General features: G+C 40.3%; 2 protein-coding genes across 2 annotated transcripts; both read left to right on the top strand.

The window, feature by feature from the left end:
• The first annotated feature begins 2,807 nt into the window (after positions 1-2,807).
• On the top strand, positions 2,808-26,952 carry LOC139468520 (AN1-type zinc finger protein 4-like). The gene is made up of 7 exons (XM_071250529.1): positions 2,808-3,244; positions 18,268-18,411; positions 19,420-19,609; positions 20,419-20,557; positions 20,823-21,764; positions 22,734-22,885; positions 24,162-26,952. Exons 1-7 carry the CDS (start codon positions 3,142-3,144, stop codon positions 24,295-24,297), a joined length of 1,806 nt encoding a protein of 601 aa, XP_071106630.1. The 5' UTR covers positions 2,808-3,141; the 3' UTR covers positions 24,298-26,952.
• Positions 26,953-29,689: 2,737 nt separating this feature from the next.
• LOC139468528 (uncharacterized) lies at positions 29,690-43,718 on the top strand. Its single transcript, XM_071250540.1, has 11 exons — positions 29,690-29,839; positions 31,664-31,738; positions 31,974-32,027; positions 32,707-32,791; positions 33,709-33,878; positions 35,416-35,521; positions 38,310-38,480; positions 39,023-39,058; positions 39,368-39,479; positions 39,805-39,891; positions 40,675-43,718. The coding sequence occupies exons 1-11, from the start codon at positions 29,709-29,711 to the stop codon at positions 40,797-40,799; spliced, it is 1,152 nt and encodes a 383-aa protein (XP_071106641.1). The 5' UTR covers positions 29,690-29,708; the 3' UTR covers positions 40,800-43,718.
• The last annotated feature ends 15,328 nt before the right edge of the window (positions 43,719-59,046 follow it).

The raw sequence follows: 59,046 nt of genomic DNA, 5'->3' as shown, positions 1-59,046 counted from the left end.
ACTATAAAAAAGCAATGCTCAGGAGAAATATTTACTTTGTGTTACAAGTAAAAATAGAGTAAACGAAAATCGCAAATTTGCCAAGCAAGTGACTTATCAAAACTTCGTCACCATTATCAATGCTACCCACAAAGATACCTACATTTCCTTATTATCTCGAAAACTGTATTTCATTTTGTTGATCAATGTGACCATACGCCCTTATTACTACCCATAAAAGTGACTAATGTGCTTACGAATGGCGCAGCAGAGGTCGCGAACTAGTCTAGATTTCTGCTATACATCCGGGTACTCACTGGGAAAAAACAATAACAAAGGCAACAACCAGTCCCGGGGAATTGCGTTAGATCAGTGCCCCTTTAAGGTGTAAGGATAATTGAACTGCAAAAACGGTGCACCGAGAATCACACACACTAATCTGTATATGAATTCAAATTTAATTTAACCAAAGAAAAGAAGAATGACTCTTTAGAACAGACCTAGTTTGCGATCTTGGGAAAATGTAATACTAGCCTAATATAAGAATCTTGTAGCAGCATTTACCAGAGACCATATATAACACATAAGCTATGGTCTCTGCTTACACATAGCCGTAGATATATTCACGGTCTCTGTTTATAAACAAATGCCCAAAGCTGCATAAAATGTTTGGAGGAAACAATACTGAATATAGACATGATGGATAGCATTCAGAATTTTATTTCCTTCGAACTGTCTCCAAACTATCTTTCGAATGGAAGGGAAATCAAAACGTGCGAATGAAAACAAATAAGAGTTACCCCCCTTCGCCAAATGTACTTCACATTCTCTTCAAGTTTGACTAAATAAAACATAAAACGATATTTACAGCTAAAATGGCATATACATAATTTAAGCTATTTCTATCTCATTAATCGTTTACATTTTCTCAGGGGAACAAACTTAAGTATTCTCAAAGAAAACACTCACATGTTTCCCTGCAAGGTGCTTGTTTTTTGTGGTAAACGTCACGCGATTAGTGTTGACGTCACAAGAACATGTACGCTGATTTATTACAAATACCAGATTGCTGTCTGAAATTGGATTTTCGAATTGAGAAGGGCTTCAACACGTACTGACCTCTTCCAAAACAATTATATCGGAAACATCTATAATCACATTCTCAAAATAAATTCAGATGTGTTATACATTAAAACAAAATGTCCATATATTCGTGTGTGTTTTCACAAGTTTCTGGGAGGAATTAGACTACTGACCGTTAAGATAAAGATATAATCACATTCTCAAAATAAATTCAGATGTGTCATACATTAAAACAAAATGTCCATATATTCCTGTGTGTTTTCACAAGTTTCTGGGTGGAATTAGATTACTGACCGTTAAGATAAAGATATTATCAGCAGGGTGATGCCCTTCATCAAACTCGTTGCTATATGGCCATCGACGAGGAGCTGTATCTCAATCTAATCAATCCATACAGTTCTTTTTGACACAATGTCATTTCTACTCGTCTTCATATCAGTGTGTAATTTCGAACACCCCAAATCATTATGATATCTACAATAATTAACACATGGTTTTTTTAGTGGTATTGTCACTTTAGGAGGTCGTATAGACTCCATCAAAGGAAAGAGTCAGATTGCTATGACAGAAGAAGAATAGGAAGAAATATATTTTATTTTTGTGTCACATGTTGTATTACAAGACATGATCAGTTACGATAAGTTACGAAAACATATAACATTGCAATATGAACAATATAAAAGCACCAGTTTAGAATTGTTTAAAAAATAGTAATAAATGTTAATACTACACACCACTCGGACAGAAACTGTACTGTCAAACAATTCTGACTATTTATGAGAAAAGAAATATCTGTATTATGGTGTGTCTGAGACACCGCAGGATCCAGTATGTGGTATGTTATGTACAATATTAGAACTCCCCCTTTTTCACATTTCATGAGGGGCGACCGGGTAGCCTAAAAAAAAGCGCTCGCTCGCCACGCCGAAGACCCTGGTTCGATTCCCGACATGGGTACAATGTGTGAAGCCCATTTCTGATGTCCCACTCCGTGATATTGCTGGAATATTGGTAAAAGCGGCGTAAAAACCATACTCACTCACTCACATTTCATGTTCTAGATCCGCCTCTCGACACGAAATTACGGAGTACGTCATTGTATCCTGACTGCTTGTCTGTCACACAGACCCTGAAACAAATATATCCAATATAGCCCATGCAAGTTTATAATGTTTGGCAAGTCTAGATTACTGCAGTATGAAGTCAATCTCTGGGTTCCTGTTTATTATATTTATGAATATAATTAAACAACCGGTTTTTTCTGTAAAATATGTTCATTTCAGAGACTAGATGTTAGTTTACCCGACTGCGTCGTTTATGAAACACGCCGATTTTTGGGTCAGTTAGTTTTTAATGTTGCATCGGCAAAATCTCAATCATAAAGCGATTTGGATACAAAATGATTGGAAGGCAACACCTACAGTCACTGTAACTCAAACCGTCAGCTGATAATCTTGTACGAAGCGTCCGCTCTACATTACCCATATACTCACTTTATTCATGTACATTGGAAGACATTATTTAATCAGTCCAATACCGTGTGTGGAATAAAATCGAGACTTTACTACTAACGTGCTGTTTCGACCCAACACATGTTTCTATTACTCCTCTCGCTAAAGCAGATAGAACCGATTTGATCCACACAGGGTTGCTTGCGTAGGGATTTTTCTTGCCAATTCCGATTTCGTTTCTTATCAGATCCGAAACTTTCCGTGATAAATTGTTGTCAGTGACTACGACATACGGGCACTGCTAATGTCCTCGAATTCCTGTGTCCCTCCATGTTTTTATTCGGAGGTTATTAGTCAGCGTGCTATAAGTTTGTTTTTGACCTGGATTTGTATATAATCCTCTGAGACATCAAATGTGGACAAAAGGAAACTATCCATGATGAATTTGAAACCAAAATGGCGGTAACTTAGATTAAAACTAGGTGGGTGTGCTCTTTGTTTTGGTTTTCTGATCCCGATCGGGTTTGGAAATGAACGAAGGAAAATGACTGTCATCGAAGACGAAGATATATAACAGCGGAGATCCGTCGGAAAAAAGAAGGCCTCGAAAAATCGAGGACCTCTTGTGATGGAGCTGTTCATCGAAACACTAACAGGCACAGCCTTTGAACTTCGCGTTTCACCTTTCGAGACAATCATGTCTGTAAAAGCGAAGATACAAAGGTTGGAAGGTGAGTACGAATAAAGAAATGTCATTGATTTCACGATGTGATTTGTGTAACTATTGTAATCTTATATCAGCTGCATTTACACGTAGCGATATGTATGATGCATTATTTATATGCACAATGAAAGTAGGCCCAGGTAATCATACTTGAGAGAAATAAATCTAGGCCTGTACCACAGGTGTCAGTCGTAAATGCTGCAGAGTTGTGGCACAAATCATTATTGGGCTTGGACAATTGTAAGCAGTAGGTCCTTGACTAAACTCCCATATGGGATAAACACTAGCCAATCTTGAAATTTCACAATTCTCACTTGAACTCTGATCTTGAACATGTTGGATACACATTGAAGAAACAGCAGGCAGCACATAGTGACTTACATGTTGTTGTCCTGCATAGTCAGTATTGCATTTATGCATGGGTCCAGGTTAACTAAAAGTCCAACTTTTATTATGCCCATTGTCATATCAACTAGTATATCCTTCCAGCAAGCCCAAATTGTTCATACCTATATATCATGACACCTAGACTAACATATAGTCTCTGAAATGAACATATCGTACAGAAAAAACAGTTGTTCAGTTATCTTAATAAAAATATAATAAAAAGGAAGCCCAGTGATTCTCTTCATTTCCTGATACTGCAGTAATCTAGACTTGCCAAACATTATAGACGTGCATGGGCTGTAGTTGATATATTTGTATCAGGGTCTGTAAGACAGACTACATGACACCCTGTGATGTGTCAGTCCAGAGCCTGTTTAGTAAAATTTCTTCCGGTTTTGTAACATCAGCTTATACCATGTGTACTAAAACAATGCTGAAATATAATAACCAAATACTTCTTCAGGCAGATAATTGGGACGCTTGTTCTGATCACTTATAGTTATATACAATTCTTTATCAATTTTGATATACGATATTATACATACAATGACAACTTGCTCCATAACCCAATGGAAACAAAAGGCCATGTGATAATGGTGAACAATCTGTTTTGCCATAATAACATTGTTTGCTACATTTCAATTTATGGTCATCACTTGTCAAATGTGTTAAAGGTGTACCAGTATTTCTGTATTCAATGAGGGAGTAGGTTAAAACTTAACGTCACCTCGGCATTATTTCAGCCACATAGCGACGAGTTCTGTATTCAAAGTCAGAGATGAATTATGATAATATGCATGAGAGGCCTTCTGTTTGTTTTCTGTCAGTATGATCACATGATGATCAGTTCAAATGTTTGTGAAAAACACTTTTGTGTTTTATTTTTTCTTATCATTATGCTAATGCATTAGAAACACATGATGTCCAAAAGGTTAAAATATCTGCGGGCAGCATTCTGTAGTGCTGTATGGAAGATCATTCTATAAGACAGGAGCTGTATGGGAGAAGGATCATTGACCAAACTTGGCAAATGACTTCAGTTTATGAGGTGGTCCTGTCGAGATGTTGATGATCAGAACATAAGTCACATGTTTGCACTGTAGGGATGGATAATTTCAGACAGTGCCAGTCCATGAAGAGATTTATGTGTCAAGCAAAGAATCTGGAAGTCAATCTGGGCTCTGACAGGCAGCCAGTGGGGGTCCCTGGGCACAATTGTTATGTGCTCATGTCATGTTTACTGAAATATCTAACTGTTATGTGCTGTATGAATTTTACTTGTCTGTCATAGTTGGATGCTTGAATGACATGAATAAGGAAATAATTGTTGCATGAAATAAAACAGGAAAATATGTGCATGAAATGTAGGGAAAGAAAAGTGACAATAGTTATTATCAAGTATTGAGAATGTTAGGGTTTGCATTGAAGTATGAATATGTTAATGGTCAAGGGTCTTTGTTCATAACAATGATGTTGAAAAATTGGAGAGTTGCAGGGTCCAAGGCTTCTATTTCCATGTCAGCAAACCCAGAGGATCCCTATTACCCTCTTTCTCATGCAACACAGATACCACACAGTGTTGGGAATGACTAGCAGTTTTCTGTCTAAGTCATGAAAATGTAGTAATGGCTAATATTACAGAAACACTGTATTCAAATTCATACGAATTGTGGACTAGTTAGATTTTATTCATGGTGTTTACCCCTGCCAAGTTCTTATTATCCCCTGCCCAACAAAGTTGGCGGGGATATAGAAACGGGCTCCGTACGTCCGCCCGTCACGTTTCGTTTCCGGAGCATAACTCAGAAACCGTTCGATATTTTTTCATGAAACTTTGCAGGTTTGTCAGGTACATGATGAACTGGTGTCTTTTGCTATTTAGAAATTTTTATTTTTTACGTTTCCATGGCAACAAGATGGACTTAGGTTTTCTTACAATTTCCATGACAAGTTCCACCTCAGTTAAAAAAGGTTAGGGTTTGTATAGATTTAATTATGTCATAAATTCTGCAACAGGGGTGGGGGATATAGCCAAGTTAGTGGCAAACACTTGTTTTTTTTATATTCATAGATTTTGCAACATTGCATTTAAGGCAACGATGACTGGGACTGAATTTTGACATATGAGGACACCTATATATATCCCTTGTTGGCGTGTTTTATTGTCAGTAGCTAGATTTGGACCATGTTACACATGTTTATCGCAAAACTTGTCATAAGCAGATTTATCCAGATCTTTCTGGTTCTCATGAATGGATTAACTGACTTGTTGGGAAATCAAGATATGCAGAGTTGAGATTACAGTGTACCATGTGCTGAATTCCCTGGAGGATTCAATAGGATATACACAGATAGAAAAGTTGAACATGTTGATTGTTTGAAATCATTTTTCATAAATGTGAAAATAGCCCTTTGTTTTGTTTTCAATGTAAGGAACAATTCACTGATGCACAGTTCACCACTTGTACCATAAATCATGAAAGTCAAGTTTTTTTTATGACCCTGGTGTCACTGAATGTCACCCTGATTGCATAAGATAGCAGAAAACCCAAGCATGCTCAAAGATCACCGATCCCCCTCATCATCAAACACTGTACCACATTATCCAAATCATTGATACAATAGGAAATTTGAGACTTCATGGTGTATGATTTAACATAGTTTCGCTCTCCAGGACCCAAGGTCAAAGTAGGCTTAGTCTTTCTCACAGAAAGAGGTGTGGTCAGCTGACTGATATCTGATGGTGTGTCCGATACGTTCTAAACATGCTAAAGTATACAAACACTTGCAAATGGTGGAAGTTTGTTAATTGTCTTCTGTTCTTGTTTGTCAGTGATGGCCTTCAAAACTGTATCTGGATTTAGCTTTGAAAAGTCTAAAATTGGGTGACTGAAAGTTTGTATGAACCATGCACAAGGCCCAGAGAAAAGAAATGGTGTAGGACCATAATGTGAATTGAGGAAATCTGGGTATACAGTAAACTATGGTTATAACATGCATGATGAACTCAAAGGGGCCTCTAATTTAAGTTTGTTATATTCCTCTTTCCTTGTACGCATTTCGACCGTCTCACATCTTGGATCCAGTCATGTGATCACATGTTCCTCGATAAATATCTCGATATGAATGTGCACTGTACATGTACTATGTTTATTCATCATACATAATATTATTAAAAACATGTTTCACTGATACACAGACACACGAGTCACTTGCCTTCATTCAGGAAGTCTGTGATTTTACTTTGTACATTTGTTGAAAGACGGATTTGGTTGAGTTTCGTCTCAATGTCATCAATACTATTATACACTTTCGATGATTAACCAGGGCGATTCTGAAAGAACCGACGAATGGCGTCTATATGGGTAGCCGTTTCAGATGGTGTGAGAAGTTCACATTCGCTCGGTAGTTCTGTCTCAAGTCATCATCGGAGTCGGAAGGGCCGGTGTTTTCAGTCTGTTTAACTTTAACTTTGTATTTAGGGTTGATAAAATAGTCTTCATTTGTAGAAAATGTTTCAGGATCATGAAACCTTCAGAGAAGAGATATTTTGATAGGATATGTCGCATTGCTTCAGATTTTGATTTAAGAATTTTAGATTCTTCGAATATCCCAGTTTTTTTAGAAGATGATGATAATGAGTTTCTTTAGGCATCATCATCAGCTCTGAAAATCTTGCCATTGTTGACAGTGTTGTGAAATAAGTATTTATCATACATAAATATGTATCATAAGTAAAAACTCATCAAACAGATACACAGACAAGTAAAGCCATAATGTCATGCCAATATCCTGGTTCAATTCCCCACATGGGTACAATATGTGAAGCCCATATTTGGTGTCCAAAATGTTCCAAAAGCGGCATAAAGCCATACTCAGTCACAGATAAGTTAAGCTACAACAGCCAAACTTTCCTTACTTTTGCGATCACTTTGAATGCTCGTGATGAGAAATGGTGCCAAGCCCCAATTTTCTTTTTATCATTTGCCCAAAAGGTGCACCCCAAACTGGTTCTGACTAGTGGTTTTTGGTTGGCAATATCTTATCTTATATTCAGCGATTGTGTTATATTTTCAACAGCGTATGAGGGGTGTTGTTCTTATTTTGTATCCAGTTACATTTCTTATTGAAAAGATTGTTAAATCAAAATATGTTCCTGCATATTTTCATTGAAACATATTGCATTTTGATTTGTATTTTGACTGATTGTACTGTAGACAAATATTTGGCAGTCATTGACTTAGGCAGTGTTAGAAATTAAGGGTTTCTTGAGGTTTGCTCCCATAGTATTTCAATCTAGGGAACTTCTAAATCTTCAAATCTTAACTTCAGCATGTTCAGGGCTCTGACAACGACCCCTTGACTTTCATGGTTAATATCAAAACACTATTTTGCAAATAAATCTGAAAATTATGCCAGTGGACAGGTTCAGGCCAGTGAACTCAAAAGTTTTTGTCCCAGACTGATTTATGATATATATTTTGTCATGTGGTTGTATAATAATAACTGATGTTAATAATGTTGTTTCAGTGCTATATTTTCAACTATTTATATATTGGTAAAACTGTTGCAAAATTTGATGTATGTTTTAAAAGTAAGTTTGATGTAAAACTTGAACTTGAATTTTTATGTTCATGATGAATGCTGGGGAGTATGAGTGACTATGAAATTCACTGTGCAGAGTTGTGTCTCCTAGTTGTGCCAGGATGCAATGGTTAATGGTTAGAATCCCATATTTGCCGTCGTAATTCTTGAGGGTTTTGTACCATTCTCTCTTGTTCATGGGTTTAACTGAAGTGTTGAACGCCCGAGACCTGTGTCATCTCGTTACACATACAGCATGTTAAGTTGGCTTGCTGTAATATAACTTAAATGCTGTTCACAGCGACATTTAATTAATCTCTCTGTGTCTTTCATTGCTAGGCTGGAACTTCTCTGTGTGTGCATATTTGGACCTGAAACAGAAACTGATTAAATAGCAGTAAATGTTGCAAGTGTCAAGTACACCAACTCATTCACTCACTCAAAGAAATATCCTTCTGTTTCTTGTGTTTTGTCTAAATCTATTCTAACTAACATCTTTATTATTGTACAGGTTTTGTACAAATCATGTGCTTCAATCTCATTAAAATCAGATCTATTACTCTGATACAGGGGTCCGGAAACTGTCATATGCGCCGGACATGTCCGATTGGGAATCTCAAATGTCCGGTTTAAAATATTGCTTACTGGACATTTAAATTTTTCTGTCCGGACATTTTAAAAAGTATTGTCCGGATATTCTTAAATTTTGACCGGACATGATCAACAGTTAGGACTGAGCAATTTCTGTCTGCAGTTGTAACACAATGAAGATTATCTACACTGACAAGCTTTGTTTGTTTTGATTGCTGTAAATACATCGTACCTAGAATGATAGTCCAATCGGTCAATCACTGTAATAGGCAATAAACTGAGTTGACACTGATTAATCGAGGATTTATTACTGAGAACATCTTGTCAATTTGAGTAAAATGTGTTTACAATGTACATAAATACCTTGCATCATCGATGTACCTCATTATCCTCACAATCTTACGATACGTAACCTCAGACAAGAAGCGAAAGCGTGACGACAGCCAGTCGACCGATGCAGATCAGTCGAGCGGATCTGCCAAACCCTCAAAGTCTGAATGATCATTTTGTAAATCGTGGCTAACGACTTTCACTTGGTTGACATACAACGAGGATTTGCAGATTTTATTGTTTTCAGTAGCTAGTCGTATATTGAAGCTTGATTGACCGCCATTTTGCTTTCTGTGACGATCGATATCAAATTTTTTTATGGTCAATAATTAAGTACAGATGAAAAAATATTCAAATAACTATTGCTATCATCGATAGTTTAGGATTTATGATTATATTATCTATCTTGTTTTTAAATAATCTTTAGTTTAAAAAAAAACACTTTTCCCGTGAGGTCACGTGATAACCAAATATGGGATAATAGTCTCAATCCAAATGTTACAACGCGTACACTTGAGCAGACTCATGAATATTAATTAGACCGTTCACAACGTTGACAGATCGTTATTATAACAGAAACAAACGTATGTTTTCCATATATATCTAAAATGATATTATTTGTTATTAATTGTCCGGTGAATTAATCAATTTAAATTGAAACAATTCATAATTCATCATATGAATACGTAACAACTTGTAATTTGTGTGTAAAAAGTCGTACTAAACACGCTGTTTGAAGGGGGCGTGGCATAAATGTGAATGTCCGATTGGGATTTTAAATTTTCCGGACCCCTGCTCTGATATACCTCTATGCATGGTGGTCTGAGGACAGCTCCATACTAGTGCCATCAGGTGAACATTCTGATTAGCCAAACATCATGGAGGCTTCTAAATTCTTGCCATGAGTATGAAGCATTCCGACCAGCATGTCTGATTTCTGTATATGAAGAAGATTGAGCACAAGCCGAAACACCTTGCTCTGAATGTAGATAATCAAGGCGATGCCTTTAGATAATTGTGGGTATTTTATCCAGCTAGTTGTTTCTGAGTGCCAAGTCAACTGTGCCCAAACGGGAATACCATTAAAAGAGTATTGTGTTCTTTGTTGGTTTTCCTTTTCACAAATCAAAATTTTCAAATTTTCAATGAAGCTTTGTCATTTTGGAATGCTGACATCTTACTGGCTCAAGAACCCAAGCAACCTTCATTTAAATTGAGTGGTAAAAGTTCATTAAAGTTCACCTGAGACAATTTCCTATGGATGCATTCTCTGATCTTCATGCAGAGAGGTATCATATTGGGTAAAGGTGTGATTTGAATGAGATTGGGGTATCCTAACCACAGGGTAGTTTCAAAATGGTTGAATACATAAGCTGTACATGTTTTGAGGCTGGTTCAAACAGGTAACTTCACATGTAGGTCCATCAACAGTTACACATGTGTACACATCTTTGCACAAGAAGAGTAAATCTTCAACCTATGTTCATTACACAAGACGGGGGCACGGGTGGCCCAGTCTTCCAAGGCACTGCGATTCGCTGTGCAGAGTTGCGTCCCTTGGGCACGCCAGAAACCTATGATTGTGGGTTCGAATGTATGTTTCTAGGTTTGTCAGCACCATACCTGTGCTCGTGGGTTTCACCAAAGTGGTAAACATCTGACACCTGTATCACTTCGGGTTTCCTCGCACATTAAGCGGACACGCCGCGATATAACTGGAATACTGTTAAAAGCGACGTTAAACCCAACTCAGAAGACATACATATATTTACTTGGCCTGAGTTATGGCATGATGCTTTATGGAGGAAGCAATTAATCACAGCTGCATGTAATTTTCTTTCGCTTAGCTGGTCAATATGGCAGTGTTAACACATGGTTAAGTAGGACTTCTCAATGGCTATGATGAATAGATCACTAATTGAGTCCCTCGATTCCACATGGTTGCAATAAACTCTCATGCAACACAAGTTTTTCAAAGGCAGTCTAACCGGATTATCCCAGTAGAGACGATCTCCCCCGATACCTGTCCAACCTGCCTGATCCTTGATTATGATGATTAATACGTTAAGAAGTTCTTGTGTTGCCAGATTAGTTCCCCTGGCATGCTTGTACTGCTACTGTTGATATGAGTTTGTGTGATGTAATCGCGGCTCGGAGCACTAAGGAGTGGGTCAGCTCACTGGGTGTCACTTCAGTTCTTTGTTCACTCCTTGTCAGTGGAGGCTACTTAAGGCAAAGTGTACCATCTATTTACTGGTAGCTTTTGTAGAAAATATGGCACCAAGCCATAAGACCTGACCAACAGAGGTGGCTGTGTTGGTTCTCCACAATCAGTGACAGTTTGTCACATATTGGTCATAATTCGTATGTGCTATAATGAAAAGGATTGTCTGTTTTAGTACAGTAAGACTGGGTTTTTGTCAGGGAGTATTTGTGTTATAATTTTTGGGTCATGACATTGCATTCCTTTTTCAAACTATGCTGGGGTTAAATTTCACAAGTTTTACTTGACACTGGGCATGTGTAGGGTGACCTTTTCTAATTTTACAGTCACGTACAACACATGCACACATAATTTGATTTTGTAATTTGTCAGTGCCTAACCAACCATGGGATTGGTTGCCAGCACCACCCAGTGTTCCCGCTGGCTTTTGAAACTGCCAGTCACTGTGGACTGGCATCTCTAAAAATTACCAGTCCCCCCTAATTTTTGCCAGTCCCAACTTTCAACAAATAAAAAACGTATGAGAATTATTTGGTTTTAATTCTTGCAACATCATGTTCAATGCAAAGATGTCATCTCTGAAATACTTTAGTTAGATCTATACGCCATCCACACAAACTTCAGTCACAATTTTCTCTTCTTTTTTTAAATTTCGAGACAAGTCACTACAAATGGATATTTAACCTAGAAATAGACACGGGGAAACCCTGATGGTAACAGACAAGCCGACTTTAATATCACCGATGTTTTGTTCAACAACAAAGATTTATAAGGTACTTTATTTGCCGGTCCACAGGGACTGGCAGTCACATGAATTACCGGTCCAAGCCTAATTTTACCGGTAAAAAACTGGTAAACCTAGGTATTTGGGTTTAACAGAAGAGGTAAGCTTCCCACACCTGTATCATTTTGGGCCTTCCTCCCACATCAAGCTGATATGTTATGATATAACTGAAATATTTTTCAAAGCAGTGTTAAACTAAACTCACTCACTTGCCAACACAAACATAGTAGATGAACATTGTTTTCAGCACATATAAGGAAACTTGCTGAAGGAAGTATCTGAAAACGTTTCCTGTTTTCCACAATGAACTTTCTGAATGGTGAGCTAATGAAATGATTTTAGGGAATGCACATTGTAGACCATTTGACAGTTTGTCACATAACCTGTAATGAATTAGCTTCAAATAAATGTACTCACATGGTGACTCTGGAACGTGGATCCTGCTCATGTTCAACAATGAACTTGCTGAATGAAGACGACCGCCTCCGTGGTCTTGTGGTAGAGCGTCCGCCCGGAGAGCGGAAGGTCCGGGGTTCGATCCCGGGCCGCGTCATACAAAAAGACGTTAAAAGATTGTACTTGTTGTTACCCTGTCTGGCGCTCGGCATTAAGGGGCTAAAACAAGGACTGGTCGGCTCGGAGTCAGTATACTGTGTCTGAGTGGGGTATTCGTGTTAAACTGCGGCATGGTATCTCAGTGAGCTAGCACTATAAATCGGCATCAGTCCGGACTAGTACAAGCAGCCACACACACACATACACGTGCATGCACGTCGCTATATAAGTGCAATAATCTTGGACGCGACGTTAAACCCAATTTCACCTCACCTCACCTGAATGAAGACAAGAAATGTTGTTTTTTGTATCTGCTACATGTTAAAGCTCTTCATTCAACCAGTTGATGCATGTTCACATCCCCATGTTAGTAATTACTATCGCAGGACAGATAAACTATAGTAATACGAAAGAATCAGTTGTTTTTTAACTTCTTTTGAGTAGCATATTTATTGTTCCCCCTTGACTTTTGTTCTTAATTTTCAACTATTGATCATCTGCTGTTAGTTAGATAATGTAAATCATGATCAGCTAATGATTGGTATTAACATCTGCAGGGTTCACTCTTGGAATTTTCAGACATTGGTCCTTTGTCTGAAAGTTTCAAATATTCAAGAGGTACACCCACACTTGCCCATACAGCACAATGTTAAAATGACCCATTGTCTTTGAAAATGTGGGCCTTTTTTTCAAATTTAGGGGTTAACAGCACAAGTCCCTACCCTAGAATTAACCCTGCGTCTGTGACTTTAGCCACAGTTTGGAAGCCTGAGCCTCGTAAATTTTACTGGTGTCGTTAGATAAGCCATTACCAGTCCATAAACAAAGACAATATTTCCTGAAAATAATGCAACAACAAAAGTTTGGGCTAGTTGACTCAAAGTTTTGAGCACAGTCTTGTAATAAGTATATACCATATTACAGCATGAATTCATATACAGTTTGTAGTCCGATTTAAGACAAAAATTGTATCTTCTTCGTGTTTGTTTATTTTCCACCCTGCTGTTGAAACATGAGGTGACATGCTGTATACCTTCATTATCAGCTGTTACCACAAACAGGTTAGACATGTTGAAACAATCTTTTTTGTAATTGGTATACGGGTTGTCTGTGAGAATGTCCCCCCTGCAGAGGAAGGTCCCCTGGAGTGTCCAGTGTTGGAAGCGTTAGGGCTGGGAGAAACCTGGCGCCCCTCCCCACCAGTCACTCCCACCTAATTCCACCCTTCACTAGGTTGCCGGGAATCAAATGGAGATCATTTCAGGTGTGTGTTTATGTCTGTCAAGATTGGAGGCTCTTTGAAAGCACTGTGTATCAAGACATTATTATCCCACTAGGATTGTGAATGTAGATCTGTGGGACTAGTGACATTACCATACAGGCTATTACACCGACAGCCATGATAGTCGCCCTGTATTTGCAAGATAACTCAACTGTACCTAATGACTCTTTTCACTCTTTCCTTACCTATTGTAGGCCTATTTTAAAGAGAACATTAAATAGGAGTCATATCTTATGTATGTGTTTATTTCGTGGCCTGAGAAAAGTGTGGAAGTCAATATTTTCATTTTAGTATTAGTTTGCTTTGCTTTTATCAAATGATCAATCGTGGATGTCTCGGCAAAGCAATTAATCTGAAGTAGTGGGACTGTAACCATGGTGATGTCGATGCTTGGGTGATGCAGTCATTAACACTTTCCCCAGTTTAAACAAGGTGGAACCGGCTGTCACTAATTAACAGTAATGTGAAACTGTTTTTGCCAATAATCATTTTGGTTGTTGTCAGTTTTGAAAACACCCCAGGACTATTGACATCTTCTGAAGGCAAGGACTATAAAAGTCCAGATTCAACCCTTGCCAAACTAGGCTGGTATTATGGAGTTACATTTTGGCTGGACTAACAAGTCTATGCATAGTCCAATCAAAATCACGTAACGACAATGCCAGCCGGTTTGTAAACTGCCATGCAGGTTTCGGTTGATAACAGGATTGTCAAAGCATGTGTACCCCCAACTCAGCGTCAACAGATATTTTCCAAATCTTTTCATGTTTTAAATCAAGGTGCTCACATGATTTGATGCACTTCACAAAGTAAGACGCATTGTATCACAATATAGCTTTTGACTATCAATCAGATTGTCTTGACTGCTGTTGTGTTTGAAACAAATGCAACTGATATGAGAGGTGGAATCTGAATGTCAATAGGAAGGACATAGAAGGGATGTACCTTGTCTTAACCACAGGTAGCGCTACGATTGAGCCACAAAATTCCAGCCTAGTTGGGCAGGGGGGGGGGAAACTGGAAAATGACTATTGACTGAGGATTAGTCACTTCAAATTCTTTTTGAAGGGTAAAAGCAAACTTCAGTCTGTTTCCTATCCTGCATCAATTTTTATGTAATATTATTTAACTCCTTTAGGATTAGAATAGGTCCACAGCAACTTGTTCCTGTCCTAAGGGCAACTTAATGGATCAGGTTGGAAGACTTAATGACTTTGTGTCATTGTACCCCAAATACATTTAACTTGCTCTTTAGATCAATCACTGGGGTGTCTGACTCAGACTTGATGACTGTTTCATTGTACCCCAAATACATTTAACTTGCTCTTTAGATCAATCACTGGGGTGTCTGACTCAGACTTAATGACTGTTTCATTGTACCCCAAATACATTTAACTTGCTCTTTAGATCAATCACTGGGGTGTCTGACTCAGACTTAATGACTGTTTCATTGTACCCCAAATACATTTAACTTGCTCTTTAGATCAATCACTGGGGTGTCTGACTCAAGACTTAATGACTGTTTCATTGTACCCCAAATACATTTAACTTGCTCTTTAGATCAATCACTGGGGTGTCTGACTCAGACTTAATGACTGTTTCATTGTACCCCAAATACATTTAACTTGCTCTTTAGATCAATCACTGGGGTGTCTGACTCAGACTTAATGACTGTTTCATTGTACCCCAAATACATTTAACTTGCTCTTTAGATCAATCACTGGGGTGTCTGACTCAGACTTAATGACTGTTTCATTGTACCCCAAATACATTTAACTTGCTCTTTAGATCAATCACTGGGGTGTCTGACTCAGACTTAATGACTGTTTCATTGTACCCCAAATACATTTAACTTGCTCTTTAGATCAATCACTGGGGTGTCTGACTCAGACTTAATGACTGTTTCATTGTACCCCAAATACATTTAACTTGCTCTTTAGATCAATCACTGGGGTGTCTGACTCAGACTTGATTGTTTACAGGCTGTCATAATATAGCTGGTATATAGCTGAGTGTGACGAAAACAAATAACAATGTTTTGTATCCAAATCTCGTTGATGATGAAGGAAATCTGTTGAATTTCTCTAATGTAAATAATGTCATGTAATCTAGTGTAAAGGTGCTGCTGCTGAATATGAAGAAATGAAACATACAGAGGTCATATCTGTGGAAGGGGAGACAACTGCTTGTGTAGCAGGTCTGTCGTGGTCAGTGCTTGAGACAGATCCTCATTGTCGTCGCCTGTACCCACGCAGTAGGGGGTGCCTAGCTTCACTGATCAATACTCATCTAGGCCAACTCTTGTATCGATAGTTTTGTTTCTGCCTAGGACATTCTACTGTTGAATAATCAAGTATGCATAGTAATGGGACTGTCAATCCTGCATGGGGTGGTTTGTGTATGATCAAGTATTACTGGTACATAGTAAAGTGACTGCCAGGCCCACTCCTGTTTGTGGTGGCTTATGTAGAATATCCCATAATTAGAGACAATTCACATTGTTTCTGTCATTAATATAGATTTCATGACATTGTGGGTTCGTGACTGTGGAGCTCCAATCTGTGGGAGTACTGTTGTTGTGGTGGGTCACAAGTACTCCAGTGTAGGAGGAGCTATTGATCTCCCGGGGCAGCCAGGGGCATTAGGAAGTTGTTTCTGACCGGGGTGGTCTGACATGCTATTTGGTTTATTGTCAATCAGACAATAAATTACATCTTCACTATTTGTAAAACCAGTAGTCCTGTGATGGTGCATGAACCTGATGGATAGTCACACACGTCACTAAGTATTATTGCAGAACAGTAACCTGAGTCATGAGGATAGGGCATATTGTCTAGTGTTCAAGTCATTCTTGAAATACTCAACTGAGACCATACATAATTAATTGTTAGATTTCCACCGGGCCGCCTCACTACCAAACATCATACCTCAGATTATTGTCCCCAAGAACCTTAAGATGAGTCAGTAGGTTAGTTAGGTTTAACGCCTTTAACTCTATTCCAGTTATATCACAATGGGTCACCATTATGTAAGGAAAGCCTGAAGTGATGCAGGTCGCAGAGGTTTGCCACTTTGGTGAAACCATGAGCACGGGATCAAACCACATGTTTTGCCTTGTGTCTTTTCTTGATGAATGTGTACATGTGCCCTACAAACAAATTATACTTCATCATGGTCATGTGAATCACATTCGTTGTCATTTTATTGACATATAAGCAACAGTTTGTTAAAAATATATGCAACAAACTATAATTTTTTATACATGGATGAATGTGGAATAATTTGTTGAAACTGGTGTCAAGACAGTACTGATGCTACAGTTTTGCTGACTTGGCTCTAAACCTGAAATATTTTGAAACATTAACCATCAACTCTCACCTATTGTCAAATAGTGATTATTGGCCCTTACTAGCAATTGCTGTCAATGTATTGTTTGCCAATTTACAACAAAACTCTGGTCCACCAGACAAATGTCAGTAAACATTAGCAGTGGTTTTAAAGTCAGAGTGTCGTGACTGGCAAGTAAAAATGTTAAATGTTAGCCTCCTTATTTTGTCGACCTTAACCTGAATGAAAGGACAAAGTTGCAGAATTTGGTGACCTAACAATTGTGAAAACCTTTAACATTTAGCTTGTTAAGACTGATATTCTGTAGGACCAGAGTGGAAGTGATCCTATTGAAGTGTGGGTTCACGATTATTAACTTATAAACCAAGGTTCAAAAGTAACAAGGCCACCAGTGCAAGATGTGTTGAATTCACTTAGCACCAGTGAGAACAGCTGCAGTCTATCACTTTTATCATTACGACATGAAAGCAGCTCTGTTGCCCATCCTTTTTGAGGACTAGTAAACATACTATTATTTACTTCTCCTGCATTACTCCTTAATGCCTCTACTGCCTACCTTATGAGTAACTTTAATAGTAACTCAAATTAAAGCCAAATAGTGTGGACCAAAGTAAGACACAACATGTCTGTACGATGAAAAGCAGAAATGTGGTGAGACCTCAGGCGATCACGTGACAGCTGTGCGAGTTGGTCCTCAGGCAAGTAGACTTGATTGGAAACAACTTTTTCTTCAGTTTTGGATCATCCCCCAGGGCTATTTCTGTCATAAGGTTATTAGTAGATAAATTAAGGAGTAATGCAGGATAAGTATACTAATGTGAAAAATATTTAGATTTTACTAAAAGTAAATTCTAACCCTGTTAACATTAAGTGACAAGGGTAGAGTGTTTCCATCCTGACCATGAGGTGTATTTTGTGATGCAAATGGTGCTCCTCTCGTTCCAGGCATCCCGATCTCCCATCAGCATCTCATCTGGCAGTCAGTGGAGCTGGAGGATGAGTATTGTCTCCATGACTACAGCATCCACAATGGTGCCACCCTCAAACTGGTCCTGGCCATGCGGGGAGGTCCTATCAACACTCGCCGAGGTAGGCAGGCCAAGCAATCAAATATCAGGGCCTGGACGATACGTATTGTGATACTTGTATGTGCGCTTATCTGTGGTCCCGAAGTGATTATGTTCGAAACAGGATGGCCAAATACCTGGCCCACTGATGATTTATAAATGGCAGTGTCAAGTATGGCACAGTGGATGAAAATACTTATGTTTTCACTTTTCACTACTTATTTTCACAACTAATTTGTGTTTAGTGTAAGTTATTGAAGCAAACGCTGAAGATTAGAATTGATATTTTTTACTAAGTGTGCGACTATATACTTGCATCAAGAAGTAAAAAATCATGATTCACCGATGCATCATTGTATCGTCCCACCACTGGCAAGTATGCTACTTAACGTTGCAGAGGAATACTCATACTTCTGAGGGCAGCTACTTATCGAAATTTCATGGCTATATTTGTTTAATAAAATCCACAACAAAACATCTTCAATTCATCAAAGGAATCATCACATTTAATCCCCACCTGGACACTCATCCATATCAAACGTTGTGTCCTACAATAACTGTATTTAAATCCATTGGAAATTTCCAAGGGCTTTCAGATCATGACTTCTGCAATTAGCAAATGATTTTGTACAGATTGATTTCTAAGGTATGTGACAAGAGTAGGGTTGGCAATTGATATATATCATAGAGATCGATAATCGTTGACTAAATGTCGTTCAGTTATCGATTTAAGTGACAAAAATGTATGTTTTAATAACTTTGCTGTTGTAGATCACAGTTTTAAATTATATAAGATTTCCATGCGTTTCCACAGTGTTTATGTTGTAAATATGAACGCTCATTTTTCTGATCAGGGATGAACAATGTTTGCATTGTGCTGATGTCGATGAGATATCCATGACAGCTATGTGAGAATATCACAGAATCGCGGCCTGTCAATCCCTGTTAACATATGTTAAAATTCAATATTTCTCAAGCTATGCCTACGGTTCCGTCGCTGCTCAGTGATGAGGATGTGTATTTGTTACAGTCCCGGTTGAGGATACTGCTCTCAGGGAAATGGCAGAGTATATGGAAGCCAATCGTGAGGAGATCCTGGACAAGTTGCCTGGCAACCGCCATGTGACCCTCCTAGTTTTTCGGGAGGGAGATCAGTTGAACTTCTTCCGTGTTGTAGACCGAGGTGATGGGACACTCACACCACTTTCAGAGTCTCTCAGGTAGGTAGATTTCTGGTTGCTATGGCTTCAAAGATTTCTGGTATTTATCATTGTCAGATGTGAGTAAAATTAATATCTTCAACTGGAGACAGGACTACTGAGATCAGGTCTTTGATAGTCATTTAGAAGTTGGTTCACATTTTAACCATTTCAGTACCAGGGTATGTGCATGTGCAGACAGTTTCTCAATTGATCTGTGTACTGCGTACATGAAAACTGTCTTAAAATAAAAGGAACAATGACCTTAGTACTCAGGACATTATGTTGAACCAGTGATTTTGACACAAAAAGCTGCATGTAAGCCATTGACTTGGACCCATGATAAGTCAATGGCAAAAGTCAGCAAGTCAAATCAACAAAAATGGCAGACAAACCATAACAACAAATCAATGCAATACCATTCGTGATTGGATGAATACAGGATATATACAATCTGGCCAATAAAACATTAGGTTTTAAAAGCGCTTGGATAAGTCACGATGGCTCCTGAAAGGGTTTCCCTTTGATACAGAAAGTGCAATGCAAAGCTATGTGCTGCCCAGAATTTTAATTACAAATTTTGATGGTTGTGCATTGTTTTGTTGTAAGATGTTCTAATTGATACTGTAAGCAGGACTAATCCTTACTACTTACTTTTTAATTTATAATACGAGCGAAGCCTTGCTTAGCATTTCTATCGGTCAAAAGTCTGACTATTTAAACAAACTATTGGTCAAATTGAAATTTGACTGAGGGCCATCTGAAACTCTGTGAACAGGAGTTGTGACTGTCTCACCATGAGTGCCTATGTACTGTGTATTGTGTTGCAGTGCCTCGGTGTACAACTTCAATGAGGAGGAGGAGGAAGATGACTCGTCGCCAAAGGAGAAGTCCGAGGAGAATGACAAGATGAAGCAGAAGGTGACACAGCTTCGCCTCAACATGGAGAAGCTGACGCTCACCAAAAAGGTCAGGTCTTACTGCCAGTGTTACTTAGTATTTGGTCTGTAAAGACTGCTTCTTCATCATAACTGTCCTCTTCTTGGCCTAAATTTTATCCAATAATTATCAGGGAGTAGGATGAGACTTTCAGATGCTCTGCCTCCTCTGATTGGTTATTGTGAGAGATGACTTGACTAAGGTAATATACACAAAATGTGAATATGTTCGCTACATGAGCATGATATTTGTAAGCTTTATTGACAATGAACATATGCCTACATTTGTGTTTCAGAAACCACCAAAGCCCCCTTCTTCAGGTCACTCCAGCCATTCAGGTCGAGCCAGCAGTCGTCTCCGACTGCGCCAGTTGCCGAGCGCCAGTCGACCCTACAGTAACACCCTCAACAAGAACACAGTCCTGCCCTCTGTCGGCTGCACGTTCCCTGCCATCCAGGTTGTCTATGATGCAGACACTGCCATTGTAGATGTAGATGGGGGGGCTGGTGCTCTCCTCGCCTCGCCATCTGTGTCATCAGTTGTAGCAGTGGCAGACAAGGCTGTGGAAACATTGTCGACTACGACAGATTCCATGGACAAACTTGGTCAGCCTCTTCACATCTTGAAAGAGGACAGTGCTCGAGTGTCACCCCCGACAGTTCTATCAGAAGTAGGGGAGAAAACATCAGTGGATGTGAATACGGATGAAACGGTGAAAGTGGACGATAGTGATACCACTGCTAACTCTCTCGTGAACTCTGTTTTGAAGCGGGACCTGTACCGGTTGAGTAGCATGACAGACTCCACGCGTTACCTTCCCTCCACTTCTTCTGCCTCACGGCGAAAGGACTTCACTTTTGAAAGTTTCAAGGAGTCATTTCGACCTGCTACGTCCTCTAAGGACAAGGTCAAAGTGGCAGCTGATCATTCCTCTGATAATTTCAAACGTTCTTCTTCAAGCAAGAGAGACATAAGTTTAGGCCTGAGAGATTCCGTACTGCGACCCACCACCTCAAGTCGCTATGGTGGCCTGGATATGAGAAGGAAGGAGTATGCGCTGGAAAGTTTGTCAACAAGTGAAGCCAGGACAGTGTCTGGCATACTCAGACAAGCCTCCATAGAAAAAATAGGATCTTCTCATATCGGCAACTTTGTGTCTAGTGCTAGCAAGTCTCGTCTGAGTAACTATTCGGGCTTTCAGGAAGGAAGGGTACCAACGCCTGAGGGAAGGTTAATGGTGAGTAATGATGTTATTAATTTTTGTGAAAATTACCTTGAACACTGAATGTAGGAATTTCATATTTTCCACCTTCCCGAGGCAAGAGAGTTAACTGACTTTAAAAGTCCAGTTTCCACCCTTGCCGAACTAGGCTGGAATTCCTGGGCTCGATCGTTGCGCCACCAGTGGCTTTTACAAGTTATGTCCCTTCTATGCCTCTCCTATGGACCAATCAGATTCCACCTCTCGTATCACTTGCATTTGCTTCAAACAAAATGGTCAAGACTATTTGATCGACAATCAAGATCTAAATTGTGATAAAACGGGTCTTACATCGCAAAGTGCATCAAATCACGTGAGCACCATGATCAAAAACTTGAAAAGATTTGGAAAATAATTTTGATAATGAGTTGGTGGTGCAGATGCTGTGCAAATCCTGCAATCGACCAAACACTGCATGACAGTTTAAGAACCGCATTTCGATTTGCGTGTTTTTGATTGGACTATGCATAGACTTGTTAGTCCAGCCAAAATGTAACTCCATAATACCAGCCTAGTTCGGCAAGGGTGGAAACTGGACTTTTATAGTCAGTTAACTCTCTTGCCTTGGGAAGATGTTATATTCAGACAGACTGAACTTTGACTGATCAATGAACTACATAACAAGAAGTTGCTATTAGCCAATCAGAAAGAAGCTTTCTCAGGCTATTATGACAGCAGTTTCAACTGGCAACTTCCGTTCCAGACCACGCTTCGAAAAATATTTAGACATAGATCTTGATTAAAAGTCTGAAATGTCATGGTGCATAGGCCTAGAGAAATTTGAACTGGCATATTATCATGTTATTAAATGCATAGAAAGACATTCTAGCTCAGTTCTCTAGCACTCAGCACTGTTAATATGATGTACATCTGGACATGATCAAACCCCCGATTCGCCTTGATTAAAGCACACTCACTCACTCACTCCTGGTCTCCTCCCTCTAGTCGGGCCATCTCCAGCGCCTCTCTGCGAGCCGAGATGGTCGCCTTCTGTCCCCAACACACAGACTTCCTCCAGTCAAGGCCAAGAAGAAAGCATCCAAAAGGTGTTATGTGTGTGCCAAGAAGACCGGACTGGCTACAAGCTACCAGTGCAGGTAAGATACACCATATGTTCAAGGATTTTTTAGTTCAGACAGAGTCGGCCCAGTTGTCTAAGATGCCGCAGTTGGCTGTGCAGAAATGAGTGCTAGAATCCTGTGATTGTGGGTTTGAACTCTGGTTAGCCCTGGTTATGTTTCTTGGTTTGTCAGCGCCATACCTCTGTTTGTGGGTTTCACTTAAGTTGTGAACATCCAAGACCTTCATCACTTCGGTTTTCCTGCTATATGTCGTGATATAACTGAAATACTGTTCAAATGTGCTCACTCACTATTTTTTAGTCCAGGGGAATCTCAATAAGAATTTTGGGTGGTTCAAGGCATGTGGCACTGCACTTGATTTCCAGTAATTTTGCACGAGCTCAAATGCCTTTTGCCATTTTTATGTATGGATTTCAATGTTCGATTGAAGAAAATGAATCATTAACACACTCAATGCACTTGTATTTCTTACCAGAATAGAAATGTCATCTTTCTGTGACTTGTAATCAACAATTAGTTTTATTTGATTCCAACAAACAGCCAGAATTTCAATGTGTATACATCCAGCGTTAGAAATTGGCACTAGTCCTGTAGCGTCAAACTGCCCAATGGTTAACATATCATAAGGACTAGTAGAAATTTGCCCTTTATAAGGCTTTTGCTACTTGTTATCATTATAAGGACTAGTGGACTAAAAATGTTAGTTTCTACCGCTGACATCATGTACATAGTATAGGATAGAATACTGTGCTTCCTGTAAAACATTGTATGTTGACATGAACAACGCATCTGATTGGTAACCTTGGTAACTCAAGACATTGATGCACTGATAAATTGAGGCCGACAAAGATGTGGACTTTAAACATTGTCATTTTCTACAATTTTCATTTGTCCTATAAATCCCAAAACCTGGTGAGGGGAAATACTACTGAAACACAGGTTCAGGACTGCTCAATTCTTTCATAGTACTATTATACTATAGTTAATCTGTCATGACGACAGATTACGTATAGTAAAATGAAAGAACCTGGTGGTCCCATTATATTTGAGTAAGATATGTCCCAGCTATTTTCATTTCTGTCAACAATGTTACCACTATCAGGAGCCCTAAACTCAGCAATACCAAGAATATATATGAACCATTAAGGAGAGGTAGATTTTAAGAAAAAAACAAAACAATTTATCTTATTTAAATCTGTCCACACTTATAACTGTCTGTTATGATTTTGTTAAATAGTATTATTGTTTATGATTATTCCTGAAAGTTGATTGAAATTTCTTTTGTTTGCAGGTGTGGCAACAACTTTTGTGCTACCCATCGCTATGCAGAGTCCCATGACTGCACATTTGACTACAAAACCGAGGGTCGCAAGCTTTTAGAACAAAATAATCCTGTTGTTAGCGCACCCAAATTACCCAAAATCTAATACACAACCATGTGTAGTAGTGAGTATAGTATTTTATGAAGTACCTCAGACATATTTACTAAACTGAATTATACATTTGCAGTTAAGTTTGACTATATCCTAAAATTTACAACTGAAGTAATGTTACAGTATATACATGCTAGTATTGTTTGCCTTGGTTTGGTTGGATATTATGGTTTTGGGAATTTGAATGCTCCAAGAACATATTTCACAGATACATTGTATCTGGGATGGATGGTATGTTCTTACTTTCACATATTTGAAAATGAGACCTCTACAGTATTGAAACAAGGACACTGTGCTTTTAACAACCTCAGTGCTAAACATGAAGTACCACTGGCTATGTTAGGTGCTGTTGTTATGGCTATCGGTTGACATTACCAAACATAGAAACCTTATTGTTGTCTAGTGTAGAACAGTGCATGCATTCATTACTCGTGTTGAATTGTTAGAAGTGTCATTTTCAAATGTGTGATGTAACCTGGTGATGTAAAGATGCTGAGGGCCATTCATTGGTCGGGGAATCGGTACAGAGAATGTCTTTCAGTGGTCATTGTGATATCATCTATATTATGTTTTATAAACTGTCATGGTTACATGTATATGTTGGTACCAAGGAGAGGAATGGTACACATAGAATATTTCAATATTACATTTCCAAACAATCATGCTGCGTTCCATATTTGTACTGATAACAAAATGGTTGTGAATTAGGGCATTTCATTAGTATGATTAGAAGAGGCTGCTTGGGCGATGCTTTGATGAAGAGAGTTCATTGAAGTTGTCACTTTCATACGTTATGGTATGTTCAAAGTGTGTATCTAAATCTAACTTTGATGGAGTGGTAATGTTTATTTTGATCACAGACAGTCGTTGGTTTTAAGCCTTTTGAAATGTATCTTCTCAGAGATTTATTTTTCATTCCTTTTAGCTAGAAATTAGCTATATTTGTCGTTGTCCATTTTAGGACATGAATGTTTATGATACTGATTGCATGAGCCCAGAACAATGGTGAAATGAACTTCATTATCACTAGGCTAGCAGGGTGTTATCTTGGGTGCATTATGCATGGTCAAATTTTAATAGATTCAAAACGGTGTTCAATTATTTTTATTTCTATATTTTATTACAAAATGATTGTTTTCCACAACATTTATATTTTGCCATCGACTTTTATAAAGTTGTTAAGCTGTACAGGAAATATTTGTTTATTGGTGAAATATTTGAAATCAAATAGCTGAAACTCATGGTGAAGTGTGATTTTGTGGCAAGTATTATTTCATGTAAAGATATGTGATGAAATATTTCAACCAGTAAACATACTGAAACGATGGTTTCTTTTCCAAGATCAATATCATTTGTGCTTTTGGATAAGCATGCTTGTATTTTATCATGTGTATGCAACACTACATTGAAGACATTTATTGGTTTTATCTTTCTTAATTAACTGAAAAGTTTTATAAGATTGAGGCACGGCTTTGAATTTATTTTAGATTCCATGTTCCTAATCATTTACTGTGACTATATACTGTATGCCGAGTCAAGGACTGGAACACTACCAATCACAACAAATGCCAAGATAATGTGAAGGGTCGTCTTGATAGTCCGGATGTTTGTTTTGACTGGTAGTGAACTGCTGTTCAAACTAAACGCCGCCTTGATCACAATATGGGAAAAAAAAATGTAGCAGCACATCCCTGATCGTGGAGACGTTTGTTGTATGGAATAGTACACTTCTCTTCAAAATAAAAATCCCCTTAATCTTGATATGGGTGGGAAAACTTCGCACCATGCCCCTGATTGTGGTGATGTTTGTTTTGACAAATAGTACGCTGCTGTTCAAAGTAAACATCCCTCAACAACGCCCAGGGTGCTGAGACCCTCTTGCCATGGGTACAATAGTGTTGACATTTGTTTTGACCAGTAGTGTAATCACTGTAATGTGAGTGTCTCCTGAATTCTGCTGTGTGTGTGATGCTAGGATTCTGGCTGTACGTTTGAGTGGCCTGCTACACCCGAGTGGTGTGTCGCCTGTATCAGATCAGATCAGATCACAGTAACTGATATTACCTATTTCTTTTCTTGTTTATTTCGACTTACAGGGAACATGTATATGTCGAAAGTGATTTCTTTCCCTGTTGATGCTCTGTTGTATTCATATCTATGATATCTTTGCTATTTTCAAATGAGTGCATTCAATACATTCTGATGAAATGATCAAGGTATAAATTGGAGGCAGCGAAATAAGGTCCTTATTGAATAATATTCTTAACCCTTTGACAATTTGTGAATGTCAACAAAATGAAAATGAACAGATTTTAAGCAGATTTTAATCATCCTGTTTTGGAATAGCTGGTCTGTTGGATTTGTTAGCTGCAATGAGTGTGTGAAGTTACTTCTGATGTAATGAGATGGGCCATGTTGTCCTTGTTTATTCATGATGCTTGTTAAGAAACTGGCTACCAAAGATATTGATATATACAAGCGCTAGGTATACCAGGGTTTAGGTGTGGGATCAGCAGCCTTTGGCCAAACTCAGTTCTCTCCCTTTGACTAGGTATATCTGGTACTCTTGAATGGCATCTTAAAAAGAACATTCTTCCAGACTCTACTGTGATTTGATATTGTGCACTAACATGAGTGTGAATAAATTGTACAGACTATAAATGCTGTGTTTTGTCTTTTTCGTTTTATTCACCACTGAAGGAAACACAAACCCACGATATGCACCACTACAAATGACAGCCATGACTTCACCAGCATGAACTTTCATCATGAAAGTTCTGGTATGAGGACCAGTCCTTTCTCCAACCACTTCAATTCATTGTTGACTTATGAAGCTGTGTACCAGAAGGTATTACCCTCATGAACATTCATAACGTTCTGTACATTTCTCTGTCCAAAACTAAAACTAGTGACAAGTACATCTACTTTTACACACATATATATATAAATAATGTAATCATTAGAAAGCCCAGTAGCATATTCTGTTTTGGTGGCACCTTGTCCTGTGGACAGCTACATAATAGCATGGATTGATACTCATGATGTCAATCACTGGATTGTCTGATCCAGACTCGATTAGACCACCCATATAGCTGGAATATTGACGAGTGCAGGGTTATAACAAACAAACAAAACAAACATACCCATCAACCTACAACTGCTTCAGGAGATTATTGGTTGGGGGTGGGGGTAGTCATTTTGGAGGGACCTGACCAAGTCTGACATTTATATATGATCAAGTTTGTACTTGTGAGTTCTGTGACTTCCCTCTCGCTGAACACTGAAAACATCACAATTGAAACAGTGTTTATGCAGGCGACAGATACCATTTGTTATCAGGTGGTCAGGCTCGCTGACTTGGTTGATGCATGTCATCGTATCCCAATGTCGTAGATCGATGCTCATGATGTCAATCGCTGGATTGTCTGGTCAGGACTCGATTATTTACAGACCGCCGTCCTATAGCTGGAATATTGCTGAGTGCGGCGTTAACCAACCAACCAACCAAACAAACAAACAAACAAAGGCCGAGTTGGAGCACAACTAGATGTGAGAAGACTGTTCCTCGCACCTGCTGAATCATGAACTGTCATCCCATCCGCAGTGGCATGTGTTTCCTATCTGTCCAGCTTAAAAAAAACGTATGTATGAATATCATGCCTATATTAAAAGTATATGTGTTATGTTACCATGTGTTATTCGTTTCCCTCAGTAGAGCATGTAGCAAGTAAGCAGAGCTCCAGATAAATATGCCCAAAATGTCACCATTACCCAATTACTTTTCAGTTGCTTGCGAACAAAACCTATGAATTATAGGTAGTACAACATCACTCTGCGTAGTTACCTTATGTGTGTGTGTGTGTGTGTGTGTATATATATATATATATATGGTGGGTTTGTTCTGTGGTTTTCATTGTTTGCGGATACGTCCTCAGCAACGTGTCGTCATATGAACGCATTGTCGCAAATAATTGAAGATGGCGTCTTTCAGTGTTTATGACGTCGGAAATGATTTATGTGACGTCGTTACAATAGATTGACTGAGTTCATGCTCGCCAAACTTGTGTTGTATTTCGACACCAAGTTTCTCTCACAAACATATTATTGTAAGGCAGATGTAAAGGTGGTATTTGTATGTTATGGGGAGCTCATTGGGGCCAAATTGATACAATTTATCCACGAAATGAATTCGTTTTATCCTTCAATCACGTCCAAGTACGAACTATCCTGGATTATTTTGAACAACAAATCGAGAATTCGATTTGTTCTGAAAACAGACACGCAAGCGGATCTCGTGGTATCAGTAGCATTATAACACATTGTTGAGTAGGCTTCGTCCCAAAGGTTCATCCCGTCTTCAATTGTTACACAATTCGTTGTTTTTTTGTGTTTTTTTTATAATCTTAGCTATATAACTAGGCCCTTCTCAGCTGTTGATCACTTGATAAAGGGACTACCAAGTTCCACCGGCACAAAAAATGTCGCGTTGAAATTTTACAGGTGTCGGAAACGAATTTCATTATCTGTTTCGATTCGAGGGTCCCAAGCCAAACATATTTCTCTCTATTCCATCTAAATATTACGAATGGCCAAATATTTCAACATTCTGCAGAGTAATGACTCCATCAAATCTATCAACACTTAAACAAAGTACAACATTTGTCAGCTGACATGTATTTTACACGATAAATACATATTACATGATATTATTCAAGCCGTCTTTTATGTTATGACAGTCCCCGTCAATTCAGCTCCCTTAGGGTCAATCGCTCAAGATCATCATTGTACATGAAGAAACACACATTTGTTCATTCATCCAGCACTTCTTACACAAGGTTATCCCAAGCGACAACTAGCGCCGATACAAACACGTAAATATATAGATTCCATTTCCAACAAAGCCTGTGCATTCGTCACGGAATATTATATAAGAGTACATTCTTACACAACGAACTAACACGTCCTATCACGTTCGAATGAGTGTCGAACAGTATTTGGAAAACCAGTTCTCTCTTTATATTTGAAAACCAGACACATACTTCGATCACTTTTTCCACAATACTTTACACTGGATTCGATCTTGTATGATTGAAATTGCTTTGGAAATATCATCCGAAGTGGCACTTATTTAGAGTGACTTCCCTTAGACTGACATTCGGAATATTCTCCGTGTATTTTCAACTTGACCCTCCGGTTTATCTGAATGGCTAAATATGGCTCACGTTCCGGTGAGTGTGTAATTCGGTCATTACGAAAAACAGAAATGATTCAACGGTGTGTCAGAATAATCACTTATTTGAGACATTCAATTTATGAAATTATGTCTGCATTGTATTCTTCACCTTGCCCATACCCAAGTCTATTTATAGTTTTGGAAACCACAAAATTAGGTCGGATCGAATATCATGTATTGCAGAGGGCACTACGTAAGGTATTCACCGGTTGACAAAATGGAGAATAAGCGCGGAATCGACGAAACGGAGGGAAAAGAAACTCCTTCTGATGTCAAGAAGCAGAAAACAATTTCAACAAACATGTGAGTTTAATAATATAGTCATGTGGTTGCACTTGTGGTTGTATAATTGTGGCTCAGCTTGACGACAAATTAAAATATTTCGGCCCGGCTCCGTGCAGTGCTTACAATATGTGTCTCAACTTAGACATTTTGTTTATAAACAAAATTACATAGTTCAGATTAATATTAGTCAGTTTACATAGTTATTTTCAAACTATTAACTCCGCCTTTGTCAATAATTGAATCATTGGTGTTTTTTGACGCAGCTGCACATCCTTTCCTTTCCCTGCCGAAAGTGGCTCGCGCATGTTGAAAATGTTGTATTTTCATTGGCTAATTCCGACAGTCCCATTATTACCTGTGGGTGTTGTCAATTCCTGTTACCGCCATAGATAAGCTTAGTCACGTTAGATATATTCGGCAATAGTTTTGAAATGGTTCTGCTTATATATATCCGTTGTGTCCTAGGGTCATTGTAAAAATCATTTTTCTTCTTTGAAAATGTTCGATTGATATCTATTCTCGTAAAACCCCTCAATAAGAAATAGCATAGCCCATAGGTATGTCTACGTGTATATATACGATCAGCACAAGTTGATCTGTCTCACACACTACAGCTATGACCAGGTAAATGGTTGTTTTCTGTACTGAAAAACATGACGTCTAAATTGAGTCATTAGAATTGACGCTTACAAACACTTGCACACAAAACAGAATTTTAAATATCCCTACATGTCTTGTCACCGTGTTTGTCAGTTTGCAGTTCTGGCAAGTTTAATTGGGGCCTCACTGGACCATCTTGATGAGGCTGTTTGTAGGATCAACTCCTGATTATAAAGAACAATGTCACACTTTCAAATTTCCTCAGATGACAAAAGAGTTAATTCCTCCACTGAAGACAGAATCCCAACAATCAATATGTTCATGGATTATTTTTTATTTTAAGGACTTACATTCATTTAAGACCAAATTCCTAACAAACTGGGCAGTCCACCATAACTTTGGTATCTGTTTACTGAGTAAACAGGCATTTCTCCACTTGCAGCTAGTTTGACCCGATTGTGATTAGTCACATTACAATTCCGTTTGGTGTCCTTTTGAAGTTGAGGAAGGTATGGTATGTTTGTCGAATATGAAGAATTGGGTTATATTTGGAATAAGGGATGCAGTTACATACCAGGTATTTATGTAGGATTCAAAGCTTAGTGTACTTGGCAGGTATTCATGTTAAACTGCAGCATGGTATCTCAGTGGGCTAGCACTATACATCGGCATCAGTCCGGACTAGTACAAGCAGCCACACACACACACACACATGCATGCACATTGCTATATAAGTGCAGTAATTTTGGACACAACGTTAAACCCCATTTCACCTCACCAAGGAAGTTAGAGAACTCCCAATTGTTTTCGTATGACTAAAGTTAATCTGTCATAATCTGAGCAGTATATTTATTTGTTTGTTTCACGTCACAGTCTACATTATTCCAGCCATATGACAGAGGCATGTAAATAATTGAGTCTGGAAGGCCTAACAAACCAGTGGCTGATATTATGAGCAAAGCTATCTGTGTATTTAATTTATTTATATTTGATTCATCACTCTACACAAGTTATTTGAAAGTAATTGGGTTTTGAATATTTTGGGAGGTATTTTACGCAAATAAGCTGCTTATCTGTAGCTCTGCTTGCAGATATGAACAAACACTGAGTGGGATAGTCAGACTATTATATGCTCAGCAATACAAGAAGTAAATATGGACATTTACCATGGACAGACTGATGGAGCAGATTTAGTGTTTTGTAAAGTTGGTTTGTAAGGTGACACCATGCTTCATGTTACAGTGAAGGCGTTCTCCTTGGCTACGGCAACCCTCTCCTGGATATCTCTGTCAATGCAACAGAGGAATTCCTTAAGAAGTGAGTATCTAATTTTTTTATTGTTATTTTTTCATAAATGTCCTTGTGAGCCCCTCCTACCAAGCGATATCATATTAGTAATGACTTTCTGTATGTCTGAAGTTCAGGAGAACATTTAGAATCATAGTTATTTTCACTGCCACAGTTACTATGTTAAACAGATGTGTAACAAATGGTATTCATTGTTTTGGAAACATCCAGTGTGAATGTATTACTATGTGATGATTGTTCCTAGATATGACCTTGAGGCCAACAATGCAATCCTGGCCGATGACAAGCACAAGCCCATGTGAGTATCTATCTCAGTGTCGTTACCTTGTTGATTACAGTGAGGGAGTTTGATTTTAATATTCCAGCAATATTTCAGCAATATCACGGTGGGGGACACCAGAAATGGGCTTCACACATTGTACACATGTCAGGGTCTTCAGAGTGATGAGCGAACGCTTTAACCACGAGGCTACCCGACCGCCCCTGGTGATCCAGGTTGTCCAGTGAAGATCCAGGCTAGAATTGGTCTCCAGCAACCCATGCTTGCATTAAAAGGCTGTTAACGGGATTGGGTGGTCAGGCTCGCTGACTTGGTTGATGCAGTTCATCGTATCCTACTTGCATGGATCGATGCTCATGATGCCAATTACTTGATTGTCTGGTCTAGATTCGATTATTTACAGACCGCCGTCATATAGCTGGAATATTGCTGAGTGCGGCGTTAAACAACAAACAAAGCAAAAAAACAAAGCAAAAAAACAAAAAACAAAAAGGTATGGTAATACAGACTACAGATGTTGATGATACACAGGATTCAAGTTCCATCACTACTAAAATCACCCTAAAATGATTCAATTTTACATACATTTGGGAGTATGAAGTTAAGCATAAAAGGAGTCAAACAGAGGTGAAGTCATTGGGTAATCAAAGAGGTGCTTGTTTGCTTGCTGCTGTAACAGAGATGGTTTCTCCCATAGATACGATGACATGTTGGCCACCTTCAAGGATCAGGTAGACTTTGTCCCAGGTGGCGCCACTCTCAACGCCCTGCGTGTAGCTCAGGTATGTGGAACCTACATAACAGTAAATACAGCAATACTAACACTTATAAAACTACTATTAAAAACCCTTCTTGAACCAAAGGTTCAATTGAGATTATATCCATATTGCTTTTGTTAAAAAGTTTAACACCTTCTGGACACCTTTGGATGATCATGACGAAAGAGAAGGGATTTTGCCAGGTTTACAAACGACTGGTACCAGTAAGTGCCCTTGGCAGGCAGTTGGGGACAAGAAAATATATTTTACTCAAATTAGCCAATTTTAAGTCAATTTGGGAATATTTACTGACATTTGCTGCAGACGTGGGGACGAATGTCGGCCTCTGAGCAGGTCTAGATAAATCCCTGAAGTGTTCAACATGTTCTTTAGAAATATGATCCCAATAGTGTCTCTAGAATGTGCTAACAAAGATATATGAAAGTCTGAATACACTGAAATAAGAATACACTGAAAGAATTATTATCTGGTCATAAACATGACCACTACAACAGCTATATTGAAATTCATTTTTCAAATTTCTCCAACGTATGATGTGACCTTGTGAATTCTTGTATGCTAAATAACTGGAAAGACGTAATGGTATGATTATATATACTACTAAAAAAATGTTACTTAAAATGACGGGGGAAGCGTGTGTGTCTGGGGCAGCAAAATATGATACAGTTCTGAGACCAATTTCACCCCTCTTCTCCCTCAAGAATGAATGACCAGTCCCTAAAGAGTAGTATATATATACTACTATAATATATTGTACATACTACTGTAATACCAATATAATACAGTAGTATAATAGTGACACTCTGCATCTATGTCTTTATTTTTTCATGATTATGCAGAAATTGATTATCAGTATATACTGTGTGATATGATATTTGGTTGTATTCAAATTGCAAACCTCTCGTTGTTTGTGTTGTCAGTGGCTACTTGGTACACCCAACTCAGTCACATTTTTCGGCTGCGTCAGTAAAGACAAGTACGGCGACATCCTGCAGCAGAAGGCCCAGGAGGCAGGGGTTAATGTACGCTTTCAGTACACAGACAAGGAGCCCACGGGAACATGTGCTGTTGTGTGTACCGGCAAAGACAGGTAGGTTCATGGGTTTGAGTAGGTTTGTGTGGGGCCGTGATGGTGGGGGAGGGGCCGTGATGGTGGGAGAAGGGGCCGTGATGATGGGAGAAGGGGCTTGATGGTGGGGTGAAGAGGCGTGATGGTGTGGGAAGGGGCTTGATGGTAGGGGAGGGGCCGTGATGGTGGGGTGATGGTGTGGTGAGGGGGCTTGATGGTGGGGGGAAGGGTTTGATGGTGGGGGAGGAGGTGTGGTGGTAGGGGGAGGAGGCGTGATGGTGGGTTGAGGGCCGTGATGGTGTGGGGTGAGGGCCGTGGTGCTGGGGGGAAGGGCCATGATGGAGGGGTGAGGAGGCGTGTGTGTGTGTGTGTGTGTGGGTGTGGGTGTGGGTGTGTGTGTGTGTGTGGGTGTGTGTGTGTGTGGGTGGGTGGGGGGGGAAAGGGGTGTGATGGAGGGGTGAGGGGGCGTGATGGTGGGGGAGGGGGCGTGATGGTGGGGTGAGGAGGCGTGATTTTGTGGGGAGGGGCCGTGATCTTTGGGTCAGGAGGCGTAATGGTGTGGGGAGGAGCCGTGATTTTGGGGGAGGAGCCGTGATGGTGGGGGAAGGGGCGTGATGGTGGGGGGGGGGGGGCATGAAGGTAGGGTGAGGGTGTGATGGTGGAAGGAGGGGGCGTGATGGTGGGGGGAGGGGCATGAAGGTAGGGTGAGAGTGTGATGGTGGAAGAAGGGGGCGTGTAGGTGGGGTTGGGGGCGTGATGGTGGGGGGAGGGGCATGAAGGTAGGGTGAGAGTGTGATGGTGGAAGAAGGGGGCGTGTAGGTGGGGTTGGGGGCGTGATGGTGGGGGGAGGGGCATGAAGGTAGGGTGAGAGTGTGATGGTGGAAGAAGGGGGCGTGTAGGTGGGGTAGGGGGCGTGATGGTGGGGGGAGGGGCATGAAGGTAGGGTGAGAGTGTGATGGTGGAAGAAGGGGGCGTGTAGGTGGGGTAGGGGGCGTGATGGTGGGGGGAGGGGCATGAAGGTAGGGTGAGGGTGTGATGGTGGAAGGAGGGGGCGTGATGGTGGGGGGAGGGTGTAATGGGGAAGGAAGGGGCGTGATGGTGAAGGAAGGGGCGTGATGGTGGGTGAGGGTTTGATGTTGGGGTGAGGGTGGTGAAGCCTGGGGGAGGGATGTGGTCGGCATCATGGTGGGTTGAGGGGCATGTGGGTGTGCAGCCAGATTTAGGTGTTCATTAGGCAAGTGACCTTTTCCTGATTCAATACTGACACACTATGGGAAGACATAATCACGTTTTCAAGCCTCAGACATAATGTATTTTTGTACTGAGGTCATCTCAAAACACATCAAATGAAATTCTAACCAAACACCGGCATTGTTGTGTTTTATTACCTCATGCCTAAACATACAGAACAATTTAATTTGATTTTTTGGCCATTTTTCCAAATAGTACCAAAAAATGAATATGAGTTTTCAAAGTGTTTCAGTGTACATATGATTTACAAGAGTTCCAAGAAATTGGAATTTTGCCCTGTTAAATATTTTGAATATTTGCAATTCAGATCTCTTGTTGCTAACCTAGCTGCAGCCAACTGCTTCACGGAAGAGCATCTTGATAAAGTAGAAAATATGGCATTTGTGGAGAAAGCCAAGTTCTTCTACTGTGCGGTAGGTACCTATACTGTCAGTGAGCTAACAACCTCATCGCTATGCTGGGTACTCGCTTCACGTCCCCTCCTTACATTCGGAAGTTAACCTGTTAACAAATCAGATCTGAAACTCATGGTAAACAATGGAACCTGTCTGAATTCTTCTTTGACATCTTGAACAGAGTCAGTATTAAAGGTCTCTAATTCCAAACATAAAGGTGATCAATTGTTGGTTGAACTGGTAATTTGTGCATGGAGAAGTAACTTCCCTTTCAAAGGTTCAAAACATTTCTGAGGACTGTTATGTAATGCTTCATTGTGATACGATACATGTCGTAAGAGTAAGGTCACGATAGATATGATACACTATACGATACATGTCGCAAGTGTAAGGTCACGATACATATGATACGCAATACGATACATGTGGCGAGCTTAAGGTCACGATAGATATGATACGCAATACGATACATGTGGCGAGCTTAAGGTCACGATAGATATGATACGCAATACGATACATGTGGCGAGCTTAAGGTCACGATAGATATGATACGCAATACGATACATGTGGCGAGCTTAAGGTCACGATAGATATGATACGCAATACGATACATGTGGCGAGAGTAAGGTCACGATACATATGATACACTATACGATACATGTCGTGAGAGTAAGGTCACAATAGATATGATACGCAATACGATACATGTCGCGAGAGTAAGGTCACGATAGATATGATACGCAATACGATACATGTCGCGAGAGTAAGGTCACGATAGATATGATACAGAATACAATACATGTGGCGAGAGTAAGCTCACGATACATATGATACACTATACGATACATGTGTTGAGAGTAAGGTCACGATACATATGATACGCAATACGATACATGTGTTGAGAGTAAGGTCACGATACATATGATACAGAATACAATACATGTGGCGAGAGTAATGTCACGATAGATATGATTCACTATACGATACATGTCGCGAGAGTAAGGTCACGATAGATATGATACTTGAAAACACAAAACCTGACATGTTAAGATAACATTTTCTTCATCAAAGTGAGTAGTAGCTCAACTAAAACACTTATTATATAGACCTCAGTCAATTTGTAACAGTGACCAGAACAGTGTTTGCAAGTAAAAATACTAACAAACAGAAAATAATATTGTACCAGTTAAGTCCACACTTTTCTTCATGTCACCTTATATACTACTCAAAAGAAATTAAGGAACATCCAATTCTTTCATGTCACTACAGTAAATCTGTCACACCTTTACAGATTAACTATAGTAAAAGTAATGTGAAAGAATTGTGTGCCAGCTTAATATGGGAGGAAAGGAAAGCCCGAAGTGATGCAGGTCTGAGACGTTTACCACTTTGGTGAAACCCACGAGCATGTGTATGGTGTTTACAAACCTAGAAACATAATTTGGTTAAACAGGGATTCAACCAACGACTATAGGTTTCTCCACAACGAATTTTGGCACCTTAGAAGACTGGGCCACCCCCACTCAAACGAAGTGAAATGACTGGAATACTGTTCAAAGCGGCGATAAACCAAACTCACTCACTCACTCTTTAGAGAAGTATAATATGATACTTGTATTGTATCAGTGCATTACCTCGTGATACTATTAAGTGGCTACAACAAGGACTGGTTGGCTCGCAGTCAGTATACTGTGTCTGAGTGGGCTATTCATGTTAAACTGCAGCATGGTATCTCGGTGGGCTAGCACTATAAATCAGCATCAATCTGGACTAGTACAAGCAGCCAGACACATGTGCATGCATGTCGCTATATAAGTGCAGTAATCTGCTAGGATGAGAATCCTTCGCGGATCAGCGAATTTTAGTGACCACTAATTTCTTAAAATATTATGGCTCCCCCCCCCCCCAAAACCCCCCCCAAAATTATGGACCATGCTCCATTGCAAAGATGTTTCAGCTGAAAAGGAAAATATCTATTCTCATCCCTGAATCTTGGATGCGATGTTAAACCCCCATTTCAACTCACCTCACCTCACCTCACCTCACCTCACCTCACCTCACCTCGCCTCGACTGATACTCATACCACAGCACAGATTATCATAATGCACCAAACTTTCAGGGATCCATCACATCCATACTTGAGATACTTTTTCTATTTCCACCAATAGGGCAAGCTAATATTACATCACACTTTCAGCAGGTTATTGAATAGCTAGTTTTCTTTCCCTACATTGGTGCAAGCCCATCCGACCTGGAAATGCCCCTATAGTCCTCTATAAAGTCCTGATGGAGTATTGTTGAGCTGTAGAATAATGACAACTGCCTCAAAAATACCTGCAATTACCAGGTATATTTGAAAAAAAGCAAAACTTGGACCTTACCTGTTATCTTCTGTTTTCAGCTGTGAGGAACTATGAGTGGAAATGATCAGTAGGTTACAGATTTGCTGTTTCGCAAAGGTTCTGTAAATGTAACTTTGTTGGGACAACTTACAGTTTGGCCTTGATACAACCACCTTATACATGTATTGTTCTGTAAAGTACATGTAAGCCTTAAAGCTTTGATACTCCCACAGGGGCGGTCGGGTAGCCTAGTGGTTAAAGCGTTAGCTCGTCACGCCGAAGACCCGGGTTCGATTCCCGACATGGGTACAATGTGTGAAGCCCATTTCTGGTGTCCCCCGCCGTGATATTGCTGGAATATTGCTAAAAGCGGCGTAAAACCATACTCACTCACTCACTCACTCACTGATACTCCCACAATACAGCATATGGCCGGTAGTTGGCAGTTGGTGATGTGTTACAGGGCTTCCCGCTGACTGCGTGTCCCAAGGCCATGATGCAGATTGCTCGACATTCCCTGGAAAAGCAGAAGACCTTCTGCATGAACCTGTCGGCGCCATTCCTGTGCCAGTTCTTCAAGGAACCCATGATGCAGCTTATGCCTTATGTCGACTATGTCTTCGGAAATGAAAATGTAAGTTATCGTGGCATCTGACTGATAATATATTCTGTCTCATGATCCTGTTTCCCCAGATATTCTTATACAGTGAAACCCTGATAGTCTGGAAACCTGTTATAATGGGCTTTATGGGTCATGCTAACTAGCATAAACTGAAATAACCACTGAGTATAAAACTTGAAAGTTAATGACTTTAATTTAATGAAATACTGCTTAGCTTAAAATAAGAATTTACTTATATATATGGGCGGAGGTCGTCCATTGGTCCATTAGTCTGTCAGTCCTTCTGTCTTTCCTCCGTCCGTCCGCTTCTCAAAGGGGACACATTTTCTAACTATTTAACTTAGAGAAATGAAATTTTAAACACTGATAGTACTGGTCATGATCTTAAAGGAGTTTGCAAATTCGTGTCCTAAGTACATTTCTACAGAGTTATGGCCCTTGCTCCATGTTTTTCAGCTACAATATTTTTTTATAAATTAGCATGACACAAGAACTTTATTGCTATGGAGTGCATCATTCATGCAAAGTTGCTAATTATCTGTTTTACTTTTCAGGAAGTGGAAGAATTTGCCAAAGCAAATGATTTTGACGTAAGTAGCCATTAGATTTTGTAGCTCACCTGCAAATACACTTAGAAGATCATATGTCACAGCAGCACATCTTTGGTTTTCATCCATTCATTATTTGTCTATTTGTGTATTGTAAACTTTACATTTTCAATATCTCAGATCTAACTACAAGCTCTATGTATTTAGAATTTTTCAACATGCATAATACATGAACTTTATTCTTAAACTCTTAGAATGGTTTGTTCCATGGGAGATCAATTTCTGTGTATTGTTTATAATAAAGTTGGTTTTTAACTATGTTTGGGTGCAGCAATTTCCTGATGGTTTCAGACTCTGGATCATAAGGAAATTGCCCTGAAAATAGCCAGTCTACCAAAAGAGAGCAGTCGGCCCCGGACTGTCATCATCACAGAGGGAGAACTACCTGCTATAGTCGCCCAGAGTAAGTGTGGGCCGCTTCATTGATGGCATCATTGTTATAAACATCAGCTGACTGCTGTCTATTTCAAGTTTACGCAAAACTACAATTTTTCTGAATGTTTTTTAAATTTCAACCCATGATATTTAGAGTAAATTTGTTAGAACAACTCATATTAATTGTAATGAATTTTAATAACAGATTACACATCTTTCTGAAAGAATTTTATCTGTTGAAAAGACAAAACTTCCTGTCAAAGGGAGGCAACTGTTTCCGGTCTGTAAGCACACTGTCACATGGGTTTGTTGATGCTGACTGTGTTACAGGTGTACATGTCTGTTTATTCCAGATGGAAAAATTAGTGAGTTTAAAGCCACCATTGTGCCCGCTGATAAAATAGTCGACACAAACGGTGCTGGAGATGCATTCGTTGGAGGTGAGCAGTATGTAAGATGGAGGTGAATCTATGCCATCAACATGACATTACGTTGATATATGGTATCAAAATATTTATTTGACAAAGACCGCAATTTTTTGCAAGATTGAAAGTTATTAGTAGAATTGCATCTTCCCAAGGCAAGGGAGGTAACTGACTATAAAAGAGTTATGTTGCTTCGATGCTCTCCTATTGCCCAATCAGATTCCACAGATCATATCACTTACATTTGCTTCAAACAAAATGACAGCACCCAGTGAAGATGATCTGATTGATGATCATGATATATATTGAAATAAAATGGCACTTACCTCGCAAAGTGCATGAAATCACATGAGCACCTTGATTAAAAACATTAAAAGATTTGGAAAATATCTGTCGACGCCAAGATGATTGTACACATCTTTTGCAAATCCTGAAGTCGACCGAAATCTGCACGTTGAATCCATGTTGTTTATGATCTGGATGTCGAGTTTGTTTCGCAAATTTTATTGGACCGTGCATTGACTTCTTATTCCAGCCAGAATATAACTCCATAACTGCAGCCTAGTTCGGCAAGGGTGGAAACTGGACTTTTATAGTCTGTTATCTCCCTTGCTTTGGGAAGACAACTTATTGAAATCATAACTAAAAATGATCTTTGAGTGATAACCTTATGAATTGTATTTACATGCACCTAGTGAAATTAAAATTCAAACTCTGCAGCTATTTTGAAATGGGCCATTGCCAGCCTGATTATATTGTTCTTTAAACTAACATGTATACCTCTTTCTGATGTTTCAGGGTTCCTGTCCCAGCTAGTGCAGGGGAAGTCGGTGGAAGACTGTATGCGGTGTGCCCACTGGGCGGGCCAGTTCATTATACAGCAGTCCGGGTGCACGTTCCCCAAGACCCCCTCCTACAAGTGAAGCCCCCTGTACCCGCCATCATCATTGTACATTATTACACAACATGGAGACTCGATATCCAGGCTTCACCTCGCTACTTCGTACTGCAGCCTGATGGCTGTGTGAGGGTGTTGATGGGTTATACTGACTACAGCAACTAAGATGCAGTATCATAAGCATAACACTGATCTGATTTTACCGTAAAACGTAACATACAACCATGATGAAATAATGATTAGTGCAACATGAATAATTTGTTTTAGTTGTAAAAGTCGAAACAACAAGAATATAGACTCATTATCGATCGCATTGTGTTAAGTTGAAAGTAGAATAAGAATAAATGTTGGAGACTGAATAAGATTATATAACACATTCGCACAGAATTATTGAAGTATAAATATTCCTACCTGTACTGACCTCCCCCATCAGGACCCTCATGTATCTCCATGATGTCTGCATAGAAACAGGGCTGGAACGTTGCACAGCAGGCACACAATTTGTGTATTGGGAGATGGTGTTTCGATAACGCACATATCCTAGAGACTGTTCCACGTAAATACAAACCCGTGGATAACCAAACCTGAAATATGTGTTTGACTAGGTTGAGACGTTCCTTGCATGTTTGATTTAAGTCATTCAAACTCATTTCATGTCTATGCAAACTCATATGCATATTTAATAATCTAGCGGTAAATTATTACCCAAATAGCAAGGACTGGTAGGATACAGAAAGTTTTATGATATGTACCATAATAGTTAGGTGAGGATACGAGGCGTATAGTGATACAGACATAATTAATAAATTGGATGATTCTTATCCAAAGTCCACGTTTTTGGTGAAAATATGAAATATGATACCAAACAAAATGCTGTGACGCATTACAATTTAGTTTCCAATGTAATATTTCTTATTGATATGTGACCAGGATATGATTGTCAACATTTGATGTATGGGTGAACTGTACACCCAACCTATTGCATGAACATTATTGAATCACAGACCTATAGACCTTGACAGACATTGGACACCATGCTATGAAGCAGAGACCCTATTTAACTTTCGTCCAATGTTTAAGTTGTTAAAAACATATCAGATGATGTAAAAACAGAATATATATCAGAAGTTTTTCAGCCATCTACTAGGCAGATAATTACGACTTTGTTGAAATTGAAATGAAAAAATACATGTGGTATAGTTGCGTTATGTATGTATATATGCATCATTGCATATTTTACATCCTATGACCGAAAGTTGAGATCTGTAAGATACTGGCTGCGTAATCTGTCAAGGTTTATACAGGAGAGCCTATTACACATGTGCATTTGGGGAGGTCGGGTAGCCTAGTGGTTAAAGCATTCGCTAAAGACCCGGGTTTGATTCCTGACATGGTTATAATGTGTGAAGCCCATTTCTGGTGTGCCCCGCTGCGATATTGCTGGAATATTGCTAAAAGCGGCATAAAACCATACTCACTCACTCACCCACTCACTCACATGTGCATTTCTTCTATTTCATTATGTATTTGGAATTTCATGCTGTAAAAACTGTATTTTAGTCCAGATACTACTGAGTAGTATTGACATTGATATATGTAATGAAATCATGAACTGATACAAGCTTTGTTATTGAATACAAGAGCATTCCTTTCACAAATGTTTGATTGAAATGCCTTCTTCCTTATTGAGTTCACATGTATTTTCGTTCACCTTTTTTCTCTGCCTACCTGGGGCAGTCGGGTAGCCTTGTGTTTAAAGCGTTCACTCATCACGCCAAAGCCCCGGGTTTGATTCCGGACATGGGTGCAATGTGTGAAGCCCATTTCTGGTGTCAGTGTACATCATTCCTCCTTCCCCTTTACCATGGCCAACTCAATGGTATATCACTAGTCCATACACTCTTACATACCAGTGTGCATGTATTCTCTCACTCAGAAAGGGTCGGTGGGATAGCCCAGTGGTTAGAGCCTTTGCTGTCATATCGTAAGACCCGGGTTCGATTCTCGACATGGGTGCAATGTGTGAATGTGCTGGAATATTGCTAAAAGCGGCGTAAAATCAAACTCACTCACTCACTCTGCCTACCCATGCCCAATATCTGTGTATGCATATTTTCAAGAAATCAATCTTTTCACAAGTGGAAGGAAAACAAGAATACTGATGGAGTTTTGAATGTATTTATTTTTAAATGTTTTTACAATTTTATTATTTAAACCACGGGCCTAATTAGTGTTATGCCCTTGGCTGAACACCTATGTCGGAGTTGTCTGGTTCACCCAGTCAACCAGCCTCAGAGGACTTCAATTTAGAGTTACTTCCCTTGGTATGTGCATTGGGTCGCCATATCCCCTATATGTGTAAGTATGTATGTATACATAGCATTGATGGCTCAGTTGGTGTGTGAGTATGTAAACATATCTGCTTACCGAGCCCTGGGTTACTGTCTGGCTCGACCGTCTACCTCCCAGGCTGTGTTGCCGAGGAGGAGAGCAGGCGTCTTCACACGCCGGCAGCATACAACTGGCACTGGGTTCAAACTCATAAAAACATTGGCTGCGCCGCTGATGGTTTGCTATTTACAGCGTCAGATGCACGCTCCATGAATGAGTGGGCCAAAATGGAGCGTGTGATATTTGGTCGTGTACGGGATTGAAAAAGATCTCGCACTCATGGTGAAATGTATCTTGACAGGAGCCAGATGGGTTGCACTATATACAGAACCTTTGTCTGCAGAGTCTAGCAAGTACAGACAGTTACTGGAACTGCTTTCAGTTGAACGTGAAGTTGCATATTTTCGATGTCAGGTCATGTGTTCTCAGCTTGGAGATGTTTGTGGATTATGGTATAAATAACCTTCCGTGAGTGCTGGATGAACACCAGTGACGTTTTGAACATCAGGTTGAACATCAGCCTGGTTCAGTAACACGTCACGTTCAGTGGGAACACATCACGTTCAGTGGGAACACATCGGTGTTAGTGACGTGTTTTATCACGGAGATTGATAGGACGCTAATAGTAAATTAAAGCCACATGTTGAAGTCATTAACTTCTTGGGAAAAGGGCCTCAGCGAAATTTTGACAGCTGTGTATAAGAGAGTTGTTTTCGAAATTAAATCGCTACTTTAATCAATGTTTGCGTTGTGGAAGAACTGTTGACTCGACGGTAATGGCTTTGGTAGTAGTTGTACGTTTCGTCGTCAACATGATGTCCAAACTATGTTTGTGATGCGTTGCGCGTTTGTAGTTTATTTCAGATATATAAATGTGCTTCTGTGTGCGGGCGAGATGGTGTCACTGGTTTTACGCAATATCACAGCAGGGAACAACAGAAATGAGCTTCACACATTGTGCTCGTGTGGGCAATCGAACCCGGGTCTTCCATATGACAAGCAAAGGCTTTAACCACTGGGTTATCCCACCACCTCTTTTTGTGTGAGGGATTACATGCACAGTGGTATGTAAGAGTGTATGGATGAGTGATATCCATTGAGTTGGCCATGGCAATGGTGACGGACGAGTGATATACATTGAGTTGGCCATGGCAATGGTGACGAACGAGTGATGTGCTTTGAGTTGACCACCATGGAAATATGTTGAAGAATGATATAAATTGAGTTAACCGTCATGGCAATTAGGTGCACGGGTGGCCCAGTCGTCTGAGGCGCCGTGATTCGCTGTGCAGAGTTGCGTCCCTTTGGCACGCCAGAAACCTATGATTGTGGGTTCTAATCCCGGTTCGCCCCGAATATGTCTCTAGGTTTGTCAGCACCATACCCGTGCACGTGGGTTTCACCGAAGTGGTAAGACCTGGTCTGAGACCTGCATCACTTCGGGCTTTCCTCCCACATTAAGCTGATACACCGTGATGTAACTGGAATACTGTTAAAAGCGGCGTTAAACCCAACTCACTCACTCCATGTTGAAAGGTTTTGTAGGGATAATCTTACAGAATTAGAAAGCTTCTCAGAAATCTACAAAATATGGGTTAAAGTCGGCAAAAACTCCAGCCAACTAATTAATGCTGAGCTGTATCAACCGAATCCCAAATGTATTTTGTATTGAAAATGTCAAACGACCGCCGCTGAAACGTATCGGAAGATCTTGTGACATATGTTATATAAGTAGGTGTGTACGGTATGAGAAAAAAATCGCACCTTCAAAGTTCAAACCTGCCTTGACACGACATTTTAATAACCGTCATTTATTCAATAATCCTTAGTTCTACTCCAAGCGCCGTCTGTGGCCGACGTGACATATCTGAACACGCAGAATTAAGTTTTGATTATGCCTGCTCTGCGCTATCAGTGTATCACACGAGTACTGCTTTTGTGTCTGCAAATACGAGCTCTTCAAACGTAATAATCGCTCGATTTCTATAGCTACGCTGGCGAGAGTATTTATGTTGGAGCCTGTGCGTGCAAGTTCCCACGTCCAGCAGGCGCTTTGCCGAGGCCTGAACTGGAGCATATCAAGATTATGTAAACCCTGCATCCACAGCATCTGTTGTGATGTCCTCGCATAGCTGCTGCAAAAATGCATGTTCCGAATCGGTATCAGTACAGCTCTGTCAAGTCTGTAGTCACTTCTCGTTCAAGGGTCCTCGCTCTGGGGCCAGTGATGATGGGTTTCACAAAGTCGTGTACTTGTTAAAAACACACGTTCTGCGGAAAGAATATGAACTTATCGTACATATGTGATGTTTGGGGGATCGGAACAAGGGAGATAAGTACTGTTCTGTGTAATAATACAACTGATCAAGAACGAAATCCCTGTTTCGTGTCGGTAATAGTATCAAACGTATAGACTTGACTCAAATACTGCAATCACACTTCATTCCCTCTACTATATGTAGTGTTTGTTGTGCCCGCTGCTATAGACCATGCACTTTAGAGTCGTGTATGATCGATTGGGGACCAAACGTATTTAAATCATATTTACTGTTATTCAATACCTCTCTCTGTCCAGATGTTTGGTTGTTTGTTGCTTAACGCCGCACTCAGCAGTATTCCAGCTATATGACGGCGGTCTGTAAATAATCGAGTCTGGACCAGACAGTCCAGTGATGGACACCATGAGCATCGATCCACGCAATTGGGATGCGATGACATGCATCAACCTAGTCAGCGAGCCTGACCTTCCGGTCCCGTTAGTCGCCTCTACCGACAAGTATAGTCGCATTTTACGGCAAGCATGGGTTGCTGAAGACCTATTCTACCCCGGAACTTCACGGGTCTGGGATCATGTTGTGAAAGATCATCTTTCGATACCATTGCGATCATCTGGGTCAATAATACACTATGAACGGAAAGGGCATTAGGCGCCGGAATTATTTGAGTTGCGTCCCTTGGTCGCACCAGGATCCGATGAATTGAATAAAGGCACAAGTACATGTAATACCCGATTCACTTATCCTCCCATAAGCCGACATGATTCAAACAACTGAAATACTGTTTAAAGTGGCGTAAAATCCAACTCACTCGTGTTTTGTAAGCTCTTATGTTTCTATTAGAATCCTATGATAACATACCCGTTTCAACTGAGACCCTGTGGAATGATATTTGAGTATGTTCTCACGCTGTCTATGTTCATAGACATACTTTTATTTTGCCATGGAAATAGCATGATAGAGCGCCATCTTTAGTTGCCGTTTCGATCTTGGGGTAAAAACGTCCCAAGAACATAAGCGTCTCTCTGGTAAAATACCCTCTCTCGAAAATATTCCGAACAACGAGCTATAGTAGTGTCTACCATTAAACTCTCGCTAAAAACGAGGTATGGAATTGTCTGCAATTAAACTCCTGCTAAAAACGAGGTATGGTACTGTCTACTATTAAACTCGCGCTAAAAACGAGGTATGGTACTGTCTACTATTAAACTCGCGCGAAAAACGAGGTATGGAACTGTCTGCAATTAAACTCGCGCTAAAAACGAGGTATGGTACTGTCTACTATTAAACTCGCGCTATAAACGAGGTATGGAACTGTCTGCAATTAAACTCGCGCTAAAAACGAGGTATGGTACTGTCTACTATTAAACTCGCGCGAAAAACGAGGTATGGAACTGTCTGCAATTAAACTCGCGCTAAAAACGAGGTATGGTACTGTCTACTATTAAACTCGCGCTAAAAACGAGGTATGGTATTGTCTACCATTAAACTCGCGCTAAAAACGAGGTATGGTACTGTCCACTATTAAACTCGCGCTGAAAACGAGGTATGGTACTGTCTACTATTAAACTCGCGCTAAAAACGAGGTATGGTACTGTCTGCAATTAAACTCGCGCTAAAAACGAGGTATGGAACTGTCTGCAATTAAACTCGCGCTAAAAACGAGGTATGGTAGTGTTTACTATTAAACTCGCGCCAAAAACGAGGTATGGAACTGTCTGCAATTAAACTCGCGCTAAAAACGAGGTATGGTATTGTCTACTATTAACATCACCCCAAAACGAGACAATACGGCCAACTATTAAAATCGCTCGAACAACAATGTCTGACACTGTCTGCAATTAAACTCGCTCAAACAACGAGGTTTGACACTGTCTGCAATTAAACTCGCCCAAACAGCGAGGTATGACACTGTCTGCAATTAAACTCGCTTAAACAGCGAGGTCTGCAATTACACTTGCTCGAACAACGAGGTTTGAGACTGCCCACTCACCAACTCACCGTAACAAACAGGCATTACACTTTTATGATCGACTGTTGAATAAGAACAGTGTGAGGTTGACAGCCACGTCGACATCAAGTAGCCGCTACAAGCGTATAATCACAGCTGACGTGGTATTTGATAAGGCGTATGCAGATGGTGTATGGAGATTTCGTCTCTGTGAACCTGCCTCTATTACGGCCTGTGAGGTATTTCCCTGAAGGATGGTCGGTGCCACCAAGCCTCTATTAGGAACTGCCACAGAAACATCCACAATACTTAACGCTGTTTGTACAATCCATTACATCATTAACAGGAACACATTTCGCACTGGATACTCGAGTCGGTATCCACGCGTTAAATTGGATCATAAACTTTCACCAAGTATCGAGTGGGATGACAAAAAATTACTAGTTTTGAGAAAACGAGTGTTGGCGGTAATATTTCAAACAATAAATATCGCTTACAGAAGGACATTTATAACGTTCGCGCTATCTCCGCAATCAGAGGGCTCATTCATCATATCATGGCCTTCCAGAGAGCTGAAGACATCGTGGAAAAAGAGGACCACGTTTCCAAACTTATCCATTAAACTAGGGATAAACAACAGGCAGCACTTAGCTGGCGTTTGATTTCAGATACAGAGCAGGGAGCATACGCATAAATCAAACAAATTACTACCAGACAAAGATTTGGGTTGAACGCCGTTCTGAGAGCACGCGTAAAGCCTTAACACCAAAGAAGTGGCTGACGGAGAGATATGTCTGTTGCTAGGATACCCTATTTCCCTGGCAACCGTCCGATAGTAGTGATAGTATACGGATGTGTGTTATATTTGATATCGCCCTGTCACAGACCTTGTATATCTGCAAGTACTGCATGTGTCGGGCGGCAGGTGGGGATGCACAGATGTATACATGTTGATGATGATGGGCGACTGTGATAAACTCGACATGTGTTGTCGGACCAGGAAACACCTCCTATTGATGTCACACTGATAATAGCGAAACACTGCTTCTATATATAGCATCATCACGTTCAGTTGTATTGTTTCGGAGTTTTTGATGCACTTGTCTGCAAGGAGGCAACCAGTTTCGGAAAGGTCTAAATTAATAATGTCAAAATTCAGCGATCCGCTTAAGAGTTGTGGCGCTACATTCAACTATTTTCTGACAGAAACGATTTCATTAAAGTCAGATGCTAGTTCTCGCTATTAATTGTATTAATTTTTTGGGTTTAATTCTGCATATTCAACCTCGTTGATTCCTGTGGCTCGACACCTAGACGGCACCTTGGTCTGATATCGGCACTTTTTTCCACATCAAACTGATATTACTGAAAAACTGTTAAAAAAGGCGTTAAACCCAATTTACAAACTCACTCACTCATATTGGCACTGTGGTCTCATATCTACACTATCATCTCATATCGACACTGTGGTCTCGTATTGACGTCTCATATCGACACTATCATTTCATATTGACACTGGTCTCATTTTAACGTCTCATATCGACACCGTTGTCTCATATTGACGTCTCATATTGACACTGTGGTCTCATATTGACGTCTCATATTGACACTGTGGTCTCATATCGACACAATGATCTCATATCGACACTGGTCTCATATTGACACTGGTCTGATATCGACACAATGATCTCTTATCGCCACTGGTCTCATATTGATACTGTGGTCTCATATCGACACAATGATCTCATATCGACACTGGTCTCATATTGACCCTGTGGTCTCATATCGACACTGTGATCTCATATCGACACTGGTCTCACATTGGCATATGGCACTCCGCTTGTCTAGAACTCCGGATAATTCGACGTATTTCCATGTCAATAGTAACAACTTTTATGTCGGACTAAGGTGCTTTATTTTGAATGTGGTTCTTTTGCTTATACCGTAATCCTGATCCGATTTTGAGCTTCTTATTTCAAATAGATTCTTTGACTGAACATTAAACTGTATTTGTAACCTTTCCCGTTCAATCTAATATTCCAGGGTATTGCCATATATTATTCCATTCTGTGATAAATACCCTGGAGCCATTCGACACCATCGTTTGAGTCAGAATAGAAAGACGAGTCGCTAAAACAGCCGTCCAATCAAATTACACCCATGAGCGAGAGAAAATCTGTGCGAAGCAAGATGACGTCACTTTCTAAACGCTGCTATGGTACCGAATGGGTCCAAGTTATTTATCAGAATAAAATGGAGCTATATAATACATTGGACAATCGACGGTGAAGTCAAGCTTAATGCGGTCGTTAAGTGTAAGTCGCTGACAGTTGCTATTCATATAGACTTATCAAATGAAAAGTGTTGATCATGACCTGACTACACCTTAACAAAAGGGACGCTTAAGTGTGATTCCGTGCCGATAGCCGTTAAACAGGGGTAGCACGAGACACGTGACGTCACGTGACCAGGGCACGCACCTGTCCGACACATCTGCCTCTTTCTACGAATGAAAATTAGAATGTCACGGTATTTTCAGATCCTGCTTATGCTTGTCAGTGTTGAATGTTTCGCTGTGAGTGTGTTACCAAATATTCCACCAAAGTTCATGACAGTTATAAAATTTAAGATTTTAGAAAATTGCCTGATATAGTGGGGTGTTTTCACAGCTGAACCGGGTGATTATCGTGTACGAAAGATATTGATGAAATCTGTTTAAATAACTTCCCTCTGATAAAAATCTATTTCCATTCCACAAATGTGCAGGTTATCAGCTGTGATTTGGCGTGTGTCCACTGACTATACCAAGTACTTGTTTAACGGAAACAAAGACATCGGAATATAGGACAACTTCCGACAATGTTCTTACAAATTCATTTCCTTGAATAATCATGCGGTTGATCGACATTCAATATCAACGTTTAACCCCTTCCCAATATCCCCTGAAATGTTGGATTTATTGTTCATTGTAGTCCAACAGGCGTCCCCCGACCAGGTGGTGTGTTCACCTGTTACCTGTGCCCCCGACCCCCTTTGTCCGGGGCAGGGTCGTCTTCTGGGCCACTCTGTGTAAAGTAGTGATCAGCCATTTACTCGACATGGCATTGTCGTATTGTTGACGCGGCTTGGCCGTGTGTAGCCTTGCTCCAAGTCCTTTGGCGTATAGTAATTCTGTCCTTAGAATACGCAAGTCTAGATAAGCGGACGTCGGTATCTTACATGGAAACGTGTTCTTATTATTTGTAATCTAGAAATGATGATATTTTTGCCTTAGAGACTTGTGCAAGTCTAGGCCCAGTGTAGCTGAGGTGAATGAAGGACGTGTGCATAGGTGCCACTGTACTAAATTCGTGTATGTTCACAGTCACTGATATACACACGTGCATGTTCACGGTCACTGATGTACAATCGTGTATATTCACAGTCACTGATATACACACGTGTATGTTCACAGTCACTGTACTACACACGTGTATGTTCACAGTCACTGATATACACACGTGCATGTTCACGGTCACTGATGTACAATCGTGTATGTTCACAGTCACTGATACACACACTTGTATGTTCACGGTCACTGTACTACACACGTGTATGTTCACAGTCACTGTACTACACACCTGTATGTTCACAGTCACTGTACTACACACGTGTATGTTCACAGTCACTGATACACACACGTGTATGTTCACGGTCACTGATATACATACACACGTGTATGTTCACAGTCACTGATACACACACGTGTATGTTCACGGTCACTGATATACATACACACGTGTATGTTCACAGTCACTGATACACACACGTGTATGTTCACGGTCACTGATATACATACACACGTGTATGTTCACAGTCACTGATATACACACGTGTATGTTCACAGTCACTGATACACACACGTGTATGTTTACAGTCACTGATATACACACGTGTATGTTCACAGTCACTGATACACACACGTGTATGTTTACAGTCACTGATATACACACGTGTGTGTTCACAGTCACTGATACACACACGTGTATGTTCACAATCACTGATACACACACGTGTATGTTCACGGTCACTGATATACATACACACGTGTATGTTCACAGTCACTGATACACACACGTGTATGTTCACGGCACCTGATATACATACACACGTGTATGTTCACAGTCACTGATACACACACGTGTATGTTCACGGTCACTGATATACATACACACGTGTATGTTCACAGTCACTGATATACACACGTGTATGTTCACAGTCACTGATACACACACGTGTATGTTTACAGTCACTGATATACACACGTGTATGTTCACAGTCACTGATACACACACGTGTATGTTTACAGTCACTGATATACACACGTGTATGTTCACAGTCACTGATACACACACGTGTATGTTCACAATCACTGATACACACACGTGTATGTTCACGGTCACTGATATACATACACACCTGTATGTTCACGGTCACTGATATACATACACACCTGTATGTTCACGGTCACTGATATACATACACACCTGTATGTTCACAGTCACTGATACACACACGTGTATGTTCACGGTCACTGATATACATACACACGTGTATGTTCACGGTCACTGATATACACACGTGTATGTTCACGGTCACTGATATACATACACACACGTGTATGTTCACAGTCACTGATACACACACGTGTATGTTCACGGTCACTGATATACACACACACGTGTATGTTCACATTCACTGATACACACACGTGTATGTTCACGGTCACTGATATACATACACACGTGTATGTTCACAGTCACTGATATACACACGTGTATGTTCACAGTCACTGATACACACACGTGTATGTTTACAGTCACTGATATACACACGTGTATGTTCACAGTCACTGATACACACACGTGTATGTTCACAATCACTGATACACACACGTGTATGTTCACGGTCACTGATATACATACACACCTGTATGTTCACGGTCACTGATATACATACACACCTGTATGTTCACGGTCACTGATATACATACACACCTGTATGTTCACAGTCACTGATACACACACGTGTATGTTCACAGTCACTGATACACACACGTGTATGTTCACAATCACTGATACACACACGTGTATGTTCACAATCACTGATACACACACGTGTATGTTTACAGTCACTGATATACACACGTGTATGTTCACAGTCACTGATACACACACGTGTATGTTCACAATCACTGATACACACACGTGTATGTTTACAGTCACTGATATACACACGTGTATGTTCACAGTCACTGATACACACACGTGTATGTTCACAATCACTGATACACACACGTGTATGTTCACGGTCACTGATATACATACACACGTGTATGTTCACGGTCACTGATATACATACACACCTGTATGTTCACGGTCACTGATATACATACACACCTGTATGTTCACAGTCACTGATACACACATGTGTATGTTCACAGTCACTGATACACACACGTGTATGTTCACAATCACTGATACACACACGTGCATGTTCACGGTCACTGATATCCATACACACCTGTATGTTCACAGTCACTGTACTACACACGTGTATGTTCACAGTCACTGTACTACACACGTGTTTGTTCACAGTCACAGATATACACACCTGTATGTTCACAGTCTCTGATATACACACGTGTATGTTCACAGTCACTGATACACACACGTGTATGTTCACAATCACTGATACACACACGTGTATGTTCACGGTCACTGATATACATACACACCTGTATGTTCACAGTCTCTGATATACACACCTGTATGTTCAGTCACTGATATACATACGTGTATGTTCACGGTCAATGAACAAAGTACATACAAAAAACATGAAACGTGAAATTAAAACCTTGCCGAATAAAACTGAACACAGCAAAATCCCACTTATATGAACAGCGCTGGCATGAAATCCTGCGGCTGTACGATTACCGTATTACTGAACCATATTGATCCGTAATAACACACCTTTAATTATGTATATTAACATACCTATCAATGCTAGCGGGGTGTCGCTGTGTTCGTCTCAACACAGCAGTAGCCATGTGTTTGTCTCAACACAGCAGTAGCCATGTGTTTAACCATGACTTCACGTTGTATACATGTCATTGTTTACTCATAAACACCGCACAAGGTACATGCTGGTTTAAACACGTTTAGTATCCCCTGCGTGTGGCGGATTTACCCCACAGTTACCTGAGCAGGGGGGTAGAATACCACATAGAAAACCACATGTTGCATTGCCCGGGGTGGGGGTGGTATAGGTGGGGGAGGGTTGATTGTAACACTGTAACACACGGCGAGCTGCAACCCGTATAGGACACCAACAGGACTTATTCAATACGGGGTACAGATTGTGTTAAGAGGTTATTGTTATTGCCCGGCTGCCCATCCGAGCTGTAACAGCTGTGTTCCACATGTGACACAGATCTCTCTTCACACACGTGCTATCCGTGGCAGCCACTTACAGACTTAATAAGCTCATCGCCAGGGAGCGGAAGGGGTGCAATCGACTCCAGTCGTGGCGGTATTCTTGAATATATCCTTTGAATGTATATCCTGTATACAGCTATATCCTTACGTTGATAATCTCTCTCTGTGACTCTGACTGCTTCCTCGTTGACTACGATAGATATTGTCTGCTTCCTCTGTGACTACTACAGATATTGACTGCTTCCTCTGTGACTACTACAGACATTGACTGCTTCCTCGTTGACTACTACAGACATTGACTGCTTCCTGTGACTACTACAGACATTGACTGCTTCCTCGTTGACTACTACAGACATTGACTGCTTCCTGTGACTACTACCGATATTGACTGCTTCCTCTGTGACTACTACAGACATTGACTGCTTCCTGTGACTACTACAGACATTGACTGCTTCCACTGTGACTACTACAGATACTGTCTGCTTCATCTGTGACTACTACAGACATAGACTGCTTCCTCGTTGACTACTACAGACATTGACTGCTTCCTCTGTGACTACTACATATATTGTCTGCTTCCTCTGTGACTACTACAGATATTGTCTGCTTCCTGTGACTACTACAGACATTGACTGCTTCCTCTGTGACTACTACAGACATTGACTGCTTCCTCTGTGACTACTACAGATATTGTCTTCTTCCTCTGTGACTACTACAGATATTGACTGCTTCCTCGTAACTACTACAGATATTGTCTGCTTCATCTGTGACTTCTACAGACATTGACTGCTTCCTCTGTGACTACTACAGATGTTGATTGCTTCCTGTGACTGCTACATATATTGACTGCTTCCTGTGACTACTACAGACATTGACTGCTTCCTCTGTGACTACTACAGACATTGACTGCTTCCTCTGTGACTACTACATATATTGTCTGCTTCCTCTGTGACTACTACAGATATTGACTGCTTCCTCTGTTACTACTACAGATATTGTCTGCTTCCTCTGTGACTACTACAGATATTGTCTGCTTCCTCTGTGACTACTACAGATATTGACTGCTTCCTCTGTTACTACTACAGATATTGTCTGCTTCCTCTGTGACTACTACAGATATTGTCTGCTTCCTGTGACTACTACAGACATTGACTGCTTCCTCTGTGACTACTACAGACATTGACTGCTTCCTCGTTGACAACTACAGACATTGACTGCTTCCTGTGACTACTACAGACATTGACTACTTCCTCTGTGACTGTCTACTAGAGACATTGTCTGATTCCTCTGTGACTACTACAGACATTGTCTGATTTCCTCTGTGACTGTCCACTAGAGACATTGTCTGATTCCTCTGTGACTGTCCACTACAGACATTGTCTGATTCCTCTGTGACTGTCTACTACAGACATTGTCTGAGTCCTGTGTGACTGTCTACTACAGACATTGACTGCTTCCTCTGTGACTGTCTACTACAGACATTGTCTGCTTCCTCTGTGACTGTCTACTACAGACATTGTCTGATTCCTCTGTGACTGTCTACTACAGACATTGACTGCTTCTTCTGTGACTGTCTACTTGAGACATTGTCTGATTCCTCTGTGACTGTCTACTAGAGACATTGACTGCTTCCTCTGTGGATGTCTACTACAGACATTGTCTGATTCCTCTGTGACTGTCTACTACAGACATTGTCTGATTCCTCTGTGACTGTCTACTACAGACATTGACTGCTTCCTCTGTGACTGTCTACTACAGACATTGTCTGCTTCCTTTGTGACTACAGACATTGACTGCTTCCTCTGTGGCTGTCTGTTACAGACGTTACCTTACCAGTGAAGATCCGGGGTAGAATAGGTCTTCACCAACCCATGCCTGCCGTAAAAGGCGACTATGCTTATCGTAAGAGGCGACCCACGGGATCGGGTGGTCAGGCTCGCTTGGTTATCGTATCCCAAATGCGTGGTCGATGCTCATGATGCTCATGATGTCAATCACTCGATTGTCTGGTCCAGACTCGATTATTTACAGACTGCAATCGTACAGCTGGAATATGGCTGAGTGCGGCGTTAAACAACGTCAAACAAACAAACAAACAAACTTTTCCCCCGTTACTGTCTGCTACGGACGCTGACGAATTGCAGTGTATATAAAACACGGATATGGAAACTGCTATTTAATGTACCCAACAATTGGCATACATGTTCTTTGTGGTAGTTATAGTATGAATAAAGCAAATATATGTTAAATCACTGTAATGTGAGATATCCATCCCATGCTGCCCACCAGTAGCGACACCGTGTTGCAGGAAATGATGTCAAATGTAAAATGTTGACATCATTTATCCCCCCAGTTATCGAGACATGATGTCCGCGTGAAATGCTCGGGGTTCAAACATGGGAAGTCTAACTACCGCAGTGCCATGTCTCAGTACACACGATCCGCTTTATTAGATGGTGTTTAACTCAACCTTGCTCATCGCTGCAGCAACAAAGTGGAACGTTCCATGAAAAAAAACGTCGAGAAGAATGGAGTGTTTGCTCCCAGCTCGCGCAATAACACAAGCAAATTGATCAGCAGTAAAGGAACATGGCATTTTGAAGATTTCCACACCGCCATTTCACGAGAAGGAATAATTGTTGTCTTCCATTCGCTTCGATGTAGGAGAATGCCACAGGCCATAAAAGGTGTCTTTTTCAGAAATCCAATTTGAGTTTGGATGACTTTTTGAAATAAAACGAGGTAATACAAGCAAGTTATTATGATGACTCTAGCCTCCGAACATAAAAGCTGGCAGAATAGTCTCCTAACATTTACTCACGTCGTTGGAGCGAGTTTCTTTCCTTTTAAAGTAATGGATGATCTCAATAATAGTTCTGATTCGTCTCCATTAACACTGACTTAGTGGTGCTTGCGTACGCCCGCCTCTCTCCCCCCCCCCCCCCCCCCCCCCCCCCCCTCCCCCGGACACAACACACACTTTAAAAAAGACTATGGGTTTTAAAATTGGTTGCACATGGAATATCTATTCCATCAAATAGATATTCATATTTCTGTAAATATTGTGAACTTAGATGTTCGTGAGATTATTACCAGATGTTATATAATGTAGCTGTTTAAATACCTCGTCTACATAAAGAACCTACTAACTTGCCTACGTATGTCTTTGGAATAAATAGATTTTCTATTTGCTGTATACTGCTTAGACGTCGGATGTTTTTTTGTTTTGGAGAACATCCCGAGACCATATAACAGGATATGGTCCCTCAGAACAACGAATCCCGATGCTGTGAGTGCTTTATTGCGCTTCACAGCCATAAACACAGCCTTGCATCCCGTCTTTAAGTCTCACATTCTAATGACTCCGGTAAAAACGTAATGGAGTATTATTGTTTTTGTGTAAAATGCAGAGAAACCAGCTTCCTCTTGCACGTTGGCCATGTTTATTGTCGCGATGCAGTGAATCATAGTACGTGCGATTACATGTGTTGGTGCAATATTCCAAATAATCCAGGCTAATTTTGCTATGATGACTCACACACAAAAAAGTCCCCGAAATAATTGAAATCCATCCGCTAAGCGCAATAAAAGGCACTCCCGGTAAAACTATTACGTTAATGCTAGTATTATTCCCCCGAGTGGCAGAACAAGCAATCAACTCGAAATACCAGTCGTTTGGGGATCACGTGATCATTGGAGATTGTAACTTGATAGAATACAAGACGCGTGCGTCCGCGCGTTCATTTACAGTCGCTTGAATAACTCGATAGTGACACGAGACTTGGTACCTGCACCCTACGGCCACCTGGTACTTCCGGTTCTACACGAGACACGTGACTTCTGCGCGTGTTCGGGTGGCAGACGTATTGCCTTGGGAGTCAGAGCGGGGACACCCTCTTCGTCGCGTGCTTCAATCTATCTTTCTATGTTAAGTTCGGGTTGATTTATTTTATTTTTCTAAGAATAAAACTTGGGTCACACAAGTCCTGAATACGTCATTGATGATGATTCAACTTTCAAAAGAGTCACATGATTTCGTCGGATTACAACTGTGTGTAGCCTTGTGACTGGAGACATGAATTTAATAATCACTTCTATGGTAAATGAGGGAGTTTGTTTCAAGGACGCATTGAACGGTATTGAGCGGGCTGAACTGATAAAGGTCTTAGACGTTTACCACTTTGGTGATACCTACGAATACGGTATTGTGATAAGATACTTTGATACATATTCAGTGGGAATCTGGGATTCGAACCCACGATCACAGCTATCTTCCACGCCTAAGGGACGCAACTCTTCACATCTAATTGCAGCATCTTCGCCCGTGAAGATTCGGGGTAGAATAGGTCTTCAGCAACCCATGCTTGTCGTAAAAGGCGACTATGCTTGTCGTAAGAGGCGACTAACGGGGTCGGGTGGTTAGGCTCGCTGACCTGGTTGATGCATGTCATCGTATCCCAATTGCGTGGGTCGATGCTTATGATGTCAATCACTGGATTGTCTGGTCCAGACTCGATTATATACAGACCCCGTCATATAGATGAAATATTGTTAACTCTCTATCAGCAATGTCTTCCACAAATGTGTTCCCTTAATTGTTTCGATCAGTATATCTGTACCGATGGTGGCTACATTTATGAATAATCATGATTGCATCATTTTCCAGTATATTCGTCCGCGTATGTGTTCCCTTACTTGTTTCGATCAGTATATGTGTACCGATTGGGATCATATTGATGGTTAATGGTAATTGCTGCGTTAAGTTATGATCAACAGTATTTTCCGGTATATTTGATCACAATAGTCATATGCGTTCCCTTAATTATTCCGAGCAGTATATATGTACCGATGGGATCATGTTGCTTTGTTGTGTAAAATTGCTTCCCGCCATCAAAATACGTCACAGAATGAAATGTTTGTGTTGTCTGCTGGTGTGTGGCATCGTAGATTCTCCAGTATATCATGTTTCCATTCCATTTAAGATAGATTTTCAGGTCCCATTCGCTAGTTTTGGGTGATACGACGCTAAAATACCCGTCCAATCAAATTGCACTCGTGTGCGAGAGAATGCCTGTGGGAGATTGCTGAGACTAGAGATGTGGATGGTGATGTCATTTTCCAAACTCTGATCACTACGCCAGCAAACGCAGGGTCTTTATCATAAAGAGTCAGTGAGTG

Source organism: Haliotis cracherodii, unplaced genomic scaffold, assembly GCF_022045235.1.
Source record: "Haliotis cracherodii isolate W230 unplaced genomic scaffold, xgHalCrac1.p SCAF_2, whole genome shotgun sequence".
NCBI lineage: Eukaryota > Metazoa > Mollusca > Gastropoda > Lepetellida > Haliotidae > Haliotis > Haliotis cracherodii.
The sequence above is the reverse complement of the archived record's forward strand: the minus strand, read 5'-3'. Positions and strand labels throughout refer to the sequence as shown.

Bases quoted from the DNA above. Each gene is read 5' to 3' on its own strand.
- LOC139468520 (XM_071250529.1), top strand. From the start codon at position 3,142: ATGGAGCTGTTCATCGAAACACTAACAGGCACAGCCTTTGAACTTCGC. The intron at 19,610-20,418 runs GTAGGTAGATTT...ATTGTGTTGCAG, and splicing joins CCACTTTCAGAGTCTCTCAG to TGCCTCGGTGTACAACTTCA. The intron at 22,886-24,161 runs GTAAGATACACC...TTTTGTTTGCAG, and splicing joins GCTACAAGCTACCAGTGCAG to GTGTGGCAACAACTTTTGTG.
- LOC139468528 (XM_071250540.1), top strand. From the start codon at position 29,709: ATGTATTGCAGAGGGCACTACGTAAGGTATTCACCGGTTGACAAAATG. The intron at 31,739-31,973 runs GTGAGTATCTAA...GATTGTTCCTAG, and splicing joins ACAGAGGAATTCCTTAAGAA to ATATGACCTTGAGGCCAACA. The intron at 32,792-33,708 runs GTATGTGGAACC...TTGTGTTGTCAG, and splicing joins ACGCCCTGCGTGTAGCTCAG to TGGCTACTTGGTACACCCAA.